Source organism: Brassica napus, chromosome C7, assembly GCF_020379485.1.
Source record: "Brassica napus cultivar Da-Ae chromosome C7, Da-Ae, whole genome shotgun sequence".
In the NCBI taxonomy this organism is placed as follows: domain Eukaryota; kingdom Viridiplantae; phylum Streptophyta; class Magnoliopsida; order Brassicales; family Brassicaceae; genus Brassica; species Brassica napus.
In genome coordinates, this window is record NC_063450.1 from 36350690 (window position 1) to 36422778 (window position 72089).

Below are 72089 nucleotides of genomic sequence, written 5' to 3' on the forward strand. Positions count from 1 at the left end.
ATTTAAGAAATATTGTATGGAAAATGAAATTGATATTATTGATCGAAATAATATTTTTGGTCCTTAAAATTTTTTTTAATTTTTTTTTGTTAACTACATAATTTGTTTACTAATGAACTGGGCTTATTTTAAAAATATTTTAGGTCAAAAAATTATTTATCACTTAAAAACCTAACGTTTAGGCCGAATAATCTCATATCAACTATTTGGTTATAATGAAACTATGTAAGTTCGGTTTTATATCATGATTTAACAATTTAAAAGTTAATTATGCTTATGAGAAGTTTACGTTCACGTGTCAATCCTATCTATCTTCGATATTTTTCTCATTTTATGTCATTTTGGTTATTTGCTCGATATAAATATTAATTTTTGAGTCTATCCTCATTTTTTCTTTTATTTTGGCCTGAGATTTAGAAAATATTTAAGATTCAAATTATTAAAGAGATACATACTTAAGTTAAGATTTGCGTCTCGTGCAAAATAAATATTTTATATTTATTACTCATTTTATATTTTTTGTGCATATTACGAAATAATAAAATAATAATTATATATTAAATAACTAAAAAATTAATTAATATTATGTAATAAATTGGCTTGCATATATAATTCAAATGACAGCTCTTGTATATTCTAAATCATTTTAGAATAAATAAATCAAAACAATCAATTTTATCTATCGTATATGATATATAATTAAATTTAAACGATATGATATATATATATATATATTAACATAAACACCTATTAAAATAAAATTATTTGTTTGTATGATTTTATTATCATTGTATCTTATTATAAAAAAAATTTAAACATTGATCACAAAATTTTATGTGAGACTTTTAATAGTTTTAGTAATTTATACCCGTTTTGAAAAATTCAAAATACAACATATACAAAAAAAAATCTAAATTTTTAATATATGACTAATGTAATTGTGTAATTTATTTTAATAATAAAGAATTAAACCAAAATGGTAGAAAGTATACAGATTATTGACAAATCTTCATTATTTAAAATCATTAATTACTATATATATATCATAATCACATTAGGTACTTCCGTAGGTTTTATTTAAGGAAATAATATATAATAAATTTCAATTTGATAAATGAATGGTCCATAATGAACATACTATATAATATAACATTCTTTAGCAATTTAATTTTGGACTAACAAAATTCTCAATTGATTTTCAAGTCGCCACGTAAACAAATTAACATTCTAGTTACGTGACAACCTAGCACGACTTTTTTTTAATTAGTAACTACAGGTTCTAAACTTTTTTTTAGATGTCAAAAAAAAAAAATTTAATAGTTTTAGTAATTTTGCTGTTTTTAAAAATTCAAAATATAACATATATGAAAAAATCTATATTTTAATTTTATAGCTAATTTGATTGTTTAATTTATTTGAATAATATAAAATTAAACAAAAACAATGGATGAGATATGAATTGTTATCAAATATTTATTATTATAATCATTAATTGTCATATATATATTAGTCATATTTGGTAATTTCGTAGCTTTTATTTAAGAAAAGAAAAAATAGTTATTGTACACTTTAATTAATTTTATGATTAGTTTAATGAAAAGTAAAATATATACTTAATTGGACCAACATATTTTCTAAGGATTTTGAATTTCATTCTGGTGATGACACGTGGCTATAATTAGAAGTTGTAATGTTTCTCAATTAATATATAAGGGATTTTATAAATATTGTTTGATTTTATTTTTTGGTAATTATGCAATTTTTAAAAATTTATTTATTATATTTAATTAAAATAAATAGATAGAAAAATCTATCTATGATTATAATTTTAAATATATACATGCATATTCGTAAATATAATTTTTATGTTTAATTAAATCAAATTTATATTAAAATATTGATACGAAAAAAAAAAAATTAAAATATTAATAAGAATTTATTTTAAAATATAATTTATATTTATCTGTTAAAAATATTTTAATTTTTTTTTAGTGTACATGATGCAGGAAAACACCCGGTTTGATTTGTATAAAGAAAAACGACAGACAAAAACGTGGGTATAGTACAGCTAGATCAAATTGTCAATTTCCTTTATTACTTTCATTTAGTTTTTAAATGGGCTTCTCAAAAAATTATCTTTATTCTAGTCGGTAAGACAGGTCCTTCCTTTCCGATGTTAACGTTGCAGTAGTCACCACATTCACACTTCCGCTGAACTTGGGTATATCACCGTTGATATTGTTGTAAGACGCATCAAGTGTCCTAAGGCCATCATTAATCATAGCCTCTTAACTGGGATTTTTACCTTCGGTTAAAAGACGATTCTTCACTTTTTTTTAGATTTTAACTAAAAAAAGTTAAGAACCGTTTCTTAAATAAAAGATATAAAAGTCGTTTCTTAACAAAAAAATGTAAAAAAACAAAAAAATAAAAAAATATCAAATCAATAGTTAAGAATCCCGGTTAGGAGTTAATGATGCCCTAAGCCTAGGCAGAGTGATAAGCTCTGTCGGTATACTCCTGGTGAGTTGGTTTTTTTTTTTTTTTTTGCTAAAAATGTAAATGTCATTACTAGAATGATGGTTTGGTTACAAATTTTTGAACCAGAATCTGCTAATTAAAGCCATTCAGTTCTTAGGAGCTGCAAAAAAGTAAAAAACCCCTAAGAAACTATGATTTAGGTCCAGAGCAAACCACTAATGGTGAGCAATGAAGCTAATTTAAAACTAGAACAAGAGACAGCATAATTGATCCCTTACAAACTGCTTCCTGATCACCTAAGACGACCAAGAGAATAGCTACAAGCAGTTCGGACGAACACACACCCGAAGATGGCTCCAAACGGCTTCAACGGAGGCGCCTAGAAGCGGCCCCGAAACACCAGAGGAGGAGGACGCCGAACAAACAGACCCGAAGCTAACGCAGCAGAAAGACAAAGTGTAATCCCGACATCCCAACCAGTGAAGAGTAAGAGCAGAAATCAGGTCAACGCAGGCGGTAATATCACCCTCTCAACCGGCCACAGACCTAGAAGATGTGGTGGAGACATCGAGAGGGAACACTTTTGCCGGAGGCAGAAGAAGGGACGTGAGAACGCAAAAGGAGGCTGACGAAAGACTCCTCAACAACAGGCAGCATCAATTGTGAACAGAGCTTCACCTTCAAGCAAATACACCTTCAGAGGGTTGTCCTCAAAACCCTAATTATCAGCATCAACAAACGAGAAGGGGGAACACAAGAGCTCACAAGAGCTCACAGAAAAACGCCATGGCAGCTGAATCTCGAACTAAGAACAGAGGTCCTCTGTGGCGAGCCTACACACCACTTTTCACTCAGAGACTGAGAGGAGAAGCTCTACACATACCTTGGGCCAGCGGTGGAATAAATCGATTGGAGCGAAACCTAGAGCCAGGAGCAGCGACGGCGCGTCACACGAAAATGGTGGTTCACGGGCCTCAGATCTGACCCAGATCTGAGCACAATTGACTCATCCCAGGCTGATTCAAAGCCCCTAAGGTACCCTCGATCTACCTCGCCTCGCCAGAACTCCGGAGAAACAATGGACGCCCATGATTTCCGATAGATCTAAAGAGAAATCCAGAGCCGCCAAGCAAGGAGGAGAGACATGACGAGGAGAGTAACAGGGAGAAGGCTTGGACATGGGAGCACTGTCAGGGGTGGCGACCGGAGCAGAAGCATCCGGCCACCAAGACGGTTGAGCAGAAGACGTGGCGGCTAGGTTAAGGGTTTTGGGGGAGAGACCCTAGAGAGGTGTTTTTGAACATGTTATAATTCTTTGACAGTCTGGTGAGTTGGTTGTTAGAAAGAATAGATATCGCTCCTGCCTCCATTTGTTAACAACTGTACCTTACTTCCGGAACAAGTAATCCCGAGCCAGCTATCACAAGGATTATTCCCTCTCCAACTTTTGGCAAGCTTCAAAGGAGAGAATCAGCTCACCGGCGTTGTCCCACCTTCGTGAATTTGACTTATAAATTCTACCCCGCTGTTGATGCAATATCCTACAAGAATAGCTTATGTCTAGAAACTCCTGGTACTCCGTGTGATCCACATGGACCGACTCCGTTATTCTAATTCATCTTTACTATTGATTTTCAAACTAATTATTATTCAAAAATTTAAGACATTATATACATAATATATATTTTTTTTTCTTACAATATTTATATTCCTGAATTCGTGGACAACCACTTAGTTAAAAATTAAAGATGAATTATTAAAGTTTTATATTTGTGTTTTTGTCTATTTAAGTGGTGAAAATATTATGAATACAGCTGGCACGCGTAATTAGTTGGTAAAACAGTATAAAATCGGGAAAATATTCATTAGTCAAACAAATGAGTAGTTAATAGTTAATATTCATTAGAGCCGCTGCAACGACGAAGCCGCTAAGCTCGAAGGCAACCCTCCATATAGATTATTCCGAGATAAATTTAGAGAAGCGAGGCTCGGGAGCGTGTGGGAGCTGAAGACATCAGGAATCTAACCCGTGAGGTTGCAGTTGACGAGGGAAATATTCTTGAGAGACATTGCTTCCTTGACAGTCTCAGGAATCTCCCACGAAGGGAAATAGTTGTTGTCGAGATAGACTTCTTGTTACGAGTTCATCCACGAGAAGAGGTTCTTCGGTGTCGAATCGAAGAGATTGTCGCATCTATAATAATTACTAATTTTTTATAATGTCCATATATGATTTATAAATAATTAGGCTTTGAAGATTGGAATGATTATATTTAACGGATCATTTGAGAACTTTGATTAAAAAATGTTTTGCATTTAAGTCAAATAATATAGTGAATAAGGTAATGTTATGATTTAAAAGAATTCTAAGATGGATTTTTGGTTCGTTGATTGTATGTTTTGTATTATTATTTACATAAAGAAATAAATATTTCACAAAAATATGTAAAAAATTAGAAAAACATTACCAAAAATATAATAAAAAGAAGGAAATGATAACGAAAAAAATAAGAAGAGGCCGAAGAAGATGCATAATATATGTTGGAAAAGTTAATATGATAATTAAATATATAATTCCACAGGCATTTAATATTACTAAATATTCATCAATTATTTTTACATCAAATTTATAGAAACTTTACTATTGATTTTCAAACTAATTGAAGTTAAAAATTATATTTTTAACGTTTCTAATTATTATTCAAAATTTATGACATTATATACATAATATATATATATATATATATCTTTATATATATATGTTTGGAGGTGGAAGAAGTGAGACTTTTATATTCTAGGGTTTTAGGTTTTACGATGGCGGCATTGAAGACGAAGAAGAAAAGGAAAAGCATTGCCTTTTTCTCCAAAGATAAAAACAAATTGTATGAACCAAAGAAAAATCCTACCTTAATATATTAAACGAGAAATCACTTAAATAACTTTTGCCTAGATGTTAATCATAGAGAAAGTTTAAGATTTTTTTTATAATTTGATTGGTTGAAGGATATTCAATTTTTAATTATTTTAATTAGATATAAAATAAAAGGTAAGTCTAGAACTAACTAATATAACTTACCAAATAGTATAAATGATATTACAAATAATAATTTATGATAACTAACTGTTAAAATTATAGAAAGTGTAATAATGTTTGATTAATTTTTTTTATATTTATGTACTACATAATATAATTATTCGAATAATATAATCATTTATATAAATAAAATTCATCCTATATATTAAATGAAAAATTACTTAAGTGGCTTTCTGTTATGTGTCGATAACGGGTAAAGTTTCAAGAATTGTTATAATTTGATTGATCGATGATTTTTAATGTTTATTTATTTTAGTTAGATCTAAAATTAATGATAAGCTTATAAGAAATTAATACCACTTACCGAATAATCTATAGAATATTGCAGATAATAACTAATGATAACTAACTGTTGAAATTATAGATATATTAATAATGTTTGTTCAATTATTTTTAATATTTATAAACTATATAAAATAAATAAAATATTTTTATATTTACATAATGAATTGTATAAAATGAATTATATAGGAGGATAATGAATTTGTATTCTTACTTAAAAGCATTATATTTTATATAAATTATCATAATAACTATTAACATCTTCTAAAGTTCATATTACATGCTTTATAAGACATATATAAATTTTTGTATCAAATTATTTATCTTGGCTTATTATATATTTTAAATTATGATAAAAGTTTGTAAGTCATCTATAAGAGTTTATAAATTAATTTATAAAATCTATTTTTAAAATCTCATCATACTATGCTACTATATATTAATTGAGAAGTCAGTTAAGATATTTTTGTTTATGTGTCGATCATTTATGAAATCTTTAAAAAAATGTTATAAGTTGATTTGTAGATAATTTTTAATTTTTATTTATATTTTTTATTAGATTTAGAAAAAGTCTATAAACAGTTAATATCACTTGCCAAAAATTTATATAATATTACAAATAATTATTTATGATAACTATTTGTTGAAACTATAGAAAGAATAATAATGTTTAATCATTTTTGATATATTTGTAAACTACATAAAATAATAAAAAATTTTTTTATTAAAATTGATATATTGATTTTATATTCTTCTATAAAGTCATATATTTGTATATAAAGTATTATAATAACTATTAATGTCTAATAAAATTCATACAAGCTTTATAAATCATTAATAAAAAGTATAAATAAATTTATAAAATTATTTATCTTAGATTATCATATGTTTTAAATTATGATAAGAGGTTTTAAGTCTTTTATACAAGCTTATAAATTAATTTATAAAAACTATTTTAAATTTTCATTTTATACTAAATGAGAAATCACTTAATTATTTTTTTTCTTAGGTGTCGATCATATAGAGAGTTTGAGAAATAATATTATAATTTTATTTGTTAATGATTTTAATTTATTTTATTTTATGAGTAAGAAAATTAGTTCTAGAACCAGTTTTATAATCATTATCCAAACGACCTAAATATATTGCACAAAATAATTTATGGTATAATGCTTCATAAAATAATTTTTAGGAATCAAGTATTTCTAAATTATATAAAATATTTCAAAAGTTTCAGTATTATACCTTCAAAACTTAAGTAATTTTATTAAAAACTGAATCATGAATATTATATATAACAAATTTTGGTATAATTATCAATACAAAATATCAAAAAATATTTAAAATAGTCTTATTTATCCTTTTTTAAAAACAATCATTCTTAGAAAAATATTTAACAACAAACACATAATGATAAAATCATATTTTAATTAAAAAAATTATAATAAATATATGGTTACAAAACATTCAAACCCGCGAAATCGCGGGCATCCACCTAGTTTTATATATAAAAACTCACATATATTACTATAAATAAAGATAAGCAGTTGAAGAAAAGTATCTCACACTAACACCGTCGTATTATACGCACGAACCGTACAAATTTATTTCACGAAAATACGAAATTGTAGATAGAAGACCTTTATTTATGTCTACAAGAAAAATGGTAAAGACTACGTGACAACAACTAGTTTGCAGCGTTTACGGTCGACACATCAACCAACACCTGTTTCACTTCTTTATCACTAACAACTTCAATGAATATAAAAGTATAAATTATTTGTCACTGAAGTTTAGAAATGTTGTTTTCTTGTGTTTAGTAGATGGTTCTAAACTTCTAAATCTACTAAGATAAAATTGCAGGCAAAGACAATGAGGAAACACCAGATATTGTAGTATCAAGGCAAAGACAATGAGGATACGCCAGAACTTGGTTTACACATGGATTTCTTGTCTTTTGCAATCACAATCACATTATTGCACATCAATAACTCCACATGATGATAAACCAAGTTCCAAAGACAGTCACTTGTAAAGCAGTTTCAGTCTCTATCACTCAAATGAATGTTTTCCTTCATCTTATAGCTATGCCAAACAATCTTGTAAATCCAAAAGACCCTTCAAAAAACTTGTACTTTTCAAGACACACTCGATCGCATCAGTCAGATTTGACCAACTGATCAGTTGTTATTAAGCTACAGCTTTAGGCTACTCCGTTTTATCACATCTCCATTAGGAATTACTTTAACACAACAAATGTTTTATGCAACCAACTTAAATTCTCCAATCCTTTTGCTAACAACAGAACTATCTTGAAAATACCGAGTCTGAACACGACATAGCCACATGAGAAAGAACTTGATACATACCAAGCATAACTATAGTTAACCTTGAGTCTTCACGACTACAAGATCATACACATGGTTGATCCTTCCTTTCCTTGACTTAATGACTTATTTCGCCAAATATATAGAAGGTTTCTAAAAGCTACTATAACACGGACTGGTTCATTGTACTAATCAGCGTATTCAATCAACTTTCTGTGAGATTTCTCCACTGAGAAACGTTGTTCTAGATCACAAGACTTAGACACCAAACCAGATTTCTAACAACTTTTTTTTGGAGTCCACTTGATTTTATTTTAAGATGAATGTTCAATTTATTCATAAAAAACTGTATGTACATTAAGTGCAACTTGTTTTAGAGTTTTTTAACAGAACATTGCAACATGAAACTAATTTTTAGTGCTAAACCAAACAAAGAAAAGGAAATCAGCCAGCTTCCCTCCTTTCTTGATACGCAAACTACTCTTGTTTGCAACAATAATTAACTAGACGTCTCTGCAAAATCTGCAACCAAACCGTAACATCCCGAGTTGTGATATGTAGAAAGGCTTAAGAAAATTGATTTGGGTACCTATATCACCAAAGTTGACTTACATTTTCCGTCACACATCCGTTTAGAACTCTAAAGTTAAGCGTGCTTGGGCTGGAGTAGTGAAAGGATGGGTGACCTATCGGGAAGTGATTCGCGATACTGTGCAAGTGAGACTAAAACACGGAAAAATGTCGGGTGGTAATTGTAGGGTAAGTAAACAATGATTTCAGGCTTTGAAAAAAATTAACAGACCGATCGCTGAAACAGGATGGGGTCCATGGGCCGAGAAAGCGGGCGTGGATGGCCCATTATTTGTGGGCGGTCGGGGCGTTATAAGTGGTATCAGAGCTGGTTAGTTATCTCAGTTCTGACCTGAGAGGCGTCTTGAGACATGTCGTAGGGCGCAACGAGGACGTTGTGTTCTTTGAGAGGGGTGAATTGTAACATCCCAAGTTGTAATATGTAGAAAGGAGAATTGATTTGACTACCTATATCACCAATGTTAACTTACCTTTTCCGTCACACATCCGTTTAAAACTTCAGAGTTAAGCGTGTTTGGGCTGGAGTAGTGAAAGGATAGGTGACCTATCAGGAAATGATTCGAACCGTGCAAGTGATACTAAAACACGGAAAAAGATCGAGTGGTGATTGCAAGGTCAGTAAACAATGATTTCAGGCTTTGGAAAAAATTAACTGACCGATCGCTGGAACAGGATGGAGTCCACGGGCCGAGAGAGCAGGTGTGGATGGCCCATTAGCTATAGGTGGGCGGTCAGGGCGTTATAAGTGGTATCAGAGTTGGTTAGTTATCTCAGTTCTGGCCTGAGAAGCGTCTTGAGACATGTCGTAGGGCGCAACGAGGACGTTGCGTTCTTTGAGAGGGGGTGAATTGTAACATCCCAAGTTATAATATGTAGAAAGGCTTAAGAGAACTAATTTGACTACCTATATCACCAAAGTTGACTTACCTTTTCCGTCACACATCTGTTTAAAACTCCAGAGTTAAGCGTGTTTAGACTGGAGTAGTGAAAGGATAGATGACCTATCGGGAAGTGATTCGCAATACCGTGAAAGTGATGCCAAGCATGGAAAAAGATCGGGTGGTGATTGCAGGGTCAGTAAACAATGATTTCAGGCTTTGAAAAAACTTAACGGACCGATCGCTGGAACATGATGGGTCCACAGGCCGAGGGAGCGGGTGTGGATGGCCCATTAGCTATGGGCAGTTGGGTCGTTATACAAACTCTGTCCAAGTGTTCTATCAGTATCACATGACTCTTCTCCTCAAGCTAATTTAATGGCAGAGTTCTATCAACATTATGCAGTCCCCCATCGATGATCTTTTGTCTGGGTGAGTTGGCGGGAGCACCACGTCCAAGTCTCCCACCTAATAAAGACGTTTGTTGTACTATATCGAATGAATCGATATTTATTAGTATGTCTTAAAATAAAATAAAAAACAGAAGGATTGGGTACAAATCGAACTCCGGTAAGGATTAATATCAACACCTGAACCGTCGTTTCACAAACATTACTATTACTGGTCAAAAGCAAAGTCTCAAAATCTCCGAGCCCTATATGTACACACGAACCAACCATGTTGCATGTTTCTTTTTCTGACACGATGTTTCTTCTTCTTCTTCTTCAACTTTGGCTACATGACGAATCAGAGATTGGGTTAGCTTTGAATGATTTGGCAACAGACTTGTAGAGATTCTCTTCTTCAAATGGTTTAGAGACATAACCATCCATTCCACTTTTCAGACACTCCTCGTATGTCGCGTGGATCACATCAGCTGTCATGGCTAGAATCGGTAAATGCCATTCCAGCTTCGTCTTCTCTTTAGCTTCCTTCTCCATCATCCTTATCTGACGAGTCGCTTCAAACCTGAGAGAACAAAACCAGAACGTAAACCAAGTAGTACAAGACCAAACCTAATGAGTTTAAGTAGGGCTGGGATTTTGAACCGAACCAAAAAAGTTGAGAGTTTGGTTCGATTTTGTAGGTTTGAAAAGGTTTGGTTTGGCAATCGGTTACTTTGGTTTTCTTTAAAAAAAAAATAACCAAACCATATCAAAAACCCAAACCGAACCAACCGAACTCATCCGAAATTTTAACAAAATTAATCAAAATATAAACCCAAATCAAAAACTTATGTACGATTTTCAAAAACCAAACTTTATTTTGGATTTAATTCGGTAAGATTTATGTTGAGCCGAACTAACCGAAAATCGAGCTACCGAACAGCAGGCCAAGTTTAAAGGCTTACCCGTCCATCTGAGGCATTTGAATATCCATGAAGCAAGCATCGAAACTGTGTGGAATCTGAAGCAAACCCAAAGCAACTTGACCACTCTCTGCACACACCACCTCTGCTCCAAACTTCTTCAGAGCTCCTGCAGCTACTCTTCTGTTCACCATATTATCATCAACCACCAGAATCTTCTTCCCTGTAAGCAAACTCTTGAGCGTTGCTGGTGATGATCCCTCAGGATGCTGCTGTCTCGCCTTTCTCAGCTCGAGAACTTGCTGTAAACACGCGCCGATCATGCTTGCTCTCAACGGCTTCATTATCACCGTATCCGCAAACCCTGCTGATTTAGCTCTGTCGAATTCTGAATTCGTAATGTTCGTTGCGAACAGAGCGAGTTTCGGTGTCTTGCGATGCACGTTTCCGTTGGTTCTTGAGTTCATCTGACGTATCTCCGCGTCTATATCTTCGGTTGATATCCATGAATCTTTCTCCACCAAGATCATATCCAGTTTCGTTGTTCTGCAAAAAAAAAGATTCAATCTTTAGATGGAAACAACACATATAAACATAAAAGATTGAATCTTTACTAACCCTGAAGGAAGAGGAGAACCGTTTCTTCCAGACGCAGTAGAAACAGCGGTTCTGAGACTTGTCATGACATCAACACTGATCCCAAGTCTTTTCATATGGTACCTAGTCACCGCAGCTCGAACAGGCTTAGCATCAACAACAATAGCTCTCATCCCTCTAAAACTAGAAGGCAAATTCTCAACCGTAGGCTTCTTCAGACTACATTTATCACACCTCTCAAACACAGCGGTGAACCAGAACGTGCTTCCAACGCGAGGCCTGCTCACGAAACTTATCTGACCGCGCATAAGCTCGACGAGACACTTGCTTATACTCAAACCAATCCCAGTACCTCCGTAAGTTCTCGAAGTGGAGCTATCCGCTTGCATAAACGGCATGAAGACACGTCCTTGCGCGGTTAAAGGGATTCCAATGCCTGTGTCTTCGATAGAAACCATAAGCCTGACGTTACTGGAAGCGTCGAACTCTGATGATGTCAACAGCTCCTCCGACGAGACTAAGTGTTTGAATGAGTCCCAGCTGTTTCGACCGTCAGCAGCTTCGTAACCGCTCAGTGTGTTGTAACTCGACGGGTTGGAAGCGGCGGTTATGTCTTCAGAGGCTACTCCTCCGTTCAATGCGGGTTTGGATTCAGCTCCGTCTTTTGATTGTTCCGCGAGATGGACTTTGACAAAGATATGTCCTTTCTCTGTGAACTGTGTCAAAAAAAAAAAGACATCATCTTGTTCAAACAACAATCTACTTCCACAGGGGGGACAACAATAGGGCAGGGATTTTAAATTAGACTGAACCAAAATTTTGGTTAGGAGTTCGGTTCGATTTGGTAGGTTATTTAAAAAGTTTGGTTTTTGGTTCGGCAGTCGGTTACTTTAATTTTCTTTAAAAGAATTGAAAAATAACAGCCAAACCATACCAAAAATCTGTACTGAACTAACAAAATTTCAAACCGAACTAACTGAAGTTAACGAAACTTATTTTAAATTTTAACAAAATTAAACCAAAATATAACCAAAGCCAAAAACATCGGTAGGATCTTCAAAAACCCAACCAACCGAATACCGAACTGAACTTATTTCGGGTTAATTCTTCAAGATTTGTATTGAACCAAACTAAACGAAAACTGAACAACCTGAACCCGCAGGCCTAGACAAGAATATAGGAGGAAAGGAACTAACTTTAACAGAGTTTCCAACGAGGTTTATGATGATCTGTCTGAATCTCCCTGAATCTCCTTTGACTATCTCAGGTACCTTGTCTGAAACGAAAACCGCAAGCTGCCAAAAAATTCAAAAAAATCAAGAAGTTAGTAAGTAGCAGCAAACTACAAAAAAAAGGACTTTTCCTTATACACTACTCTTTTACCTCAATGCCTTTGTTCCTTGACTCCTCAGAGAAGAGAGAAAGAACATCATCCAGTATCGAACGGATATGTCTTCAAATTATTAATACCCTCTTCAGTCACTACTTTGCTGCATAAGTCGCGGAAGAAAACACTAATCCCTACATAGATAAAAGACATAATTTTCATAAGTATTAAGTTTTTATAAGCATAATTGTTAAATATAAAAATAAATTAAATTGTAAAAATATAAGATACCTGCAATTGCTTCATGAACATTACGTGGCAATAATGCCGAAAAAGCAAACGGAAGGAGGCGCTGCATAATTACATGACAATCATGACTCTTCAAGCCAGTAAACTTTTCTTCGCTTCTATCAACGCAGTTCCCCAAATTTGATGCATATCCGTCATGAAATTTCACTTTATCTGTAATTCAATCAAAGAACTCTTCTTTTCTAGCACTATCCAGCCGATAAATGGGAAAAGGGGCCGTACCATTCTCATCAACGTGAAGTTCAGAATGATCACAGATATCGACTAAATCCAACCTTGACTTCAAATTATCCTTCGTTTTACCTTGGATGTTAAGGACTGTGTTCATCAGATTGTCGAAGAAGTTCTTCTCAATATGCATGACATCTAAATTATGCCGCAATAGATGACTCTCCCAATATGGCAGATCCCAGAAAATACTCTTTTTGTGCCAGTTATGTAGCTCTCCAACCGCACTGACTCGAATGTTTTCATGTCCACCTACATCTGACGTCTTTTCTGCATCAAAATACCTAAATTGCTTCAACAAATCTTTCCCACTAACTTCCTCAGGTGGACCATCAAACACCTGCTTGTTCTTCGTAAACGAAGTCTTACTCCTGCGGTATGGATGATCAGGTGGTAGAAATCGTCTGTGACAGTCAAACCAACACGTTTTCCTTCCGTTCTTTAGTTGGAAAGCATCTGTGTCATCTTGACAATATGGACATGATAGCTTCCTATGTGTTGTCCATCCAGATAACATACCATATGCTGGAAAGTCACTTATTGTCCACATAAGTACTGCCCGCATCTGAAAGTTTTCTTTGCACGAAACATCGTATGTCTCAAAACCATGTACCCATAGTTGTTGCAACTCATATATCAGTGGTTGAAGAAACACATCTAGTGATCTTTTAGGATGATCTGGCCCGGGGACGAGAATTGAGAGAAACAAAAACTCTCGTCGCATGCACAAGCTCGGCCGTAAGTTGTACGGTGTCACAATAACTGGCCATAGAGAATACTGTCTTCCATGCTTTCCAATGGGCTGAAACCATCAGTAGATAATCCAAGATAAACATTTCTTCTCTCTTCCGCAAATTCTGGATATGTTGACTGGAAATGTTTCCAAGCCTTCGCATCTGAAGGATGTCTAATCTCACCATTTGTGGAATGCTCTGCATGCCATCTCATTGCTTTTGCTGTGCGCTCACACTGATACAACCTCTTCAATCTTTCCGTCAAAGGCAAATACCACATTCTTTTGAACGGGATCAGAACTCTTCCCCTCGTCTCCTGATAACGAAGTTTCCCACAAAATTTGCATACATTCCGTGTCTCATCCGCTCTCAAGTAGATCATGCAGTTGTCAATACATACATCTATCACTTCGTACGGTAGTTGAAGACCGGCAACAAGTTTCTGAACCTCGTAGTATGAACCCGGTGCAAGGTTATCCTCAGGTAGAATACCTTTGACAAAATCAGTAATCGCATCCATACATTCTTTAGCCAAATTATAGTCTGTTTTAATACCCATTAATCTAGTTGCAGATGATAAGGCTGAATGACCATCTCTACAATTTTGATACAAAAGGCTGTTTTCCTGCATCCAACATGTCAAAAAATCTCCTAGATTCGGCATTTGGTTCTTCCCCTCTATAATGATCATGTACCATCTGCTCAGTACCTACATCATAATCTATATCTGTTGTAGATTCTTCTAACCTAATATCAAGCTGAAGTTCACTAACAGGCTGAGGTTCGCTAGTACTACCATATTCATAACCAGTTTCCCCATGAAGGTACCAAACTTTATAATTACGTGAAAACCCTTTCATATACAAATGAGTCCAAACATCAAATTCTTTTATAACCTTATTATTATTGCAAGTAGAGCAGGGACATCTTAACATACCACTTTTTGCATCCGGTTGCTGTTGAACAAGCCTCATGAATTCTCCAATCCCTTGAACGTATTCTTCCGTAAGCAAATTGGTGTTCGGATCCAAATGAGGTTTATCCATCCACGAACGATAATAAACTTCTGAAGACATGATTTTCACGGAATTGTTATGACTAAAGAGAATGAAGAGAGAATGAAGTGTGAATGAGTTGAATGAGGAGGAGTTGTATTTATAGGAAATTGCTTACGGCCCTCCGACGACTTTCCGACGAAATTCCAACGGATGTAAGGCAGTCCGTCGGAATACCGTCGGTATTTTCCAATCTCAAACAGCTATACAACGGTCATATATATATGTCGGCAACGGTCACATGGTTCGTCGGAAATTCGTCGGATACCGACGACTGTAACGGTTATATCTGTTAATCGGAATGTCGTCGGAAGTTCGTTGGTATATTCCGACGAATTTCCGACGACGACAACGGTTACATTTTTTATCGGAATGTCGTCGAAAAGTCGTCGGAAAATTCCGACGAGCCATGTTTCGTCGGAATTCCGTCGGAAATGACCGACGGAATTCCGACGACTTCAAATTTTTGGTTTTCGTCGGAAATTGGTCGGCAATCCGTCACAAACGTCCGACGACATTGTTGTCTGTCGGAACCTCCGTCGGAATTCGGCGTGTTCTTGTGGTGAAAGGAAAAACAAACCTGACAGTTTTTCAACAGAAGTTAAGATCTTTTTTTTTGAGAAAAGAAGTTAAGAACTTGTAAGAAATAAAAAGAGGATATGTTAAACTAACGAAAGAAAGGGACAGTAAATTAAATAATTAGCGAATTACAGAGAAATAGCAATACTTTAAAAATTATCTGCAGCGGGGTCGGAGAGAGATAAGAAGCACAGAGGAGGATCAGAGACAACTTGAAACAAATCTGAAAACCTATATCTTTGACAAAAAATTCTGAATCCTACACAATCTTTTTCAATATATAAACTTCTGAAAAGATACAACTCTTAAGTGAAAGATGACGAAGTTTCCACTGAAACCCTAAATCTGAAAAGATACAACTTTTAGAGGGGAATAAAATTTCTGCAATTAGGGGGCACCTTTTGAAGAGATACGATGAAGATTGAAGACGTCTATTCGTAATGTGAATTGATGGCGTCATACGCTTCACCCTAAACACAATTGTATCTCTTAGATTATGTTCTAGAAACTACTACCACCGTTAGATCTTAATTTTTTTTCCTATAATAAAAAGATTACATCATCGGTTATAGAAAATAGGTTTGCTATTATATATAGATGTCTACAAAAAAAATGGTAAGACTACGTGAGAACAACTAGTTTGCAACGTTTACACACCAACCATCACCTGTTTCAGTATATAAATTACTGTATTTATCATCTGAAGTGAATAACAATTGTTTCTTTTTATGTTTGTTTCGAATAATATCTGAAGTTTAAAAATGTTGTTTTCTTGTGATTAGTAGATGGTTCTAAATCTAGTAAGGTAAAATTGCAGGCAAGGACTATGAACAGAGGCGGATCTACATTGGTGGGTACGGGGTCACGTGCTTCCATCTATTTATATATATTTCATGTTTACATTCGTTGCGAATTTGTAGAATAGCTCAGTGGTGTTTAGTGTGCCCCCATTTAGAGTCATGTGAGCTGTTCGACTACCCACATTTGCAGTTTCTTAGTTTTATATTTCAGTCTTTTTGTATGTAGGTCTGCACAAGAAACATCTTTTCTTCGTGCACCGGTGCATTAAATATGTTTTGCTATTAGAAAATATTTTTTTTTTCTCTTTTTTCTTTGAAATACTTCATAATTTGTTTAATTTTCATTTAGAGTAGACCAGTAGAATGATTGAAAATATAATATAGTTCATGTTCATTTACGTGTCGCGTGACCTAAGATTACGTTCGTTTACGTGTCGCGTGACCTGCGACTTGCGACCTGCGACTAAACCTGCGATCTGCGACTAAAAATATGTTCGTTTACGTGTCGCGCGACCTACGATCTGCGACCAGTTGCGCGATTAAAATTTTCTTAATTTTTGGTCGCTGTTTTTTTGGGCGACTTGAATGGGAACCCGCGACTGGTCGTGCGATCAGTCGCGCGACATCAAAACGAACAATAACTCGCGACTTGCGACATGCGACCAATCGCAGGTCGCATGTTACGCGACAGCAAAACGAACAACAACCTGCGACCTGCGATCAGTCGCATGTCGCATGTCGCAGGTCGCGCGATAGGTAAACGAACATGGCCATAATATCCAAAATTCAAAATTTAATTGTTTTAAAATATAATATTTTATTCAAAAATTAAAATTAGGTACATATAAATTATATAATATATTTATAATATTGCGCTCCCAATTAAATAAAATTTTTAATCCGCCACTGACTATGAAGGTTAACAAACCAGTAAAAAGAAAAAGATGATAATACTCTCTCTTATTCAGAAATGAACATTTACAAAGTCAATATATAGGAGGCTCGGAATCATCTAGACCTAATGACCTCCTAGCTTTACATGTAAAGTAAATTACACATCACATAACGATAAGAACATATTGAATCGATTGAAGATAAGGTTGTTCGTCCTTGCCGTACTCAACTCTGTCTTTCCAGCTGCTCCGCATACCGACAAACACTGAGACGATGACCGTTGTGTAGTGGGATCTGGTTGGGCTTCAGTTCTTTTCGTGTAGTCATTGATTTTACCTTTTACAAAAAGTAAAATGTACATAAATTATTATAATATTTTTTCATTTAGTAACTTTCATCAGTTTCAACCGATAAGCATGCTCTTATCACAATTTTCTATTTTCTGAATTCTCACGATTCGTGTTATTTATCTCATACGTAACCTCAATTTTGTAATAATTAAAAAAAATATCTTGTTTATGTGTCAATCAATTAGGTAGTTAATTAATCATACGTGTCAGCCTCACATTGAAATTGAAAAATATGTTGGTCCAATTCGATTTTTATATCTCACTAGAAACATTTAATACCAACTATATGATATCATATGATATTAGCTAAAGCAAGGTGGCTATTTATTATATATTATTTCCTTAAATAAAACCTACGGAATTACCTAATGTGATTATGATATATAGTAATTAATGATTTTAAATAATGAAGATTTGCTAATAATCTATATGCTTTCTATCATTTTTGTTTAATTCTTTACTATTAAAATAAATTACACAATTACATTAATCATATATATTTTTCATATGTTGTATTTTAATTTTTTCAAAACGTGTATAAATTACTAAAACTGTTAAAAGTCTCACATAAAATTTGTGATTAATTTATATTTTTTTCTATAATAAGATACAATGATAATAAAATCATATAAATAAATAGTTTTATTTTAATAGGTGTTTATGTTAATATATATATATATATATATATACTTCATATCGTTTAAATTTAATTATATATCATATACGTACGATAGATAAGATTGATTGTATTGATTTAATTATTCTAAAATGACTGCGAATAAACAAGAGCGGTCATTTGATTTATATGTGCAAGTCAATTTATTACATAATAGTAACTGATTTTTTAGTTATTTAATATATAATTATTATTTTATTATTTCATAATATGTAGAAAAATATAAAATAAGTATTTATTCTGCACAAGGCGTAGATCTTAACCTAAGTATGTATCTCTTTAATAATTTTGAATCTTAAACATTTTCTAAATCCCAGGCCAAAATAAAAGAAAAAAAATAAGAATAAACTCAAAAATCAATATTTATATCGAGCAATAACCAAAATGACACAAAAAAGAGAAAAATATCGAAGATAGATAGGATTGACACGTGAACGTAAACTTCTCATAACCATAATTAAATTTTAAATTGCTAAATCATGATATAAAACCGAGCCGACATGGTTTCATTGTAACCAAATAGTAGGCATTAGATTCTTCGGCCACGTTAGGTTTTTATGCGATAAATAATTTTTGACTTAAAATATTTTTTAAAATGGGATCAGTTCATTAGTAAAAAAATTATGTAATTAACAAAAAAATTTTAAAAAATTGTTTAAGAGCCAAATATATTTAATTCGAACAATAATATAATTTTTTTATACGATATTTCTTAAATAATTTTCATATAAATTTAAGCACATGTCTTATCCTAGTATCATATAAATCAAAAAGATATAAATAAAAAAGATTTATTCAGTTTTAACTTTTACTTTTCTGTTGAACTCGTTGTTATCCTAAACCTTTGTATTTGGGTGCGTGAATGTTGTTTTGTAGCTAGCAGAGAATTTGATTTGTATAAAGAAAGAAGACAGACAAAAACGTGGGTGTAGTACAGCTAGGTCAAAATTTTCAATTTCCTTTATTAACGTGATCTATGTTATTAAAACTGAATTACATTTTAAAATCGTTTAGAAACATAAATTGCAGTATAAATGAGAATTGTTTAGAAACATGAATAAAAATATAAAAAAGAAGTATAATGTCATTTTATTAATTTCATTAATATAATTACATTAATTTTCTTTCCATATTTCACTCAATTTAACAATTTCATTAATTATATTACCTTAACTATACATCACATCTTTAATTATATTACAACAATAATAATAGTGAAGATTTCTATTTTTTAGTTAATCAACGTTAAAGTTGTGACAATTATAAAATAAAAAAATGTAAAATAACTGGATTTTGCATATGGTTAAACATTCGGTTTAATTTGTTTTACTAAAACTTTTATTTTTAATTTTAGTTTCAATTGGTGAAAAATTACGTAGCCAAAATCATAATTCAAAGACATGTTTTGTGAATACAATAATAACTTAAATCAAAATAATAAAAATGTATTACATTTATTGTCACCTAATTTTTCACTCCATATAATTATTTAACTAAATAAAAAACTCTTTCTATTTCACTTAATTTAGTCAAACACATAGAAAAAGTATTTTTTATTAGTTTATAAAATCAGTTAGGCATGAACATTAGCTTTTCATTTAGGTACGAGTTATTTTTTTCGGGAATCGTTTTTTTTTTTAATTAGGCCCGGTTGAATATTATAAATTTATGTGTGGGTTTTGAGTTAGGTATTTCCGGGTTTGGATGAATTCGGTTCAGATGTATAGGAACTTAAGAATATTTAAATAACAAATGTGTCTAAAAAGAGTTCGGATATTTGTACCAAAAATAATCATATTACCGGATTCGGTCAAGAACTTTTGAATAGAATTAATTATATTACGACAAAACAAATTTCAATAAAATGGGCTTCTCAAATTTTTTTATCTTTATTCACTTTTTGCAAGAGTTCCACCAGTGGGTGTGAGACAGGTCCATCCTTTCCGATGTTAGCGTTACCACTAGTTACCACGTTCACACTTGCACTGAACGTCGGCACAGCACCGTTGATATTGTTGATAGACACATTTAGTGTCCTAAGCATAGGTAAAGTGGTAAGCTCTGTCGGTATATTCCCGGTGAGGTTGTTATTAGAAAGATCGATCGTTTCCAAAGAAGTAAGCTTAGCAAAACTCGGAGATATCGTACCGGTGAGCTCAAGCCTCCGTAGTTTAACCATTGTAACATCACTTCCGGAACAAGTAATCCCGGTCCAGCTATCACACGGATCATTCCCTGTCCAGCTCATGGCTAGCATCACCGGATATCCAAAGGACTCAGCTATAGATAGCAAGGTCTCGACACGTGGATCACACGGAGTACCAGGAGTATCCAGACAGAAGCTATTCCCGTTGAATATTGGAACAAAAGCGTCTGAGTTCTTGAACAACGGAGTCGGTCCTTGAAAGTAGTTATTATTTAAATTCGCGACAATGAGCGTTTTGAGACCGGTAAACGACGGTGGGACGACGCCGGTGAGCATATTATGTTCTACATTGAACAATCTCAGATACTGTAAACCGGAGAGATCAGGGATCGGACCGGAAAAGTCGTTGTCTTGCAGATCAACCTCGACGAGATTGGATAGTTTCCCGAGATCCTGAGGGAGAGTCCCGGCGATCCATTTCTCTCTGAGCAGGATCCTTGTGATGCGGTTGCTTTCGCCGCATATGACGCCGTCCCATTTGCAAGGGTCAGGGTCCGACCAGTGAACGTCTGATGTGAGGTTCAGGTAGGATTTGAAGGATTGCATGATCGTCGCATCGTCCTGAGAAGCGGCAAAATTGAGGAGGGAGAGGAGGAGACAGAGGAGGAAAAGATGAGAGCTGGTCATTTTCGTCGGGAAGAGTGAAACTGACTACTCGAGAAGAAAGAAAGTGTTTGTTCGGGAGGGAGAAACTGCTCTATTAATAATTTTGATAAAACAGTATAAAATGGGGAAAATATTCATAGTCAAAACAAATGAGATTATCTGCTATTTTAATGTTTGTATATATCCTGAATGATCATATTTTTGAAGTAAGAAAATCGAAATTATTGACTTGATTGAATGCAAATTTGGTAACTCTCTGACCACTTCTATGGTAAGAAGGAAACATATAAAAAATCTACGCATCAAGATGAGAAAAAATGATATGGTCTTTGATTTATTATTTTCTTATCTATATCTCATTTTTATCCTGGATAAATATTACAAATTATAAAAAATATTACAGATCATTTTATAGTTGTCTGATGAAAATCCACATATGATTGTATCATATATGACAATTTTTGTATGTATTTCTATTATTAATTTTTCCGGCTCCAACTAATAATTAAGGATAGAAATACTACCATATTTTTTAGATAATATATATATATCTATCTATCTATAATAATAAAGTTATCTTTTCTGTCTTCTCCTGCGTCCATGTCACTCTAGAGAGAGGGGCGTTTTGCGCCACGTATCGAATATTATCTGGGCTTTTATTACAATAGTTAGAGTAGGCTCAGACATTGAGCCATATTAGAGACCCATCCAAAATTAGGTTTCACCTTCCTCTTCCTAATCCTCTTGCACGTGTGACCTCCACGATGAAATTCAGACTTTAAGCGCCGATCCGAATTCAGTAACGTCTCACCAATCCATAAATCATTTCTTTACTCCTTGAGTTTTTCGTTATTCCAACTCAAACGATATCCAAAAGCAATTTTTGTCGTAGCAACCCATCCGAGAATGGCTAATTCCTTCATCATTCTTGTGGAATTGAAAAACAGGGACCAGTCTCTCCAAGGTCGTCCGATCCGTTCACCCTCTCGATTACTCTCCAACTTTCGTTATCATCTCCTTGCTACTTTCGATTTCAAAATTTTAGTGTTTTGTTCTTTATTTTCTTGTTGTGGAATAGTGTTGGAGGATCAAAGGATTGATCTTTTGGTTTTAACACGTTTGATTATAATTTTCTGCGCAGGAAGATGACAGGCTTAGAGTATGTGATCAGTGATGCTACTGAGATTGTCCCGACAAGATTATATATGCTGACGTATAATATCGATGCAAACGTATAACAAGGTTATATCGATGCTAACGTATAATATTGTGGATGGTACAATATACCAGGCTCCACAGCTTTGTAGTGTCTTTGCAGCTCGAGTTGTATGTTTCTTCATCCTTTCTATTTACGTTCATGTGTTGCTTGGAGGGCATAGACTAGGCGAAGGTTTTTTTTTTTAGTTGCTGCTAAAGTGTTTTTTGTTTTCTTCTCTTTCTCCTTTAAGGTCGGACTGTTATTAATATTTAGATGGTTTCTCTGCAGCTGCATTAAAGTTGGGGACGGTTAGGCAGGGTAAGATTTTGTTTTCTTTAATAAGTTGGTTCTGTCTCAGTTTCATGTGATTAAATCTTTTCTGCTACTAAGAGTTAGTTTCAAAGTTTGTTGCAAGCTCGACTAGCTATGTCCACAAGACCGGACTGAGAAGTATATGTTTTTTGTATCAACTGCATGTAGATGCAAATGTAAAATAACTTTTCATTAACTTAGGAAGCTCATATCTGAACAGATTTAATTTATCAAGTACTTTAGAATCTGTTGTTCTTTGTTGTCCATCTTTGGTATTCTGCAAGCTTCTGTAATATGATCTATGGTTTTCAGTTGATTGCTAAAAACCAGAAAAAGCCTTCTGAGACAAAGCCCCCAATGGTACACAATCTTTCACACCACTTCTCTTCCGATAAATATCACCAATAAAAAATATTGTTTTTTCTTCAGTTGGGTTTTATGGGTGTGCTCTGTAACAGAGGAATTGAATTTGATGTTTTTAGATTCATCAAAGATGATGTTTTCGTAGAAATCAGGAGCAACCCACCTTATATAAGAAAAAAAAAAGAATTGAACAGTATCTATGTCGAAGAAGTCAAGAGTTCTTTGAGCAACGCGTTTCTTCAGGCCGATATTTCTTTAGCAGAGGACCGCAACAGAGGCTCTTTTCTCAGGCTTTTCTTCCGGTACCTCGGCTCTTGCTGCCCTTATTTTTGGAAGGTATGTTTGTTAGCTTCGACTAAACCCATCTTCAGAATCACTAAGATTCGATTTTAAGTGAAGGTTTGTTTCCTCATGATTGTTGTTCTGTTTTTGCACCAGACACTTAATGGTTGCAAATGCAGCAGATGGCAGAGCCGTTCTCTGTAGGAATGGTGAAGCCATAGACATGTCTCGAGACCACAAACCAATCTACTTACCGTAAAGAAGAAAGTCTAAGGAAGTGGCGGCTTCAACGATGCCAGTTACTTAAATGGCATAGTGATTGGGACATGTAACTACCACGAGGGCCACGATCTCCACTCTTAGCAGAGCCAGGAGATCAAAAAGATACATTTAACAGAGGAAGAGAAGTTTCTAATAATGGGATGCGACGAGATTTGGGACGTTTTGACAATTCAAAAGGTTTTTGTATCATTAGGTGTGAATTACGTCGATCACGATGACCCGATAACGCTTGCCTTGAGATCTTTAAGGCTAAATAAGTTAGATAACCTAACAGTGGTTGTTTGATTCTTGTCGGCTGATGACATAAGAGCAATGGTCGCTCCTCCGGTGGAGGATCAACGGTGTTGTATTTTTCTCAGAGATTGAGGGCCTTATTTGATGGTTGAATGAAAAGATAATGACATTCCCTTTTGTGTTGTTGGCTGAGCTTTTTCTTGCTTTTGTATATTTGGGGTCTGTATCTAACTTCGAGTGTCTACCTGCCCAAGTTTTGTGTAAGCGGTTATTTGTTCGTGCATGGATTGAAAGTTTTTTTTATGTACGTGGTCCATTTAGTTTGTATAATTACATGGATTTCAGTTTATGAAAACAAAGTAGATTTGTATGCTTGGTCGCTAACTACATACATTTCCAATTTGTATGCTTGGCCAGTCGCTATTTTGTCCACTTTCTGAAGTAAGAAAATAGTTTTGTAATATGAACATTAACAATATACAATATTATACACGTGAGAAACCAACACTTGTCCAACATGAAAATAGTTTTACAAATTTGTTCACTTTTTAGAAGATTATAACTACATTAAATATTCCACAAATTAGCATTCGATAAATTAATTACATTATAAATTAAAACTTTTTATCGATTTTAAGTTGGATCAATTCAAAATATGACACAATCGATAAAATAATAAGATAATATATTTTTGAAGATCCCATGCAAATTTATCGTCTCACTAGGGTCATATAATAATTTATATATATAAAGATTCTATAAGTATAAATAATATATTGTATTGTTTGATTTAGATTTACAATTGATTTTATTTTTTATTATTATTTTATAATATCTAAAAATTTGTCTCTAAAACACATTTAAATTACATGATACATATCTCATAACACTAAAAATGAACTATAAGTTTATGTCTAACATGAAAGTTTCTATAACTTCCATAAAGCAATACTGTCACACTTAAAAAAATAACTGCATCCACATAAATTAGTGGAATGTCAAATTAAACAACAAACAACTACAATTATTAATATAGCCGTAACCCACTATCTAACAAAATATATAAATTATATCTTCAACAAAGAGAAAGATTCGGAGGGAAACATATTTTCCACTATATTCACAAAACAGAAGAAAAAACAAATAAGATGGAACCAGATATTTTAGTCAACAATTATAACTCAGATGAAAGCATTGACAGCTATGACGAAAGCTCTTCAGCCACAAACCATGCCATCCATTTCAAAAACCTTAGACTATGATATTTTGCAGCGGAATCACTCATGATGAAGAATCAACACATTCAGTTAATGAAACAATGTTTGGATAATAACAATTCACAGGCGCATTAAGGGGTTAAATCGGTACTTTTTCCACCATAAACCTAGCAAATGACTCCACCATCTTACTCAATCCGCATATGGGAACTATGACAAAGGTACGTATCTTTATGGTATATTAATGTTATGCTATCTAACTTTGAAGAGGTACATAGTTTTTGAATAAGTTGTCCTTGAAAAATTGTCAATTCAAATCCAATCAATGTGAAACATGATTAAGAACTCACTCAGGATTTAAAAACAAAGTATTTAACCAATACAACCACAATGAAGCCCCCAACAAACTGCCACATCTTTGTCATAGATAAAGTATGCGAAAATTGTTACTATTTTAAAAAGATGAAATAATTTATTATCTTTCTTCAGACAAGATAATCACAAAACCAAACACAAGCATTTACATTTTTTCTTATAATACATCAACTTTACTTTATGTTTATATCAGAAAATATCATTCTCTTTTAACATATATTCATTCATCTTCATGTTTTTGAATTTATTTTCTTTACTAAGACCATAAAATAAATTGTAATTCATTTAAAACTAAAACATACAAATCCGGCGCGTAGCGCTGGAAGACCACTAGTTTATTTCATATTTTACGGATATCTAATTTTCTAAAATTTACTTTGCTTAAAAGTATGATTTCCATAAATTACTCATTGTATTGGAATCTCGGTTGTATTGTATTCGCTAATACAAAAATACAAATACGTACAATATTAAAATAATTGAAACTATAATTTTATTAAATATAGTATGGTTATAAAAGTTTTTTTTGGTCAACTATATAAATTTTATATATAAAAACTCACATCCCTTACTTATTAATAGAGAAGCAAAATTAAAAAGTAACATTAATTTCATATTTTATTTACATTCATGCCATTTGTTGATGTGTCGTTTTCTGATGCCTCTTCAGACCATATTTATAACTACCCTTTTTTCACTAGACTAATTACGAATAATGCCATTGACCCTACTTATATGTAATATGTATTGTAGTGATAAAATTCGTAAAGAATGGAATTTCCTTATACAGTCTGGTCGTATTGGATTTTCCCACGATGTCGTTTGGTCGAAGTTGTATGCAGAAAATATTTTGTGCAATTAATAACGTGCAAATAAAATGTAGATGAAGATAAGTTTGTCGTGATTATCTATTGTGTTAAACAAAATCCAGTCGTGTCTTTTTTTTTTTTCCGTCAAAGGTTTTTTTTAAATTAGATAAACGGCTGAATCCCGGTAAACGGCCGAAGCCCGATTACAGCAAAAGACGGCTACAAGCCCAAAAGATTACGGGTTAAATGAAAAAGTTAAACGGGCCCTCGGCCCAAACTCAGAGGCCGCACGACCCATTCGGATAGCGTGTCGAGGAGGCTGGCTCGACACGTGGAGAGATCTGCTCCATTAACGCGTCACGCGTCGTAACCGCCTCAACTTGACAGCCTCCGCCTCTACGCCGCCGGAACAACACCATCAAAATCCTCGTTCATCGGAGTTCAGTAACTGACAAGCCTCCAACGAACCCATAGTCGTTCTTCACCGCACTGTCATCACGCCGGAGAGTTCCAACGAACCTCGAGATCTCCTCCGACTTTAAAACACTTCAACCCCTAGACACTCGAACCGAGAACCATCGCTTTCTTTCCTTGAAAGTCGTCACCTCGCCGGAGAGCTTCATCGTCTACCGAGATTTCATCTGCATTGACCCAACCTCACCTTGACGACAACCACGCCGAACTTGACACAAATCGAACCTAGTAACCTTGACCCAAACGAACACCGGGTTCCCAAGCGGCAGCGCGGAGCTTTGCTAGCCTCCGCTCTCCGTAACCAAAAGCCGACGAAGGCGAATCTGAAGGAGATTCCCTTTCCGAAAGCTAGAGCCGGCGACGGTGGATCTGAGCAAGCCTCCACCTCCCGGAAAACACCACGTCTAAACACCACATCTAAACAAAATCCAGTCTTTCGTTTGAAAAATAGAAGTAACACATCAAAATGTTTATTTCATTAGAATTTACGTCCCGTCAACATATGCATAGAAATTGTACAAAGCTTAACATAGGAACACTTATAGAACGTCATTGAATTGATTCTCGAACATTGCACAAAATCATAAACGATTCTACACAAAGGCATGACAGATTCATAAACGTTTCTAAGACCATCTCCAAAAAGAAACTCTATTTTGAAGTTTTCAAAACTCTATATTTGAAGTTTAAATGTGTTCTTCTCCAAAAACAAAACTTCAAACTCAACTTCAAAACGATTTGTATTTTATAATATGGTCCTTATATTTGTCATAACTAATTTGAATTCATAAAACTTTTATAAATAGCTAGCACATATATAAACATATCACAACAATATTAATTAATGAAATATTCTATTAAAATATAAAAATTCAAATAAAAATAACTTAATTAATATTAAACTTCAAGCAAAATACCACATTATTCCATAAATGATTTTCGTAATGCATATATGATCTATTAGTTTATTTCGAAGTAAAATGGCTCTCCTCATTTTTACTTTGTTGAAATCGGATGATATTGATACTTGTAAATATATTAGATAAGAACAAGAAAGTAAAAGAAAAACTTAAAATATTGCTAAAATACTAATTTTTTCGATGATATTAATACTCATGAATTGTACGAAAAGACATCAAAAACAATAACAACAACCATCTTCAGTTACACAAAAAAAAATGTGGACAATATTTGAAAATTTTGAAGGTTCCGGATCAAACTCACATGACTACTAGCGTTGTTGTAATATTTAAATTTGTGTAATAGTTATGTCTTCATGTAATTTTTTAAAATATTTTTTGTTAAGTTTCTTTTGTATATTATTGTTTTTCTAGTTAAAATATTTTAAATCTTATTTTAAAGTTTTATTTAATTTTATGTGTAAAATTTAAATTCTGTGAACAAAATTTAAAATATTTATGAGTTATAATTTTTTTAATGATTAAAACAATAAACAAAAAATATATTTAAAGTTTTTTGTGTGATTGTAGGGACCAAAATGCAAATAAAAATATGAAACTTCAAATTTGAAGTTTTGAGTTGTGAAACTTCAAATATAGAGTTTTACTCCTCAAAACTTCAAGTTGTGAAACTTCAAATATAGAGTTTTACTCCTCAAAACTTCAAATTTGAAGTTTTGAAGTTCATTTTTGGAGAGCAAAAAACTTCATATTTGAAGTTATAGTTGTCTTTTGGAAATGCTCTAATGCCATTCTTAAATTATATGCTATCACATTTTCAAAGGTTGAAGTTGTACTTAAGCATTGTACTATAGATTGCTTGATATTTTGCATTCATATTCATAAGAAAACTGCTCCCTCACCGTAAGCATAAAATGTTAGTCGTTAACATAAGAACACCAACAAATAACCAATTAAATTAGTTCTTTTTTCTATTTCTGTGTGTCTTGACTACGTTTCAATTTTAAAACGTGGGACATTAACTTGACTGTTTATTAGTTATTGTTACGGAATGCAAAATTGATAATTATTGGGAAGCTTTTTAAAAATATGAAACCCACGATTCAATCAAAAAAGTTAGGACATTGACTTGACTGTTTATTAGTTATTGTTATGGAATGCGAAATTGGTAACTACGGGAAACTTTTTTAAAATATGAAACCCACGATTCAATCAAAAAACTTACAAGAGGAACTTGAATGATTAGTAATTATTGTTGTCTTTATTTTCCTAATATGCATTTTCAATAATTTCCTTTTACATGGTCTACAAACAAAGAAAAAATGTTTTAGTTAACCCAATATAAAGTTTCTATAATACACTACCGTAAATATTGCGACCGTGTGCAATTATACCTCATATCTTGACGAAGATTTCGTGATTGATTCGATTTATGAAGATAAGTTACATTTGATTCCGGAATAAATGTAACATTACTTTTGCAAGAATGAGTAAAAGAATGTAAAACATCCAGGCTAGGGTTTTGGCGACGACTCTGGCGATTTTCGGATCTGTGAAGACGTGACGTACAAGCAGAAGACGAGAGGGAGACTAACAGACACTCCTCTCTCTTCTACGGTGTCCTGTATTGCATACAGCGTATCCAGTTTGGTTTTATACCAGTTTTCCACCTCCTTTGTGTGTTTCTGTTGCTTGACTATCAAGGCTCGTTGGATATTTCGACAGCATGAACCGCCAGTTTGGATCCCGTGCAAGAGAGGATAACGATGGGCAAACCAGACGCCGACTAAAAGAAAACGAGGAAAAGATCATTAGGGTTCCTGCGTTTGATAACTCTGATCTGATTGCAAAGTTCAAACAAACCCTAAGTGGTAGGATGTGTCATTCTGATGGAAGAAGCGTGGAGGCTCTGCTCAAACACATGCCCAAGCGCCGGATCTGGGATGTTGAGGGTCGGGTTAGAGGAACGAATCTTGGGAACAATAAGTTTCACTTCGATTTTGATAGAGAGGAGGACCTGATCAAAGTTTTGGAAAAACGACCTTGCCACTTCAATAAGTGGAGCTTCTCCCTAGAGAGATGGACCCCGACAATCAAGGAGGACTTCCCGAACTCTCTGCCATTTTGGGCAGTGGTTTCAGGAGTTCCGATCCATTACAAAAAACAGGAAACCTATGAAAGTGTGGGTAAGGCACTGGGTGTCTTCGACAAAGCGGATGTGGAAGGAAGTCGGGTGAGAGTCTTTGTGAATGGAAATCTTCCTCTGAAATTTTATTGTAAGATAGGATTTGCAAATGGCGATGTAGTGAAAGTAACAATCCAATACAAAGATCTATACCGGCACTGCTTTTTCTGTAAGCGACTATCTCATGAGGAGGGCACTTGTCCGGAGCTTAATGAAGATCAAAGAGCGAGGAACCGCCTGGCGAGAATTGAGCAAAAAGAGAAGGAAGAAAGAGCGACGAAAGAAGCCTTCTCCATTCCCCAACGCCAAACCTCAGGAGCATACATTGACTCCTACAGACACGAGAGTAGGGGAGGAGAAACAAGATCGACATATCAAAGGTTCCCAAAACTCCGTAGGGAAAGCCGCAGAGAAGAGGAGAACGACCATGACCTTCGCAAACAACTTAAGGAGAGACGTGAGGTTCACTGAAAGAACGTATGGAACAGGCTTGATTCTGGTCAATACTCTAAGCTTCCCCGGAATCGGGATAGATACCATCCATATCAACACAGCTCAGGAGCTATATCAAAAGAGAGAACTAGAGATACTGCTTCTTCGTCCGAGTGGAGACCAAAAAGACCACAGGGGGACAAATACGATAAACAACCTGCGAGGCCCTGGAATCAAACAAATACGAGCTCTAGGAGCAGGAGATCCCCCGATTCTCAGAGAACCATCTCGGATAATCCCCAAAGACAAAGCTCCCATGCTCACGCTAGGGGACGGAACTCACGTTCCCCACCATCGGGGACTCTAGAATGGAGACCAGTTAATAGGCACAGGGAAACAAGGGCACCCCGTGGCCTTTTGAAAAAGGGTGATAACCCTGTGAACTTAACACAACTCTCAGAAAATGATGACGCTGAAAAAACAGCCAGCAGAAGGAGTAACACTGAAGTTTATGAACCTGTAAGAGATAAACAGACTAATATCAGTCTAGATGACACTGGCAAAGAGAGAGAGAATGAGGTCGATACGAACATGAGCGTTGATAAGGAACCGCCGATAGATACCCGAGACAATGGTTTGAAGCACGGATTAACACATGGATTTGATCAAGAAACAGAGAAGGAAAAAGAAACAGAGAGGGAGAAAGAGGATAGAGAGCTGGAAAACGAGATCGATGAATACGCTAAGCTCGCTGACCTTGCTGACCTGGATATGACAGACGACATGGTCAATCAAGACGATCTCTTAGATGAGATGGAGTTACTGAAGGAGCATACCAGAGACGATGAGATGGAGGATGGCCGGATAGAAGCTATCTCACAACTCTCTCCAGAGCGACAGTGTACTAAAACACAAATGGCTATAGGAAAGAAGACAGCCAACCACGAAGTGGAGAAAGGAGAGATTGTGGAGGAACGAGAGACTGTGGAACAAGTTAAACAGGATCCGAAGAACAAGGCAAGTGCTCAACAGACCTCAACTCTAGGAAAGAAAAGGGGAGCTCGTAGCCCAGATCTCAAAGGTGCTTCAGCTTCTAGGAAGCTAGCCAGTCGTGGACGTTTTTCTCCAAAATCAAAGGTGATGAAGCCTGCTCGGGAGACGAAATCTACTGCTCAAAAGGTCCCTCGTCATGAGGTGTATCCATCTGCGATGAGAGGCAAAAAAACAGTGGCTACTCTAGGTTCGGTGGTGTCCCAGAAACTACCCAGTTCTCGATGAATGCAATTGCATGGAACTGTCAGGGGGCTGGTGCGTACCTGACGAAGCAACACCTTCGAGAGTTGCACCGCTGTTTTCATCCTCGTTTTCTTTTTCTTTCTGAAACAAAAAACAGTTTTAATTTTCTGCAAGATTTTAAGTTTGAATTTGGTTATGATAATTTGTTCACCGTGGAGCCATTGGGGCTAAGCGGTGGACTTGCTTTGTTTTATATGAATGATTCTGAGGTGAAGGTTGAATTCTTTAATGAACGAATGATTGACATAGAAGCCAAGATAGAAGGACACAAAGTGTTTATTACCTTTGTGTATGGTGATCCGGTAGTTGAATACAGCGAAGCCGTATGGGAGAGACTCATGAGAATCAGCCTTCAAAGATCGGGGCCTTGGCTTATGGTAGGAGATTTCAATAAGATCATGAGTAACTCAGAGAAAAAAGGAGGCAGGAAGCGACCGGAGTCGTCCTTTTTACCCTGTAAAAATATGATCTCAGCATGTGGTATGATTGATTTCCCATTCTCGGGGAATTTTTTCTCTTGGGCTGGGAGGAGGAGATCAGGGAGGGTGCAATGTCGCTTGGATCGAGCTATTGGAAATGAAGATTGGCACCAAGCTTTTTCCCACACTGATATGGAGTACCTACTGCGATGGGGATCCGACCATCGTCCTGTTCTAGTGAGAATAAAATCGAGAGAATCTACAGGGCGAAAAGGGTTAAAATTTGATAAGAGGTGGCTGGGGAAAGAGGGCTTCACAGATACGGTGAAACAAGGCTGGGGACATGAAGAGCACCTGGAATCAGGAAGCTTTCATGAAAGGATTGGCCGATGCAGGAGAGCCATTTCGAGATGGAAAAAAAGAAACCCTACGCACAACCAGAAACTGACCGAAAAGCTCAAACTGGAGCTAGACAGAGCTCAAAATAGCAACAGCATGTCCACTGAAGAAGAGCTCGAGTTAAAATGGAAGCTCTGCGAAGCATATAGAGAAGAAGAACTTTTTTGGAAGCAGAAAAGCCGTACAATCTTGCTTCGAGAAGGAGATAGAAATACTAAGTTTTTTCATGCTAGGACAAAGCAACGGAGAGATCGCAACCGGATCACAAAACTCCTGGACTCATTTGGAAACTGGGTCGAGACAGAGGAAGGCATAAAGAGCCTGGCCACGGAGTACTTCACTAACTTGTTCACAGCCTCCGTGCCGAACGACAGGGAAGAGGCCCTACGGTTTACTACCGTGAGGGTCACTTCGGATATGAACATAGCTCTTATGAGGGAACCAACAGAAGCGGAGATAAAGGAAGCCGTCTTCGCAATCAACCCGGACAAAGCCCCTGGACCTGATGGAATGACGAGCCTCTTCTATCAATGATTTTGGAACTTTGTCGAAAAGGATATCGTCCATATGGTGAAAGCCTTCTTTGCTTCGGGGGAACTTGATGAGAGGATCAATCAGACTAATATTTGTCTGATACCAAAGACGGAGAGGCCAATATCAATGTCTGAATTCCGGCCTATAAGCTTGTGCAACGTAAGCTATAAGATCATCTCAAAAGTTCTATCTACTCAACTGAAGAAAATTCTCCCCAAGTTAATTTCGGAAACACAATCGACCTTTGTGGCTCGTAGACTCATTACAGATAATATCTTGATCGCACAAGAGATGTTCCACGCACTACGTACGAACCCGAGCTGCCAAAGCAAATATGTGGCGATAAAGACAGATATGAGTAAAGCTTATGATCGTGTGGAATGGAGTTTCCTGGAAGAACTAATGGAAAGGATGGGATTCGACGGGAGATGGATCAATAGGATCATGCGCTGTATCTCGTCGGTCTCCTATCAAGTCCTCATCAACGGGGAAGCAAAAGGAAACATCATACCATCTCGCGGACTGCGACAGGGTGACCCTCTGTCACCATTTCTATTTATACTTTGCACAGAAGTGCTCATCTCTCAGCTAACGAATGCGGAACACGAAAAGAAGCTCACTGGCCTAAAGATTGCACGAGCCAGCCCGCCAGTTTCGCACCTACTCTTTGCCGATGACAGTCTGTTTTTTTGCAAGGCGGACCAGGGAGAATGTAGTGAGCTGATGAAAATCATTGACGTCTATAGCAACGCCTCAGGACAACAACTGAACAAATCAAAATCTTCAGTTATGTTCGGTTCTAAGGTAGTAGCGTCCTCAAAAAATGACCTGAAAAGGTCACTAGCCATAAATCAAGAAGGTGGAATGGGTATGTATCTCGGACTACCTGAAAAGATATGTGGCTCTAAGAAACAAGTTTTTAGCTACGTCCAGGAGCGATTGAATGATCGCACAAACTCTTGGTCGACGAAATTGCTATCAAAAGGTGGTAAAGAGATCCAGATCAAAGCGGTCGCTCAAGCGGTACCATCTTTCACCATGTCCTGCTACCTCTTACCACATGGAATTACAAAGAAATTAACGAGTGCAGTCTCGTGTTTCTGGTGGAGCACCAAGATCAATAATAAGGGACTTCATTGGGTAGCTTGGGATAAAATCTGTGTACCTATGGACGAGAGCGGACTTGGTTTCCGTGACTTTCACGCGTTCAACCTTGCCTTACTAGCAAAACAGTTGTGGAGATTACTTCAGTATCCTCACTCTCTCTTAGCTCGAGTTCTAAAAGGTAGATATTACAGACACACAAACCCGATGAAAGTGCAGAAAGCAAACAACCCATCCTATGGATGGCGAAGCTTATTAGCCTCAAAAGAAGTTCTTCATAAGGGTCTCCGGAAGAAGATAGGGAATGGACATACAACAAAAGTATGGGAGGAGCCCTGGCTCCCAACGCAACCAGCGAGAGCACCACTTAGTATTGACAATGTCCGAGATGAAGACTTCCGCGTTCACCATCTCATTGATGCTCAGAATCAGTCTTGGAATCTAGAGATACTAAACGCAGTCATCACCGCGGAGGATATTCCCAGGATTACATCACTCCGGGTGAGCCGTACAGGTCGACATGATAGTTACTCCTGGGATTTTACGAAGTCCGGAGTATACTCGGTGCGATCAAGCTACAAAATAGCCCACGAGCTCCATTCTGCGGCCAGCCCGAACGTGGTAACGGAACCTAGTACAACAGAACTAAAGAAAGCAATATGGAAGCTCAAAGCCCCACGAAAACTTAAACACTTTCTATGGCAAGTTACAACAGGATACCTAGCGACGGCAAAGCAAGTTAAAGAGAGACATTGTGCCAATGAAAGTATATGTGTTCGATGCGGTGATGAAAACGAATCCATCAATCACACAATATTTGAGTGCCCACCGGCCCTACAATGTTGGGCTCTATCTGATATACCGTCTTCTCCGGGGCTGTTCCCGAGTAACTCTCTATACTCAAACATAGACTTCTTATTATTTCGTGCTAAAGAAACTGGAGTGAGGTCAGAGGTACTGGCCGCATTCCCATAGATCGCTTGGTATATCTGGAAAGCCCGTAACGAGAAGATCTTCAAAGACAAGGATATCACGCCGTTGGACTCACTGCAACTTGCGGTTAAAGAAGCAGAGAGCTGGACACTAGCGCAGAGAATACCCGAAGACACGGAGGGTGAGAGGGATGAACAACGAAGAGCACGACACAGTACTAGTATACAAGAGCTTCCCGCAGCTAGATGGAGATGTCAAACTGATGCATCTTGGATAAACGAAAGAGACAGAGTCGGGATGGGCTTCGTACTGCAGGAGGACGACATACCGATTCTATTTGGAACACAGGGACTAAGTGTCGCTGTATCCCCACTCCACGCCGAAGCCGAAGGGCTACTGTGGGCGATGCAGGAAGTGATGAGGCATGGAACCAGAGCGGTACGTTTTGAATCTGATTGTGAACAACTAATCAAGCTGATAAGGGATGACGAAGATTGGCCGTCAATGGCATCTGAATTAGACGAGATCAAAGTTTTTATCGGCTGAGTTTATTGAGTTCTCTATAGCATACATTCCAAGATCTACGCACATCCGTGCAGACTCTCTAGCCAAAGGGGGAAGATCACACGTTTTCGGTTCACCGTTTGTTAACTGTTTTGCACCAAGTTGGCTAGCTCTAGACGCTGGCCAAGAGGCTGCTAACTAGTTTCGTATAAGTTTTATTTCAGATGTCGGAAAAAAAAAAAGTAAAAGAATGTATTGAAAACAGACTCTATTAAGTAATTTCGAATATATTCCTTACAATCTTCGTAACTTTGAAACAAGTATATACACATTTTCTAATTTGCTAATTAAATTTTCCAGACGTTGGTTGTACTATATAGCCACCCGAACGTTGAGTCGTATTGGCTGTTAAAATCATATCATTAACTTTTCTAGACATTTGTTGTACTATATATATACACATTCCTTTTCTTAAATTTGCTCAATAAGAAAAATATTGATCTGAATTTGTGAGTTCAGATAACAGTAAAGATATAGAGATTTAGCGATTGTCCGAGTCATTGAATTTAATTTCGTTGATGGAAGTCTAAACCCCTTTCGAATTTCGTTGATTGTAAGAGTCATTGAATCTAATATTAACCTGGGATTTTCGATGGAACCCTAAAATAATTGTTTCTTTAGTTGAAAAAAAAAAAATTCTTAGTTTCTCCTTGAGATCATAATCTTTTTTTCTTTTGCGTAAAGTTTTCTATGTTGACGAGAAAAGCAATGATGTCTTGGACTTGACCTTTGTGACAGCACCCAATTGTGTAGGCTTGGTAATGCAAAGTCTGGAGAACATGATCCAAATCTTTTATGTCAAAGTATAGTTTGGTTCAAAAATATAATCCATTCATATTACTAACACTCTTTTGTTTGTATTATTATGGAAGTTCCGTAAGATATGGTTTGGAAATATATAGCAACATTTCAAATTATAGTCTTATTATATTTCACATTTCATACAAACAACTTTTCAAGTTATAGTCTTATTATATAACAACAATATAAATTTTATGAATTATTATGTAACTTCCATCGTGGAAGCGCCGTAGCCTAATGGTTAAGGTTTAAAGGCTTCTACACTCAGGTCTGGGGTTCGAATCCCAGACTATGCAATTTATTGCAGAATACAGGACATCCAGATTTCAAGTCTCAGAAAAAACGATTTATTACTACAGACTACGGAAGAAAGGCTTACAGAAGATCTTCAATATAGTGCAAGTAAATCCAGTCAAGCATGGATCTTCATAGAACGCAAGGGATCTTCAATATGGTGGAAGTAAATCCAGTCAAGCGTGGATCTTCATAGAACGGTTCAGGTGATGCAGTTAGGCGTAGATCCTCATAAGACAGGTAGTATTGCCGGTTGTTAAATCGTCTATGTAATATTTCTCATAATTGTAATATTTCATAGTTAGGCGCGGATCTTAACCTAGTGTATAAGTATAAATAAAGATAAGCAGTTGAAGAAAAGTATCTCACACTAACACCGTCGTATTATACACACGAACCGTACAAATTTATTTCACGAAAATACGAAATGGTAGATAGAAGACCTTTATTTATGTCTACAAGAAAAATGGTAAAGACTACGTGACAACAACTAGTTTGCAGCGTTTACGGTGGACACATCAACCAACACCTGTTTCACTTCTTTATCACTAACAACTTCAATGAATATAAAAGTATAAATTATTTGTCACTGAAGTTTAGAAATGTTGTTTTCTTGTGTTTAGTAGATGGTTCTAAACTTCTAAATCTACTAAGATAAAATTACAGGCAAAGACAATGAGGAAACACCAGATATTGTAGTATCGAGGCAAAGACAACAACGAGGAAACGCCAGAACTTGGTTTGCCTACACATGGATTTCTTGTCTTTTGCAATCACAATCACATTCTTGCACATTTAAAGTTGCACAAACGCAAATATTATAAGAACTTCTCTTCTTATTAGATTTAGAAACTCTCTAAAACTAAACCTTTCAATGTGTTTCTCTTGATGGAACATCTCTCCATGAGAACTCTTTATATAGGACAAAGATACATCTTTCCCTAAAGGAGAAGCTACATCTTTTCTTAATAATAATATGAAAACATTCTTAAGCTCGATATGTTTTCCTTTTTCTTTAACCCATCAAACTTCACTTTAATGAGTTAACTTACTCCTCAAGTTAATTGGAATTATCCAACATTCTCCCCCTTAATTCCAACTTGAATCTCGGGTATGTTGATCTTCTGAACTTCGATGAACTTGCGCATTGCTTCGAACTTGATCTTCGCCAATGGCTTAGTGAGTATGTCTTCCTTCTGCTCCACTCCAGGTATGTGCTTCACTTCGATAAAGTCGAACTCCACACATTCTCGAATGAAATGTCGAATGAAATGGTACTTCGAGAGTATGTGTTTGCTTCTACCATGAAACAACGGATTCTTGGTGAGGGCTATCGCTGACTTGTTGTCAATCTTCAACACGACCTTCTTGTCTTCTTTGCTCATGATCTCGACCATCAACTCCTTTAACCATATTGCTTGTTTTGCAGCTTCCGTAGCTGCCATGAACTCCGCCTCACATGAAGAGAGTGCCACTGTGGGTTGCTTGCACGATGTCCATGTGATCGGCGATGTTCCTATGTATAACATAAACCATGTAGTGCTTCTTTCATTATCAACGTCAATGTTATGGCTGCTATCACTGTAACTTGTAATCTCTGTTGTTCCATCCCGTTTGAAGAAGAGACCATACTTTGTAGTGCCCTTTATGTATCGTAGTAGATGCTTCACTGCTTCTCCATGACACTCTCTTGGACTCTGCATATATCTACTTAATACACCAACCGAAAACGCCAAGTCCGGTCGTGTATAAAGAAGATACCTTAAGCATCCTATGATGCTTCGATACGATGTTGCATCAATCTCAGGCTCCTCTTCTGCCTTTGAGACTTTCAAACTCGTGTGCATCGGAACATGAGTATAGTTACATGACTCCATCTTCGTCTTGACAAGTATACCTTGCGCGTATCCTTCTTGTTTGATGTGAATGCCATCAGCCCCTTGCGTTACTTCTATACCAAGATAGTATGTAAGCTTCCCGAGGTCTGACATCTCAAATCTTCTTGACATATCATCTTTGAATTGCTTGATAACGTTGAGTGAAGTCCCTGTTACAAACAAGTTATCAACGTATATAGCTATGATCAGAAGCTCCCCCTTCTGTTTTTTTTATATACCGCAGGTTCCTTGGTGCACTTCGTGAACTCCATCTCCTTGAGAACACGGTCGAGTTTGACGTTCCAAGCTCTCGGAGCTTGACGCAAACCATATAGTGCTTTGCTAAGTTTGTACACATGATCCTCCTTTCCTTTCTCCACAAAGCCTTTTGGTTGAGTCACGTATACATCCTCATTTAAGTCTCCATTCAAGAATGCAGTTTTCACATCTAAGTGATGGATCTCCCATCCATTAGTTGATGCTAACACCAAGAGTAGTCGTATGGTTTCTATCCGAGCAACTGGTGCAAATACTTCGTCGAAGTCTATGCCTTGTTGTTGCACATAGCCTCTTGCAACTAGCCTTGCTTTGTATTTGATCACCGTTCCATCTGCATTCCTCTTGATCTTATAGATACACTTCACACCTATCGGTTTCACACCTGCCGGCTTCTTGACGAGCTTCCAGGTCTTGTTTTTGATGATAGATTCGATCTCTGCCTTCATTGCATCGATCCAAGCCTGTATCACTGCAGCTTCGATGTAACTTTCTGGTTCATTATCGACGGTGAGCAAGAGTATGCCACCTTCAACTTCAGCAAGTAGGATGTAATCATCGAACCATTTTGGTTTTCTGATGTTACGACCATCTCTTGATGTTACATGCTGGTCTTGGTTTGCATCGTTGTTCTCTGCTACTTGCTCTTGTTCACCTGCGTCTACAGCTTCTTCTTCTTCATTATTGTTTTGCTCTTCGTGGTGTTGGTGATCTTGATGCTCATCACCATCTCCTTCTACTGTAACATCAATATGAGGAAGCTTGAATGATCCTGGTTCTTTGTCTACGTTTGTTGATAGTGTGGACCAATCCCAACTTTTCTTCTCGTCAAAGATTACATCTCTACTAACAACTATCTTCTTCGTGACCGGATCATATAGCCTGTAAGCTTTTGAGCCGGGATCTGTGCCTAGGTTGATCACCATCCTCAATCGATCATCCAGCTTCTTGAGATGAGGACTGTTGATTTTTGCAAAAGCTACACATCCAAAGACCCTTAGATGCTCAATGTTTGGTTTCTTAACATACAAGCCTTCGTATGGAGTCTTGTTTTCCAAAGCCTTTATAGCAATGCGGTTTATGAGATACATTGAATGACGTACTGCTTCTCCCCATAGCTGATTAGGTATCTTCATAGCTTTCATCAAACTTCTAGTCATCTCCATTAGTGTTCTATTTCTTCTCTCAACCACACTGTTTTGTTGCGGTGTATACGGTGCGGTGAGATGTCTAATTACACCGTTTTCTTCACAAAAACGAATAAACTCAGAAGATGTGAACTCTCCTCCTCTATCGGTGCAAAAAATCTTGAGTTGTAGCTTCATTTGATTCTCCACGTACTCCTTGAACTTTTTGAACCGATCGAACGCTTCACTCTTCTCTCTTAGCAGCATCGTCCACATATATCTTGAGTAATCATCAATTAAGACAAATACATATCTATTGTTTGCTGGTGTTGATGGTGATATCGGACCGCACAAGTCATCATGTACTAACTCCAATGCGTGTGATGCTCGATACTTTTCTTTAGGCGGGAAAGACTTCCGAGTTTGCTTCCCAACTAAGCAGGCACTGCACACATCTTTCTCGTGTATCACCTGAGGCATCCCTACTACCATCTCCTTGTCTATCATATTCTTCATGACTCCAAAGTTCACATGTCCTAGCCGTGCATGCCACGTCCTTGTAACATCAGCTTCTTGTATTTGAAGACACTTCGGATATTCAACCTCCATTGGCATCTTGTACAATCGGTTTGGTTGTCTTGCGACTTGTACTAATAGCCTTCCACGGGGATCTTTCAGCATCAGTAAGTCTTCTTTCATATTAACCTCATAACCCATCTCGGTTGCTTGTCCAAGACTTATGATATTGTTTAAGACTTGGGATGTAGTAGATATCTTTGAGTGCTCTTCTCTCCCCTGTTTTTCCGATGAACGTGATCGAACCTTTCCAAATAATCTCGACGTTTGATCCATCATCGAATTTGACTTTGCCTTTGATGCTCTCATCTAGGTTTGAGAAGAACTCTCTCTTGCCTGTCATATGGTTACTTGCACCATTGTCAAGGTACCATATACTCGTATTTTCATCGCATTCATCAAACCTCTTAGGAAACACTCTCTCTTCGTTGAGGAATACTACTTCATGCATATATAATGCATCTGCTTTTTGTGTTTTCGTTAAGTTAGCTTCTTCTCTTGGTCGTGTAGGACAATGTGACACGAAGTGCCCCATCTTGTCGCATCTCCAGCATTTAACCTTGGAGTAGTCCTTCTTGGTCTTGTCACAAGCTTCTCCTCCTTTGTTATGACCATCAGAACCATTAGACCTTCCTCGTCCTCTTCCTCTTCCACCATAACCTCTACCTCTGCCTCTTCCTCGCGAGTTGCTATGGCTTCCACGACCTTGTGCATCATTCTTTACAAACATTAGCTTCGATTGATCTTCATCTTGGGTTTCTTCTTTGATGTGTTCTTCGAATGCCTTCAATCTCCCAACAATGTCTTTGAATCCCGTTGAATTTAGATCCAACACTTGTTCTAACGAAGCTACAATGTGAATGAACTTCGTTCTTGGAAGTCCCTTCAGAAACTTCTTTACCAGCTTTGATGCTTCCATTATCTTTCCTAACGCGGCTGCTCTCGATGCTAAGCCTGAAAGTTTTCCTGCGTAGTCATCCATTGTCTCTGTGTCTGCCATCTTCAGTTTGTCGAACTCAGACATCAAAGTTTGTAACCTCGCTTCTCTCACGCGATCAATACCTAGGTTACGAAATTTGATAGCTTCCCAAATCTTCTTCAATATATCTTGTTCTCCTATCTGAAGTATTAGCGCTTCCGGGACTGATTGAAAGATCAGAGCAATCGCCATATTGTTCTTCTTTGCATCATCACTCCCTGGATCAATTGTATCCCAAACTTCGTATATAAACGAAGCATCACTTTCATTCGCATCGACCATACGGTGTAGTTGGTCGATAATAGCATCGGACATCGTATGTCCTTCTTCATCTCAAGACCTTTATCACGTGCTTGAGAATCGTCTCCCATGTTTTGATCGAAGTTACAACTCCTCTTGTAAACGACCTTCGAAACCTGGAGTTCTGATACCAATTTAAAGTTGCACAAACACAAAGATTATAAGAACTTCTCTTCTTATTAGATTTAGAAACTCTCTCAAAACTAAACATTTCAATGTGTTTCTCTTGATGAAACATCTCTCCATGAGAACTCTTTATATAGGACAAAGCTACATCTTTTCCTAAAGGCAAAGTTACATCTTTTCCTAATAATAATATGGAAACATTTCTAAGCTCGATATGTTTTCCTTTTTCTTTAACCCATCAAACTTCACTTTAATGAGTTAACTTGCTCCTCAAGTTAATTGGAATTATCCAACACACATCAATAACTCCACATGATGATAAACCAAGTTCCAAAGACAATCACTTGTAAAGCAGTTTCAGTCTCTATCACTCAAATGAATGTTTTCCTTCATCTTATAGCTATGCCAAACAATCTTGTAAATTCAAAAGACCCTTCAAAAAACTTGTACTTTTCAAGACACACTCGATCGCATCAGTCAGATTTGACCAACTGATCAGTTGTTATTAGGCTACAGCTTTAGGCTACTCCGTTTTATCACATCTCCATTAGGAATTACTTTAACACAACAAATGTTTTATGCAACCAACTTAAATTCTCCAATCCTTTTGCTAACAACAGAACTATCTTGAAAATACCGAGTCTGAACACGATATAGCTACATGAGAAAGAACTTGATACATTCCAAGCATAAGTATAGTTAACCTTGAGTCTTCACCACTAGAAGATCATACACATGGCTGATTCTTTCTTTCCTTGACTTAATGACTTATTTCGCCAAATATATAGAAGGTTTTTAAAAGCTACTATAACACGGACTGGTTCATTGTACTAATCAGCGTATTCAATCAACTTTCTGTGAGATTTCTCCACTGAGAAACGTTGTTCTAGATCACAAGACTTAGACACTAAACCAGATTTCTAACAACTTTTCTTTGGAGTCCACTTGATTTTATTTTAAGATGAATGTTCAATTTATTCATAAAAAACTGTATGTACATTAAGTGCAACTTGTTTTAGAGTTTTTTAATATAACATTACATCATGAAACTAATTTTGAGTGCTAAACCAAAAAAAAGAAAAGGAAATCAGCCAGCTTCCCTCCTTTCTTGCTACGCAAACTACTCTTGTTTGCAACAATAATTATTTCTGCTCTACTAGACGTCTCTGCAAAACCTACAACCAAACTGCAATATCCCGAGTTGTGATATATAGAAAGGCTTAAGAGAATTGATTTGGGTATCTATATCACCAAAGTTGACTTACATTTTTCGTCACACATCCGTTTAGAACTCTAGAGTTAAGCGTGCTTGGGCTGGAATAGTGAAAGGATGGGTGACCTATCGGAAAATGATTTGCGATACTGTGCAAGTGAGGCCAAAACACGGGAAAATGTCGGGTGGTGATTATAGGGTAAGTAAACAATGATTTCAGGCTTTGGAAAAAATTAACAGACCGATCGCTGGAACGGGATGGGGTCCATGGACCGAGAGAACGGGCGTGGATGGTCCATTAGTTGTGGGCGGTCGGGGCGTTATAAGTGGTATCAGAGCTGATTAGCTATCTCAGTTCTGACCTGAGAGGCGTCTTGAGACATGTCGTAGAGCGCAACGAGAACGTTGCGTTCTTTGAGAGAGGTGGATTGTAACATCCCAAGTTGTAATATGTAGAAAGGCTTAAGAGAATTGATTTGGCTACATATATCACCAAAGTTGACTTACATTTTCCGTCACACATCCGTTTAAAACTCCAGAGTTAAGTGTGTTTGGGCTGGAGTAGTTAAAGGATAGGTGACCTATCGGGAAGTGATTCGCGATACCGTGCAAGTGATGCCAAAGCACGGAAAAAGATCGGGTGGTGATTGCAGGGTCAGTAAACAATGATTTCATGCTTTGGAAAAAATTACCGGACCGCTGGAACAGGATGGAGTCCACGGGCCGGCCCATTAGCTATGAGCGGTTGGAGCGTTATACAAACTCTGTCCAAGTGTTCTATCATTTTCCGTCACATATCCGTTTAGAACTCTAGAGTTAAGCGTGCTTGGGATGGAGTAGTGAAAGGATGGGTGATCTATCGGGAAGTGATTCGCGATATCTTTGTCAAAGTCCATCTCGCGGAACAATCAAAAGACGGAGCTGAATCCAAACCCGCATTGAACAGAGGAGTAGCCTCTGAAGACATAACCGCCGCTTCCAAACCGTCGAGTTACAACACACTGAGCGGCTACGAAGCTCTGAAAGTGATTCGCGATACCGTGAAAGTGATGCCAAAGCACGGGGAAAGATCGGGTGGTGATTGCAGGGTCAGTAAACAATGATTTCATGTTTTGAAAAAAATTAACGGACCGCTGGAACAGGATGGAGTCCACGGGCCGGTCCATTAGCTATGGGCGTTATACAAACTCTGTCCAAGTGTTCTATCAGTATCACATGACTCTTCTCCTCAAGTTAATTTAATGGCGGAGTTCTATCAACATTATGCAGTTCCCCATCGATGATCTTTTGTCTGGGTGAGTTGGCGGGAGTACCACGTCTAAGTCTCCCACCTAATAAAGACGTTTGTTGTACTATATCGAATGAATCGATATTTATTAGTATGTCTTAAAATAAAATAAAAAACAGAAGGATTGGGTACATAGCGAACTCCGGTAAGGATTAATATCAACACCTGAACCGTCGTTTCACAAACATTACTCTTACTGGTCAAAAGCAAACTCTCAAAAATCTCAAAATCTCCGAAGTGATTCGCGATACTGTGCAAGTGAGACTAAAACACGGAAAAATGTCGGGTGGTAATTGTAGGGTAAGTAAACAATGATTTCAGGCTTTGAAAAAAATTAACAGACCGATCGCTGAAACAGGATGGGGTCCATGGGCCGAGAAAGCGGGCGTGGATGGCCCATTATTTGTGGGCGGTCGGGGCGTTATAAGTGGTATCAGAGCTGGTTAGTTATCTCAGTTCTGACCTGAGAGGCGTCTTGAGACATGTCGTAGGGCGCAACGAGGACGTTGTGTTCTTTGAGAGGGGTGAATTGTAACATCCCAAGTTGTAATATGTAGAAAGGAGAATTGATTTGACTACCTATATCACCAAAGTTAACTTACCTTTTCCGTCACACATCCGTTTAAAACTTCAGAGTTAAGCGTGTTTGGGCTGGAGTAGTGAAAGGATAGGTGACCTATCAGGAAATGATTCGAACCGTGCAAGTGATACTAAAACACGGAAAAAGATCGAGTGGTGATTGCAAGGTCAGTAAACAATGATTTCAGGCTTTGGAAAAAATTAACTGACCGATCGCTGGAACAGGATGGAGTCCACGGGCCGAGAGAGCAGGTGTGGATGGCCCATTAGCTATAGGTGGGCGGTCAGGGCGTTATAAGTGGTATCAGAGTTGGTTAGTTATCTCAGTTCTGGCCTGAGAAGCGTCTTGAGACATGTCGTAGGGCGCAACGAGGACGTTGCGTTCTTTGAGAGGGGGTGAATTGTAACATCCCAAGTTATAATATGTAGAAAGGCTTAAGAGAACTAATTTGACTACCTATATCACCAAAGTTGACTTACCTTTTCCGTCACACATCTGTTTAAAACTCCAGAGTTAAGCGTGTTTAGACTGGAGTAGTGAAAGGATAGATGACCTATCGGGAAGTGATTCGCAATACCGTGAAAGTGATGCCAAGCATGGAAAAAGATCGGGTGGTGATTGCAGGGTCAGTAAACAATGATTTCAGGCTTTGAAAAAACTTAACGGACCGATCGCTGGAACATGATGGGTCCACAGGCCGAGGGAGCGGGTGTGGATGGCCCATTAGCTATGGGCAGTTGGGTCGTTATACAAACTCTGTCCAAGTGTTCTATCAGTATCACATGACTCTTCTCCTCAAGCTAATTTAATGGCAGAGTTCTATCAACATTATGCAGTCCCCCATCGATGATCTTTTGTCTGGGTGAGTTGGCGGGAGCACCACGTCCAAGTCTCCCACCTAATAAAGACGTTTGTTGTACTATATCGAATGAATCGATATTTATTAGTATGTCTTAAAATAAAATAAAAAACAGAAGGATTGGGTACAAATCGAACTCCGGTAAGGATTAATATCAACACCTGAACCGTCGTTTCACAAACATTACTATTACTGGTCAAAAGCAAAGTCTCAAAATCTCCGAGCCCTATATGTACACACGAACCAACCATGTTGCATGTTTCTTTTTCTGACACGATGTTTCTTCTTCTTCTTCTTCAACTTTGGCTACATGACGAATCAGAGATTGGGTTAGCTTTGAATGATTTGGCAACAGACTTGTAGAGATTCTCTTCTTCAAATGGTTTAGAGACATAACCATCCATTCCACTTTTCAGACACTCCTCGTATGTCGCGTGGATCACATCAGCTGTCATGGCTAGAATCGGTAAATGCCATTCCAGCTTCGTCTTCTCTTTAGCTTCCTTCTCCATCATCCTTATCTGACGAGTCGCTTCAAACCTGAGAGAACAAAACCAGAACGTAAACCAAGTAGTACAAGACCAAACCTAATGAGTTTAAGTAGGGCTGGGATTTTGAACCGAACCAAAAAAGTTGAGAGTTTGGTTCGATTTTGTAGGTTTGAAAAGGTTTGGTTTGGCAATCGGTTACTTTGGTTTTCTTTAAAAAAAAAATAACCAAACCATATCAAAAACCCAAACCGAACCAACCGAACTCATCCGAAATTTTAACAAAATTAATCAAAATATAAACCCAAATCAAAAACTTATGTACGATTTTCAAAAACCAAACTTTATTTTGGATTTAATTCGGTAAGATTTATGTTGAGCCGAACTAACCGAAAATCGAGCTACCGAACAGCAGGCCAAGTTTAAAGGCTTACCCGTCCATCTGAGGCATTTGAATATCCATGAAGCAAGCATCGAAACTGTGTGGAATCTGAAGCAAACCCAAAGCAACTTGACCACTCTCTGCACACACCACCTCTGCTCCAAACTTCTTCAGAGCTCCTGCAGCTACTCTTCTGTTCACCATATTATCATCAACCACCAGAATCTTCTTCCCTGTAAGCAAACTCTTGAGCGTTGCTGGTGATGATCCCTCAGGATGCTGCTGTCTCGCCTTTCTCAGCTCGAGAACTTGCTGTAAACACGCGCCGATCATGCTTGCTCTCAACGGCTTCATTATCACCGTATCCGCAAACCCTGCTGATTTAGCTCTGTCGAATTCTGAATTCGTAATGTTCGTTGCGAACAGAGCGAGTTTCGGTGTCTTGCGATGCACGTTTCCGTTGGTTCTTGAGTTCATCTGACGTATCTCCGCGTCTATATCTTCGGTTGATATCCATGAATCTTTCTCCACCAAGATCATATCCAGTTTCGTTGTTCTGCAAAAAAAAAGATTCAATCTTTAGATGGAAACAACACATATAAACATAAAAGATTGAATCTTTACTAACCCTGAAGGAAGAGGAGAACCGTTTCTTCCAGACGCAGTAGAAACAGCGGTTCTGAGACTTGTCATGACATCAACACTGATCCCAAGTCTTTTCATATGGTACCTAGTCACCGCAGCTCGAACAGGCTTAGCATCAACAACAATAGCTCTCATCCCTCTAAAACTAGAAGGCAAATTCTCAACCGTAGGCTTCTTCAGACTACATTTATCACACCTCTCAAACACAGCGGTGAACCAGAACGTGCTTCCAACGCGAGGCCTGCTCACGAAACTTATCTGACCGCGCATAAGCTCGACGAGACACTTGCTTATACTCAAACCAATCCCAGTACCTCCGTAAGTTCTCGAAGTGGAGCTATCCGCTTGCATAAACGGCATGAAGACACGTCCTTGCGCGGTTAAAGGGATTCCAATGCCTGTGTCTTCGATAGAAACCATAAGCCTGACGTTACTGGAAGCGTCGAACTCTGATGATGTCAACAGCTCCTCCGACGAGACTAAGTGTTTGAATGAGTCCCAGCTGTTTCGACCGTCAGCAGCTTCGTAACCGCTCAGTGTGTTGTAACTCGACGGGTTGGAAGCGGCGGTTATGTCTTCAGAGGCTACTCCTCCGTTCAATGCGGGTTTGGATTCAGCTCCGTCTTTTGATTGTTCCGCGAGATGGACTTTGACAAAGATATGTCCTTTCTCTGTGAACTGTGTCAAAAAAAAAAAGACATCATCTTGTTCAAACAACAATCTACTTCCACAGGGGGGACAACAATAGGGCAGGGATTTTAAATTAGACCGAACCAAAATTTTGGTTAGGAGTTCGGTTCGATTTGGTAGGTTATTTAAAAAGTTTGGTTTTTGGTTAGGCAGTCGGTTATTTTGGTTTACTTAAAAAAAAATTAAGAAAATTACAACCAGACTATACCAAAAATCCGAACCATACTAACCAAATTTTAAACCGAACTAACTGAAATTAACCAAACTTATTCTAAGTTTTAACAAAATTAAACCAAAATATAACCGAAATCAAAATTCCGGTATAAATTTCCAAAACCGAACTAACCGAATATCGAACGGAACTTTATTTTGGATTAATTCGTTAATATTTGTGTTGAACCGAACAAACCGAAAACCGAACCGGCAGCCTAGACAAGAACATAGGAGGAAAGGAACTAACTTTAACAGAGTTTCCGACGAGGTTTATGATGATCTGTCTGAATCTCCCTGAATCTCCTTTGACTATCTCAGGTACCTTGTCTGAAACGAAAACCGCAAGCTGCCAAAAAATTCAAAAAAATCAAGAAGTTAGTAAGTAGCAGCAAACTACAAAAAAAAGGACTTTTCTTTATACACTACTCTTTTACCTCAATGCCTTTGTTCCTTGACTCCTCAGAGAAGAGAGAAAGAACATCATCCAGTATCGAACGGATATCAAAAGGCACAGACTCCAACTCCAGCTTGCCAGCTTCGATCTTGGCACGGTCAAGAACCTCGTTTATCAACGCAATCAAAGCTTTCCCACAAACCTGCGCGGTCTGAGCGTAATCTCTCTGCGTAGAGCTAAGCTCCGTATCAAGAAGCATAGCAAGCATTCCGAGAATCCCATTCATCGGCGTCCTGATCTCGTGAGAGACAGTAGCCAAAAACTGCGATTTAGCCACGTCAGCAGCTTCTGCTCGGACTTTGAGCTCTTGCATCTCATGAAAATCATCTTCAACTTCAACAATATGCACAGCTGCACCATAGAGTATGTAACCAACCAAGAAACCAATAGCAAAGAACAACGGCACGGTCGTGAGTACATTCAACGGTATAGGCGCCTTCTGGAGGTACCTACAGATCATCTTGTGCTTCCTGAAAGGGTCTCCGAAATCAAGCTTGCTCTCGTGGTAGAGAGACGTGTCGCCTTCTTCGTCTTGATTCCCGTACATGACGAGCGGATCCGACGCGTTGGTGATGTCATACACGTGCACTACTATCGCCTGGTTGCCAGCGAGCTGACCGAGTAGATTCTCAACGAGAGACTCAACGTCAAACGCGCCGCCGAGGTACCCTGCGGTGGCTGCTATACGCTCTTGGACGGTGGGGTTTTTAGGAAGAGAGGCTTTGTACACAGGGAAGGTCAACACGACTCCTAGATGGTGAGAAGCCAGTAGCCTAAAAGGGCTTGTCAAGACAGCTTTCCCTGTCTCTCTAGCTCTCAAAATGTTCTCTCTATCCTCCTGTAAGCAAAAGTTTTCAGAACTAAGATATATCCAAAAACAAGAAGTATCTGTCAATAATTACCTCTCCTGACATCATGTCTAGTGACTCGAGGTATGAGACACTGTCTTGAGAGAAGATGACGGGAGCATACTCGTCCCTAACAGGTGAAGGCTCTCCTGTGTCCATTGTCTTTATAACCCAATTGTGCTGACTCTCAAACATCTCCCTCTCAGCATTCACAACTTTCTCTGCGTAAGCCACTCCGCTCAGCAACGGTCTCTCAAACGCTGTTCTTGCTGTGTAGTCCGCAAATGTCCCCTGCAAATTTTTTATATTTTTTGGAATGAAATGTTAAATTTATTCGATGCAAAACATTTTTACAATGAATGTGAAACTTTAATTCAGAAACAGAACTAGACTAGTAATAAAAAAAAATTCAAGAAAAGTCAACTATTCAATTATAAATCAAATATGAACAAATCTTGATCTTTTTCTCTAAAGCTTTTAACCTTTAATAAGGCAGACACTGACCTGATCGATTGCAGATGGATTCTTGTGGTAATGAAACGTTGAGACGAGAATAGCCAAAGCATGGACATGGTTAACACTAACACTAAACTGATCCTGCAACATCCTCGCTCTCTGATCACACATACTAACCAAAACCTCTTCTCTTCTGACCTTGCTGGTATCATCCATCCACCGGTAAATCCCTCTGCTTATAAACCCAACGATGATGGTCCACAGAATCAAGCCCTTTGGTAATAAAGCTCTGTGTTCCTGTATGAAAGTCGACCCCTTTTTGTTACCCACTTGGTCGTTATTATTACCGTTGTTCATCTTCACCGCTACTGAATGCTGCATCTTGGCGAAACCCATCAACCCAGAACGCCAGAAATCGATTTTTCTGGACTTTTGTGGCGAATCTTTAGCGCCCAGATGATAAAAATCGCTGCTTTGGGTTGTTGTTCTTGGCTCCTTTTCTTCAGGATTTGGGTTGTTGAGTGCCCAGTTCATATCTGAGCTACAAAACAATGGAGAGACAGAGGAATGTTAGTGTGTGTGTGACTTACGCATTCATATAACAACATAACAAGCATGCCTAGTGGTATGATTAGAGCTTACCATAAACATTGTTTTGCGTGTTTATCAATACATTAACAAAGCATAAACCAAAAAGAGAGGTTTTTTTTTTGGCAAATTCAAGAAACTTTTTCTCAACGCATGGGACTACTCTCAAAAGAAGGAACTTTGCTCAGTTTCCGAAGGTTTGCTACAGAGGTGAGCATTAGTTTAAAATAAATTAAAGAAATGGGGGTTTCGGTTAATTAATTGTCAGAGGAATGATTAAGCAAGACACTAATCATAAGGTTCTTTACAGGCGTGAAATGTTTAGTTGATGTTTCTTCTCGGAACAAGTTCACAGCTATGTTCACTGTCTTAAATCCAAACAAACAAAAAAACAAAGCTTTGACCAAACAAAGAAAACACAACAGCACAAAAACAACGAAGCATAATAAAAATAAAAATAAAGCCGAAATTTTCGAGAGGCGCACATGGAAGAGAAAGACAGAGAGTTGCTGCAATTTTTTTTAACTAACAGAAAAATAATTGATTTTCGGTTACCTGTGATGAGTTGTGAAAGGATTGAACATTGCATTATTAAACCCTAAAGCTCTTCTTCGTGACTATAAAACATATTAAAATGTATTCCATTTCTAGCTCTTCTTGTTCTTCTTCTTTCCTCTTTCTTCTTATCTTTTCTTTTTTGTATATAGTTTTTCTTTCTTTGGGGAGATTTGTTGCTTTTAAAAGTAAAAAAAAAATGAATCGAATTTTATAGATTTTTCGACAGATACGTTTCTCTCTCTCTCTCTCTCTCTCTGTAGCTCTCCTTTAACTTGAGTCCAACTTTGAAGAAGAAAAGTTTTGAACTTTTTTCTTAATGGCTCATGATTTAATCCAACAAAAGCCATATCTCCTCAAAAAATTATCTACGTGAATGGAATTAATTATTGTGACACTGGACTTGTCTTATTAGTTACCCTCTATTTTTGTATAACTATTACTAGCTAATTGTTTTCTTGGTTTAATCAACAATAATTTAAAGCAGAAAATTCAAAAAATAAACTATAAACATATCTCTTAACATTTTGTGACACCATGTCTAAAGTTTTCATGAAATTAATTAAACAGTTGCTGTCTTTACACTAATTATCTTTTTTTTCATGACAAGGAAAAATACATTATATATTATTTTGTGTAATAAAGCACAGTTATCTAAAAAAAAAGGAAGTTTTTTCCCCTCTGAAAATAGAAATTTGTACGAGTCGCTATCGCATATCTTGGTGATAATGACATCGCGACAAAGCGCAGATCTGGCCCCAGAGGCATTTTCTTGATACAACATGGTAGCCGCGTAATGACAATGCTACCCCTGTCCCTTCCTTCGTATAATGGGCCTGACTTTAAGCCCACATTAAAGCCGCGTGTAATCTTTCAACAGTGCATCAAATGCATGAGTTTTTGGTGCAAACGTGTGTGTGTGTATGATTTTGAAAAAGTGAACAAATTTCTTTGTAAATCATCAATCACATGATATTATTTTAATATTTAAATTACAAAGAAGTTTCACGCCCATTTTAGTAAAGTACGTATATTTGTATATTGGTACATGATTCAGCTATATGTTGACTAATGCTCCAAAAAAGAAATACTATGTGTGAATAAACAACGTTTTGGGGGTATTTTTCATTGACAAGCATTGTGTGAGACCTAACAGGAACCTCCCAAATGAAAAACAGTGTGTAAATATATCATATCTAGTCAATGCATTGAATATCTGCCTTTGAAAACTGATAAATGGAATGATGAAAATAGTTATTCTTGATGTATTAATAATTGTAGTAGTATGTTTCTCCAAAACAAAATTGGAATTGTATGGTTTATCTAGGGAAGTGTCTTATATAGTAGAAAGTGGGAACAAATAGTACATCAGAACAAGAAAACACATGTATATGCTTTTTATTGGTACAGAATACTCAAATGTTGAAGTGATTATCAGTCGAGAGCCAGATTGTATATAGAATGACTATCATAATATTCTATTACGAAGATCCGCCCTTTTATAAGCTATCAGTTCTAGAAAATTTTGCGGTTGCTACAAACACGTAATTATGTAAAGTGCGACACATCAGACTTGATGAACCGGATCGTGATCCCTTCCAAAACGGATGAGTTTCAGTGCCTAGTGCTCGGGCTCGGGACTAACGGCTTAACTCGAGTCTTGATCCAGACGAGACCCAATACCATAAAAAAAAAATCATGATAAATTTGTTGACCAAAACACTGAAAGATAATGCGACTTTCGGTAATTTTCTGGTTTTTTTCGACGTTAGATTTCTAATAAAGCATCCATGTTCATGTAGGACACACGATATTTTCGACAAGATCACTAATTTGTATTTTTATTCACAAAAGGTGTAAAAGTAGAATATATGGATTTAGTAGTACACAGAGGGAAAGAAAGGCACACAAAGGAAGTGGTGCTAGAAAAATGTGTGTCGGCCATGTGATATTCATGTTTGACTTTATACCATTAAACCATTTCGTGGTTACAAATTATCGTCTTCATTTTGGATTTTTAAAGATTTTGTGAAATATTATATTTTTCAGTTTTTGTATTTTGTCTCAAATTATTTCTTGGCCACATGCTCGACAATCACTAAACCAATTCATCAGTATAAACAATATCAAAACATCGTAATTTCATCAACTAAATTACTCATGTATTCGTAAGTTATAACTTATTCTGTAGCAAGCTGAGCATCTAAAAAAAACTTCGTAACTTGCTTTTTAAAAAAAAAACTTTAAAACTTCAAATTTAGAGTTTTAAGAAGTAAAATTGAAGTTTCACCGCTCAAAACTCTAAATTTGAAGTTTCATTTTTTTATTTGTATTTTGGTCTTTATAATTAATTATACTTTACATTTATGATTCTTAAGTATTTTCTTATTCATAATTTTAATATTTAAACCTTTTATGTATTTTAAATATTTTAAATTTATTTTTATAAATTTAAATTTTACACATATTTTAAAAAAAATTAAAATAAGATTTATAATATTTAAAAACTAGAATTAGACAACACGAATATTACAAAAGAAACTTAATAGAAAAAAATATATATGAAGACATAATTATTACACAAATTTAAATATTACAAAAATACTAATAGACTAGTAAATTTTCTCCAGAACTTCTAAAATATTATCCAAACAAATTTTGTGTAACAAAAAATAGAACATTAAGATAATATTATGTAATAATATGGTATTTTGCTTGTAGTTTAATATTTAATTATGTTTTTCTATTTATAATTATATATTTTAGTATAAGATTTTATTAATTAATATTACTATAATATTTATATATGTGCTAGTTTTCTATAAAAAATTATGGATTTATATTAATTATGACAAATATAAGGAACATAATGTAAATTATAAATAATTTTAAAGTTAGATTTAAAGTTTTGCTTTCGGAAAAAAACACTTTGAAACTTCTTTCAAACTCTAAAATACATAGTTTTTTCGGAGATGCTCTCGCAGAGTTTAACAATTCACACAAAATGGTTACTAGTCCAGGTTTCACGATTCAAAAGAGCAGGCTAGCTAGGCATAATCGTCCTTTCCTCAAAGGTTAAATAAACAATCACGATTTCATAATTACTATCTCAATCAATGATAATTCAAAAGTCCAATAGAATATTCTATAGAGATAAGATCAACTTCATTCATTAAATATCATATCCTACGTTAAAGTATAATTACCAGTCCTAAATCAACATCGATCAATGGTTCTTTGACCGAGAAAAAGGTAACTGTTACAAGGTGAAAGCAAAGATTTTACACTCACACTGAAATGGTTCTAATATTCTATATTTTTCAGTCTAAATTAAAATTTGGTTTTGGTAGAAGTATTCGATATTTTGGTTTATAAATAATAGTATCCAACACGAAACTTTCTTATGGATTGCTTGGTACAAATTTAGTTTAAGTTTTTAAATTATTAAATTTGTCAATTATTTTTTAATAAAGTTTTGGTTTAAATTGATTCGTTTGTTAATATAAATTCTTCTCTAAAACCAAGACAATCAAATTTAAAAAACTTTTCCATAAATACAAAATAATTCGAATGAAATTAAAAAAAAAACAGAATATAATTTTTACAAATAAATGTATTACATTAAATATAGTTTATATTTATATTTATATTTATATTTATATAAAATTATTTTTTCATTTTTGATATAATTTTTTTCTTAATATCAAACCAAACTAAACACAAATAATATTTTTAACACAATTGTTTAAAAACTAACTGATATAAAATTTGATTTTGAATGAAAGTTGCTTTAGAAACCAAAGTTTTTGATAACCTGAATAATAATCCAAATAGAGATGAACCGAATAGTCAAATGCTCGCCATATTCCGGGTACAAGATTTAATCCATTAAAACCTGGGCTTTAAGAGATTTTAAAATTGGGTAGGTGTTTCAAATTTCTGTTGGGAAGCGGTCTATTAATTACCTTATCAGGCTGGCCCGGTTTAAATCTGATAGTTAGCACATGGATATAACTATATTAAATGAAAAAATTACACTTAGACGTACTTTTATCTTTTCAATTTACATTTACATATATTTTGTACCAGTGGAGTACTTTCCTCTTGCAATTTATCTAAAATACTCTTGTGGTTAAGCAAACCTAAAAACTAACATCTAAAAAATTGTCGCCGCTAAACTCATCTTCTTCTACCTCATTCTTCTTCTTCACTACTGCAAGATCTTCATCATGTCGGCGACTTCAACGTCCCACTCCAGAACACAATTTTAGTTAAATTCTTATTTATTTGGACTCATCAAAAGTAGTAGATGATTTTCATGGCATGGATTTCAATGAAACAACCGTCTTTATAACTCTCGACATTCTGCGATTCTCAGATCTCAATTATCTTTGTTCTAGTGCATCAGAAACGACAAGACGAAGAAAAACAATTTTTCATCTCTCTCTCCCGGCCGATCGACAATGAAAAGTTTCAACTTTCACAACTTATTTTTTTTTCTTCAACTCCTTTGATATTTGTTTACAAATCCTAAATCAACCTACCCTTATTGGCCAAATTTTCTGTTGTCTAGTTACCGGTGGATCTTCACACAGCCACATCCATCACTTCCTTGCCTCTGACTGATTACGATAAACTGCCTTTGACCACACGAACATGACCACTGAACACACACACTTGACCACACCCTTTTCATACAAACCTGATTTCATACAAACCTGACTACACGCCTGTAACTTTTAAATTATCTTCTCCTACTTCTAGTGTAGACCACATTAGTGCTAAACAACCAAATCTCCAAAAAAATTGTAATGTCCACAAAATGATGACCATGACTCTATCTTTGACCATGATTCCTCCAACCACAATACTCCCCAAGCAGGAGAAGATAAGATCAAACAATTGTTAGATCTACGTTACCGCTTTTAGTAGAATCGTACTTGTTTTAAACGGGCCGTCGGATTGTTTTCAAAATACTTTAATCTAACGGTTCCTAACATATCCCACTGTTTCATGTATTTTCTCCCTTTTAACTTAACCATAAATCTCATCTCGTCTGAACTAAGGGCATTATGAGAAAAGAAAAAACTAAAGCAAGACATAAAGTACACCTCAGGTGTAAAGTGTGTAAACATGTAATGAAACCAAGAAAAGTAACCTTATATGTAACTCTCTCATATTAAATTTATGTACCGTATAAACAAGACCACATGTAATATGATATGTACATCAAGCAGACCTAATCGAACCCGTGGAGTTGACGTTATCTATTTGCTTTTCGTAATAATTCATACTAACTTACCTTTTTTTTGGTCAATCTTCATACTAACTTACTAAATGATCTTTATGAAAGAAAAAGCTTAGTCGAAACCATCCACATAAATGAACAAAAAGTTCTGTCTTAATCGGTGTCCATGGTTTCAACAACTTAGAGAGTATGGTGAGAATAAAAGAAGCGGAATCAATAATGTTCCTTAAGTAAGCGGATAAGGCAAGGAGAGACATATGGAGTTTTAAGAGAATGATTGAGATGAAGACAGAGAAGATGGAAGGACGACTACCAAAAGAAACTATCGATGTTGCATTTGCACGAAACAGAAGAGCGATGGAAGAAGGAACTGGAAGAGTTTAAGAGACTTGAGAACTCACATTGTGATTATAAGGACATGAAAGTGAGATGGAAGCTGAGATTGCTGGATCGTTAAAGAGACGACTGTGATGGACGAAAATAGTAAATTTTCGATGTGCATGTCATAATGGGCTTAGTGTATTTGACTCGCTCCATTCCATCCATTCGTAGAGTATGGGCTAAAGACCCATGAACGAAGTTGTTTGAACTAGATCAATGATAGTTTGATTGAAAAAGATGAAGTAAAATGTTGAGCTTGTCTCACCGTGGCTTTTTCAGTTTTAAATAAATTTAATATACACAATGAATAAATATTGCAAAAAGACTTACTAATAAAGAATAATAATTGAAAGCCCTGAATATATGTGAGACAGACAAAATATACAAAATAGCTTGTATTTTAAAAAGAAAATAGATGGTCTTCATTCGTTGAAACAGGCCTAAACTTTTTAACTAATACTCCCTCCCCTCCGTATACAAATGTAGAATGTTCTAACTTTTTATCTTGTATATAAATATATGATATTTTGAAATATAATTAATGCATTTATTTTTAAAACTAAAATATAAATTAAAAAGTAAAATTATGAGTGGTAGAGATTTATTGATAAGACCAAAAACTAACATTTAAAATAGTGTATTTGTTGTTTCTAAATATGTATGGAAAACTTTAAACATCTTATACTTCATCCGTTTAAGATTACTTGTCGTTTTAGATTTCGGTCTACAAATTAAGAAAATATTTAATTTATATATTTACTAGATAAAAACATCACTGCCAATATACCTTATCACTTTTCAACTAATTAAAAATAGATAAAAATATAAAATCAATAAATTTTGCATTGAAATTATAAAATTACATTTATTTTGAAACAAAATTTTTACCCTACAACGAGAAGTAATCCGAAACGGAAGGAGTATTTGTATACAGAGGGAGTACTATGAACTCAAACCATAGGAACAAACAAAAAAATTAAATTGAAAGTTATTTAATGATGTAAGAAAGTATCTTGCCGCTATGATGTAATTTTAAAAGATTAGTGGTTTCATTATGGTTTATAATCTATGGTGGCTTACAGTGGCTGTCATTGAATTTGCCACAATTCTCAAAGCACTCTGTAGTGCCTTTCTTAATCATTACTGTTAATATTTTTATATTAACCTTTTTATATATCATTTAAGAATGACACTTTTGTTGATTTTTTTTTGTTAACAAGTACTCCCTCTGAATTTAAATATAAGATGTTTAAGGTTTTACACACATATTAAGAAACAATAAATACAATATTTTAGTTGTTACTTTTTGATTATATCAATAAAGTTTCACCACTCATAATTTTACTTTTTAATTTCTGTTTAAATTTTAAAAATAAATGCATTAATTATATCTCAAAACATCATACATTTGTATACAAGATAAAAATATAGAACATCTTACATTCGTATCCGGAGGGAGTATTATCTACTTACATAATGATTATTGTTTCTGTATAGGATCATATAAAGAGGTAAAATCAGAAATATAAATTGTTATCAAAGAGCCATATATAGAACATAGTTGGGGAAGAATTACACTAGAAATAAAAGAAAATAAATATTTTTTAAAATTCATGGAATTTAAAAATTCAGTTCATAATTTTTCTTAAGTCGGAGTTAATTTTAGAAATTTTGATTTTTAAAACAACATCTTGTAATAAAAGAAATTTGAACTTGAAACATACAAACTGATATATGAGTAATTTTATTACACCATCAACACTTGCTTAAGAAAATAAATATTTCGTACATCAAATTATAAAGGTACATATATAAAATAGGTTTTTTGCAGTTTTTAAATGCAAGTTGAAAATCGTTGTGTTTTTTTTTTCCATCTCAATTTTATTGAACACAGCCCAAACAAAATACAAAAAGCCCAAAAAAAGGAAAACTAAAAAAACCAGACGAGGTCCACAACCCCAAACTACAAACAAAGCCCAAGTCAAACCGAAACAACTAAACCATGCGTTACATTAGCGTGAGAGGAAGAAACACGTGTCCGAGCCACAGCAAAAGAGGAGACACGCGTCTCACTGATCAAACCGTCGTCTTCACTGCCAGGAGATCATCGTCGGAGCAGCTTCCCGTCGATCCACCGGAACACACTGGAAACAGGACGCCTGGAAAGAAAAACCGTAGAGACGATCTCGAATCAAACCAACACGAAAGGATCTTCTCTTTGTAAAGAGATCCATTTACAAGCTTCGACTATGAAACTTAAATGAATCTAAAGGCATGAAGCGGAGATCAGAGGAATCCGAGAAAATCCTGAAATAGCCAATCGACGCCAACGGAATTAAAAACCATCATCTGCATCGATGGAACCAAAAGCCGGTGCTCCACCGAAGGAAGAGGTGTTCACCGGAACCAAAAGCCGGAAGCTTCGTCGAAAAGACCGTAAACTCCGGAACCGAAAGCAAGCCACATCACGCAGAGGGTGCCATCATGTGCTGGAATTAGAGCCCATCAACGGGCCGACTACCCCGGAATAATATCCGTTGAAAGATATTGATAGAGAGAACGGGGAAGGAGCGAGAAAAAAGTTTTTTTTTTTAATTTCAAAAATAGATGTGGTGTTTATGTAGTACGTTAATTTTTTTTTTTTTTGAGAAAAGCAGTACTCGTTAAGTTTTTGTACACTTGTTTATATGAACTGTTCCTGTACGTATCTAAAATTTTCGTTTTCCGTTTGTTAGGGTAGGTGGGACCCATTGTCAATCACAGGTGTTGCCCTAGTTTTTCTTCTCTGCTTAAGAAGGTGTTAGATTTGGGTCAGTTACGGGCTTCCAACTTAAAACTAATTGGTGATTAGTGGATTGGCTCTAATCCTTTATATATTACTTAATGTCTATTAGAATTCCCGATGTGGGATATATATCCTTAATACCCCTCCTCAAGATGATGATTCTTATCGGCCAGAAATCTCATGACATTTATACTCGGTCGAGCGAGTTTAACACAACCTTTATATCCGGTTGGAAGGGTTAATCACGACCTTTATACCCGGTCAGAAGGGTTAATTTTAATTTAATTTAGGAGTTTAAAATATTTAGGATTTGTGATCTGATACCATGTTAGATTTGAGTTAATTATGGGCTTCCAACTTAAAATCAATTGGTGATTAGTGGATTGGTCCTAACATTTTATATATTACTTAATGTCCTTTACAGTTTTCGATGTGGGATATATATCCCTAATAGAAGGCACTTTCAATGACCACGATTCACGAAGACATAAATCAACATTAAGGCTATGAATGTTTATTGTGGTTGACATGCGGGACGGACTGGACCGCAATTAAGGTCACCATTCAAGCTAATTATTTGGATATATGTGAACTGAAGATTAAATAATATAAAAAATAAAGTGGATCGCGGACGGTTTACATTACATAAGAACATCAGTGAAACGCCATGTAAATTAAATACAGCAGAAGAGGTGTGTTTCAAAGTGCGTTTCTTTATTATTTGTATTTTAATTGATAGTAATTTTTTTTAAAAAATACACATAATTTACAGCACATTTATCTGTGTTTCAGAAAACTAGTTATACTCTGTAACATTTTTCAAAAATTAATAGTAAAATATGATTTTTGTTTCAGTTTATAATATATTGTTTTGGTCACCATTCGCATATTATTTTAAACTGTTTCTTTTATCTGAACAGCAGTATGCGTTTTTCTTATATAAACTGCAGTCAAACCGCACCACAGTATCTAATCCGTTTGTCCCGCACCGCCCAGACCGCTGTTACCAAAGCCGGACTCTCTAGGTGGATGACTAAGCCTAAGTATCGCGGGGGAAAACAATATAGATATTCTCTAAGTTCTTATAAATTCAATTCGTACACACAAAAAAATATATTATAATATGCATATTCGAAACCCTGAGGATTGATGTTTTGACTCTTAGGAGTTAGGACACACATACAAGGGGCCTCGGTTTCTTTGGTCCGCACGAGCTACAGGGTACTGGATAAGTATGCACAAATTGATTATTGATTCCTCGATTGTTTTTTTTTTTCATATCAAAATTGTCACGGGGGTTGGGCACTTGAGTTGAGATATTGCCACACAATTGCCAAACAATATAGGTATTGTCTAAGTTCTTATAAATTCAATTCGTACACAAAAAAAAAATATAATATGCATATTCGAATTTTGAGTATTGATGTTTAGGTTGACTGCCTAAAATCTCATGTAAATATATCAACCCTATCTAATCTCATTCGTACTATTCACCTCTTCACGAGACCACCTAAAAGTATTATTTCTCTTTACATCACCCATAATCTTTTTAATCCTACTCAGTTCCCCCTCTCTAATCCAAATCAAAATCAAAATTTAAAACTATAAATAGCATTTTGAGGATTGTGACTGCCCAATTAAAAAACTTGATTCAACCTAATACGACCCACTTAAACGGACCCGATTCAACATTAAAAAAAAAAAGCAATTCGATTTGTGGAAATTTAAAATTAGGGTTCATGTCTCTCTTCTTCACAGAGATGACGAAACAAAGGAAAGAGCTTACGTGCAACGGAGATGATGACGAAGCAATAGAGAGAGAGAGAGAGAGAGCAGGCTCTGAGAGAAAATGACGAAGATTTGAAGCTTGGATCTTTGTCACTCTTTGCTTCATCGATTTGCTTTTTTTTTTTAAGTGTTGAGTCGTGTCCGTTTAAGTGGATCGGGTCAGGTTGAATCGAGATTTTTTAATTGGGCAATCACAATTCTCAAAATGCTAAGTATACCTTTTAATTTTGATTTTGGATTAGAAAAGGGAAATTGGAAAGGATTAAAAAGATTAGAGGGTGGTGTAAAGTGAGATAATAATATCTTTAGGTAGTCTCGTCAAGAGGTGAATAGTACGGGTGATATGAGAGAGGATTGATGTATTTACATGAGGTATGTTTTGGCTCTTGGGAGTTAGGACACACATACGACCGACCTCGGTTTCTTTGGTCCACACGAGCTACACGGTACTGGATAAGTATGCACAGATTGATTATTGATTCCTCGACTGTTTTTTTTTAAATCAAAATTGTCACGAGGGTTGGGAACTTGAGTTGAGATATTGCCACAAAATGGTTAGAAGAGATGACGTGGCAATTTGAAATTACGACAAATTCACAACCACAAAGAAATACATATCAAAACAGTATCCGTAATAACAATTATGCTAGCTGTCTATATCTCAAACCAAATAAGTTATTCCGTTTGAGTTACTTACACGTAACTCCAACTCTCTGCAATGACATTATCATGTTTGTAAATGACTGTTTAGCCTAATGTCAACCTATTTTGTATAGCGGTTCGATACTGTTAGGGGTTCTAGGGTAAAATTTTTTTTTTACTCTTTAAATTTTATATGTAGATAATGTTTAAAATATTTTTAAAATTTTATCAGTAATATTTTGTTAATTTTCTAATAAAAATAAAACTATATACATATCAAATAATTTTGTGCCCTTTACAATTTTATTTATTATATTTATAATTTTTTTATATTTATAATTTTTTTATATATAAAAAATAGATTTATAAAAAAATTGGACCCCTTATTTATTATTATAGGGGTAGACACGGGCTTAGATCCGGGATGGTCGCACCGTTTATCCTCCTTGTAAGCCGGCCCTGAGCGCAAATTGTTTTTGTTTCCAAAAATTGCTTACTCTTCGAATTTTTAAAACTAAATGATTACGAACAGAGGCAGTTATATATATATACACGGACTCCAAACATATATTTTTTTTCAACGATTGATTTTTGAAACAAATATTTAAGAGTATTTACTTGAAACTTTGCATTGTAACCAGGGTTGGCTCAATGGTGTCAGGGACTTTGGGGCAAAAAAAAAATTAATTTTCAAATTATTATTTTTCTTTAAAAAATCTGATAGATATATGTTTTTTTTTTCAAAATACCAGAAGTATTTTTAAAAGAAATCTATGAAAATAAAAAAAATACTTTTATATAAAAAAAGTTGGACTCCTTTTTTTATTTTAATATAAAAATACATGTATTTTTAAAAAAAATCGGTCTCTTATCCATTAAGAAATAGGGGGACAACGGATTGGGTCCGGGGCGGTCGCACCGCTCGCCCCTATCTAAACCGGCCTGATTGTAGCTTTTTAGCAACAAAAAAAAAGACTTTACACTCTAGCTAAATAAAAAACTTTGCAGTGTAGGATCTTGTGCCTCGCTTCGCTTGGTGGGGGACATCGTCGTTCGGGGTATGATCCTCCTCAGTTCCTCAACAATCAACCACACCAAATAGAGAAAATGACCAGATATCGTAAAAAAATTTAATGACCTGCTATTCAATGATTATTTCTTTTGAAAAAAAACTATAAATTTTTCGAGAGTCTTGATCCGATGAGTATTTTTTTCTCTTTCTAAAAAACAAATAATAAAATGTTATTTGCAGTTTGGCAAATTTTTTGCCGGTACTAGAGGTCCCCTCGCTTCCTTCAATCCTTTTCCTTTTATTCTATGGTGGTATGTTTTTTCTTTTTGATATCCTCAGAATTCAGGTGGTTTTCACCGTCTCTGTCTCTTACCTCGTCGGCGGATTTGGTGGCAGACAGCCCATTCCGACTCTCTGGTGTTTTGGTGAGAGAGTTCAAGGATGTGTACTCTAAGCGGAGTCCGATTTTAAGGTTTGATGTCGACGCTACATAAATTTTTATTTTTCGATCTGGTTTTGTTGACAAAGGTGGTGGCGTGTTGTTCGGCTAGTAGCGTCAAACCCAAAATCTGGCGTTATAAGCTTCATCTGTCCAATTATGTTTTAGATTTGTGGTGGGTTTGGAGGTTGATCAATGTCAGTGTGATCTTTCTCGGATGTTTTGAAGATAACGTTTTTGCTTGTTTCAGTCTCAAGGGTGACTGTTCTAAGGTTTATCTTCTAGATCCAGGTGTACTTAGTGTCATGAAATCGTCGTGTGTCAGCTTCTTGTTCTACTGTCTAAACGCGTAAAGGTCAGAGGTCTACATGTGTTCATCGCGTCTACGCATCCAATGCTCCAAGGGTCTAAGTCTGCTCCTCCTACCGACTGCCCGTTTCTTGTCCTCTTACTTGTGAGGCAGTCTTACCTATGTGTGTCTTGTTTCCTACTCTTCTAGTGCTGCTAGGTTAGTGAATGGTCGTCGTTTTCAGACAAAAAATCATTATTAGCTAGTTAATAACTGCGTCGTGGATTCGGAGTAAATGTTCTAATGTTGGGTTAACCTGATTTTTTCTGGTAACAGTTCGTGGTCAAAACGTTCCATCCTAGTCAGGGCCGGCTTAGATAGGGGGACGAGCGGTGCGATCGCCCCGGCCCAATCCGTTGTCCCCCTATTTCTTAATGGATAAGGGACTGTTTTTTTTATTGTATTTTTATATTAAAATAAAAAAAGGAGTCCAAATTTTTTTATATAAAAGTATTTTTTTTATTTTCATAGATTTCTTTTAAAAATACTTCTGGTATTTTGAAAAAAAAAACATATATCTATCAGATTTTTTTTAAAAAAATAATAGTTTGAAAATTAATTTTTTTTTTGCCCCATGGTCCATGACACCATTGAGCCGGCCCTCATCTTACTGGCATCATTGTCTCCGATTGGTTCTTGGCGACAAAAGTTGTTTTGCTTTTCTTTCTGCAGGTTACATTTGATTTGGTTTCAGATTAAATCATTACAAATAAATCAAGATGAAATGGGTTAAACAAACGAGTTAAACAAACATAACCATATTACAGTAAAGATTATCTGAAAGTTTCAAAGTTTTAGTCGAGTAAAATAACAAAATCTCAAAAACCAATCTCGTTTTTTGAAAGCGTGAATCAAAAACGTTTAAACAGAAATATATATATACATAAACCTAAAATCAAATTTTATTTAGTTTACAACACATAGCAAAATGGTCATCTTTAATACCAATCACATATCTAAAGATAATCTTGCAAGTATTAATTTATTATTTTAGTTTGTATTTAACAAATCATCTATATATTATTAAATAATATACTTATCACAACTATTCATTTAATTAGATCACAAAATTTTGAAACATAAATAAAAATTAACGTTTTTACATTATTTTTGAATTGAGTTTTATTAAAGAACAAATTTTGTGTTTTTAAAATGAGGATCAAAAATCTGGTTGTCCATAGAAAGAAGCATTCAAAAATGTATATTTTGGCCAAAATGAGAATGTAAGATCTCCATGCAGATATCAAAGGCTGAGATTCGTTCTTACGACATAGTGATCCTTACATCCATGCAAAAACCTCACGTGAATATTCTACATCGGGATCTGTTAAATCACGCACACGTTAGCATGAAATACCTTTTGCACTAAATTGCGCGTATCAGGACTAGTTGTGAGAATGACGATGCAGCCTTCTAGCGATAAGTCAATACTCAATAGTAACCACCAAATATGAAACTAATAAATTAATAATATGGATTGTGGGTAGGAAAAGTTTTTAAATGTAATCATTATCAACGAGAAAAGTTTATTTAGGCGTGAAGTACTGCTGGACCCATCAGACACGGCTATTTGTGATTAACGGCATTACCATCCAACTAAAATTATGTATTCTCTATTTAAAAAAATTAAGTTTGTGATTATAAACATGTATTATTCTTAGATATATAATCTAAGCGAGAACTAATATTATTAACTATTATGCTGTTAAAAATCAGTAATTTAAGTTTTGAACTGCTGCAATATGAAATTGGTCATTATGAATTGTAATCAAAAGACTACAACTTACGACTTAAATCATCTGACTGTTGTAGTCAAATGAATTGTGTGAAACAATATTTTAGTTGTAGTAATTTTGATTACAGTCGTGAGTTGTAGTCATTTTTTTTTTGGCTCAACATTCGTTCATTGCATTGGACCATAGTTCTTACACAATTGGTTTTTCAACCTCTACAAAAGCTTTAATCCAAGAAGGCATAACAGAAAACAACACATGGGCATTATTCTCGAAAGAGAAGGCCTCTTTTGCAATTATGTCAGCTACAGCATTCCCTTGTCTTCCTCTAAAGGCTACTCGATGATCTCCCATCTTTGCTAGCATTTGGTTAATATCGTGAGTATACGCATGAAAACTGGGGCGACCATTCTTTTCAACCAAGGCTTGAACTAGCTCTTTGCAATCCATTTCAAATATAAGATTAGTGTAGTTAAACCTCACCATCATACTAAGCGCCCACCGAAAGGATTCTGCCTCAGCTTCAATAGGAAATCGCACTCGAGGTAGCCTTTTTCCTCCCATCCATATTACATCTCCTCGGTGATTTCTCAGCACCCACCCAATGCCACAATGGTCTTTTGTTTTGTCCCAAGCTCCATCGCTGTTACACTTCAACCAATCTTGTGGTGGCGGTATCCATCGCTCCTCTTCTCTAATCACCGGGGTTGTGTTCATTTCTTTTCTTTCTATGACATCACGGCTATTCCACTCATCCAAATCCTCCATAGCCTTATTTATCAAGCTCATCGCACTATAATTCTCTCTTCGAAAATAAAAGGCATTTCGACTCTTCCACAATCTCCATAAAATCCATGGCCCATTTTGAACTTATTATCTCCTTCTTGCGTTGAGAGGGACCAGTTGAGAATTCAATGAAGATTTGTGTAGAGAGAATCAGACCACTCCCCTCCTGGTGGAGCTGGTATCGGAGAAACTGCCCATATGAGACGAGCATAAGGGCATTGGAATAGGACGTGATTAATAGTTTCCTTCGTAGCTTGACATCGTGGGCACGAGCCATCTTTAGCAAGATGCATGTATCTCATAATCTCACCAACTGAGGGACAGTCACTCAGAGCTCTCCACAAGAAGTGGTGGATCTTGGGGCTAGTATCCGTCTTCCAAAGAGCTTGAAACAAGGCATCTAGGCTCGGCTGAAGGACCTCCGGAGTCAGTTCTTCTTGCAAAAGTGTTGCAGCCACCCAATACCCTGATTTTACTGTATAATGCCCCGACGGTGTGAAGTCCCAACAGTAAGCATCTCGACAATTTAAACTCCCCATTCTGATCACCTCTATCTTCTTTATATCCTCATCATTTAGCGCCCTTCTCATAAGGTTGAAGTCCCATTCTCCACCTTCAGGAAGTAAAAGGTCTCTTACTGTTGCTCTGTCAGTGAAGATCGCTAGGTTATGATCTTGGGTCCATCTTGAGGATGTGAGGGGTCGGGCAGGTTTTTCATCAATCCAAGGATCTTCCCACAGCAGTGTATTGTCGCCGTTCCCGATGACTGATCTTGCTCCCCTTTAGATCAGCTTCTGTGCTACATGTAAGCCTCTCCAAGCATAGGAGGGTCTAGAGCCGAGAGGTGCATTCAGGATTGAGGTGCGTGGGAAATATCTGGCTTTGAAAACTCTTTCCACTAGATTTTCTTGCTTAGTAAGTATTCTCCAAACCTGTTTTCCCAACATAGCCAAATTGAAAGCTTCCAGATCTTTGAATGCTAGGCCTCCCTCGCTTTTTGGTTTACACAAATGCTTCCAATTCTTCCAGTGCATTCCTTTGGAGTCCTTTGAGTTTCTCCACCAGAAGTCAGCCATAACAACTTCGATTTGTTGACAAGTAGTCTTAGGAAGCAAGAAACAAGACATTGAGAAGTTGGGATGCGCCATGGCTACCGCTTTGAGTAATACCTCCTTCCCTGCAGGTGATAGGAAGTTGTTTCGCCAGCCCACAACCTTGTTCTGCAGTCGGGCCTTTATGTATCTGAGGGTATTTACTTTGGATGGTCCAAAAGATTCCGGCAAGCCGAGATAAATACTGCCTCCACCATCTTGAGAGATTCCAGTTTTCGCTTTGATTAAGACTCTTCGTTGCTCGGGAATGTTCTTTCCGAAATAGACACTAGATTTCTCATAGTTGATCTGCTGTCCAGATGCTAAACTGTATTTCCTCAGGATACCAACCAACATATCCAACTCCTGATCACCCTCCTTACAATAAAACATACTATCATCTGCAAAAAAGAGGTGTGAGATGTTGGGAGCCTTTCTAGCCACTCGCAGCCCAGTAATCTTCTTATCCTTTTATGCCTTCTTCAGCAATCTCACCAACATTTCAGTACAGATGATGAACAAATATGGTGATAGGGGATCACCTTGCCTGATACCACGTGTGGGTGTTATGCTTCCATAAGCCTGGCCATTGATGAGTACTTGATAGGAGACTGAAGAAACACACTTCATTATTAAGCTTATCCACTTGTCTGAGAAGCCAAGGATTACGAGTGCTCTTTCCAAGAAATTCCACTCCACCTTGTCGAAGGCTTTGAAGATATCTGTATTGATGTCTACAAACTCCTCACAGCATTTGTTGTTGGATTTCTGAGCATGTAACATCTCATGAGAGATCAAGATGTTATCAGTTATGAGGCGGTCATGCACGAAAGATGCATGTGTATCTGAAATAAGCTCAGGGAGAACTCTCTTTAACCTCTTTGCCAATATCTTCGTTATGATCTTGTAGGCCACGTTACTAAGGCTGATAGGGTGAAAGTCCTTCATCTCATTTGCACCTGGCTTCTTCGGAATGAGACATATGTTAGTCATATTTATCCCCTGCTCCAATGCCCCCGTCTGAAAGAAGCTGTCGACCATCTTCCATATATCATCTCCAATCGTATCCCAGAAATGGTGATAGAAGGAACCTGACATTCCATCGGGCCCAGGGCACTTATGTGGGTTGATGTCCATCACAGCTTCTCTCACTTCTTCTTTGATCACTGCAGCCATAAGCATTTCGTTTTGCGCCTGAGAGAGTCTTGTAGAACTCTCCATGTTCACCACCTCATCAGCTATAGTAATACACACCTCCTCTGAAGTGAAGAGTTTTCGAAAATTATCCTCAGCAACTCTACCAAGATCCTTCTCAGCATACCATTCTTTCCCATACTCATCAATGAGTTTCTGGATTCTATTTTGCGTTCTTCTATTTTTGGTAGCAGCGTGGTAGAATCTGGTATTCCTATCTCCACTTCTCAGCCATAGAATTCTGCTCTTCAGCTTCCAGAAGGTTTCTTCGTTTTTATATTGCCGACTCAACTCTTTTTTCAGGTTATTAAGTTCCACCGTATCTAGTGGGCTTCTTCTGGTGAGTAGATCAATCTGATGATGTAGCTCTCTAATTCTTACTGTTGAGTTTGGTTTGTTCCTTCTCTTTCATCTTGAGATGGCCTTTCGACATTCCTTTATCAGTTCCATCACCACTGGCATGTGTTCTCCTCCATTTTCTCTCCAATGTTCGGCTATATCTTCTTTGAATCCTTCGCTGAAGAAAAGTCTTTGATCATATTTGAAGGTTGACCATTTTTGTATGTTCTCCTCGCTCAGACAGGTAATAAGGGGACTGTGATCCGAACTGACCTTATGGAGATAGGTCGCTGCCGCATGACCAAATTTCTCTGTCCACTCTTGATATGCTACCGTTCTATCCAGTCTACACTGGACAAGCTCATTGTTTTTTTGACCATACCATGAGAATTGGTATCCAAAGTGGTGAATTTCCCATAAGCCGCAAGCCTTCAACATCTGGATAAAGTCTGTGCTTTCATCCGGTCTCCTTTGAGTGCCACCAATTTTTTTTTGAGGATCTACAAGCTCGTTGAAGTCGCCTGACAAAACCCAAGGACCCATTCTCGCTATACCAATTCTCATGATCCTTTCCCAAACATTATGTCTGCTACCCTTTACTGGATCTCCATATACTCCCGTGAAGAAGAACTCCTTATCTTCCCATCGAACAACATCATCTATAATTCTTCTATCTTAGTGGAGAATCCTTACCTCAACCATTTCTCTCCACATCAAAGCTAGACCTCCACTCTTCCCAACTGGCTCCATTGTATCTAAGTCATGATATCCAAGATGTCCAACCACATTCTCCAAATAAATTTTTTTATTTTTGGTCTCGCTGAGGAATATTATCTCGGAAAAATATTGACCACGTATTTCCTGTAAATGTCGAACTGTAGGGGTATTCGCCACCCCCTGACAGTTCCAACTCAATGTTCTCATTAGGACTTCGAAGGGTTGGTATTAACCATCAACCCTTCTTTCAAGAAAATTCCACTTTCACCAGCCTTTTGCAAGGCAGAGTGAGTCGAGACCTGAGCTGTCACATGGACAGAGTGAGTTTGTTCACCATCTATTTTTCCTCCTGATCCTGAAGCTGATTCTCCCAGCCTGTGGAACACACTAGGAGCTTCTAGTCTGTATTAGATGTGAGCCTTCTTCTGCTTTTTTAAGTTTCTCTTGTCGCTTGATGAGAGCCTCCTTCCATCTTTTGGGCTCAATCTCCTTTTCTTGTGCTAGCTTAACTCTCTAGCCTCCTGGTTGGCTTGAGTTGGAGAAGTATCACCCAGTCGAGCAGATACAGAAAGATCGTTCTTTCAGCTTCCTTCAGCTGAACCCTTCTGCTTGCTTTTTTCCTTACTCCCTGATCTGGATTACCGAGGAGTAGCTGGAGAGCCAAGCCTTTGAAAGACTGATGGAGAATTATGCAGATTTTCCGACTCCTAGGAAGGCTTCTTCTCCAAAGACTTTGTCCTTATGTGGGATGAGTGAATAGAATCTCCAACACTGTTCGAGCTACCACCTTCAACAGCTTTACTAGCTTCGGGAGTCTCCTTTCTCTTCCACACTTAGTTCGTTTCTGAGGAGCTCTTTTTGCCAACACCCTTGGATTGAGAGGAAGCCACCCGAGAAGTTCTTGTTTTTTGGGTTGTTATCCCCTGAGTTTGGGTGTGGTGAGCTTTACTGGAATCCGAGTGAATCCTTTCCTCGTTTCCTGCTATCATAATCCCTTTGTTTTTATCCTTCCTGCTATCATGTGAGTTGGTGTTTCTTCATCTACTTGATCCATCTACATGTGTTGTAGCCAGATCTTGCTCCTAAATTTGGTAAGGGCAGTTGTTGATATCATGCGTCAGTCTTTTGCAGTGAAAGCAGACCTTCAGAATCTTCTCGTACTCCAACTCAGTGGATATCGCCTCTCATATTTTAAAGTTTGTTGTTTTACGAAACTGAAGAGGGGCATCTGCTTTTACCCAAAATGAGCTCTCACATACTCCATCGATTCTGAGTTTTTAGCGTGAAGCTCCACTGCATCTACCCTTCCTAACGGCGAGATGAGGCCCTCCACTGTCTGCATCTTGAGGAGATGAATCAATATTCCTCTGATTCTAATCCAAAAAGGGATAATATTGAGAAAGTGATAATATTGAGAAAGTTTGGTCCTGGATTTGGGGACCATTGATCCAGAGAGACAATCCAACCATTGACGAACCACGGTCCCTTATCCATAACGAACTTGAGATCTCTTTCACATTGAAAGATGAACTGAGCTCTGTTTTCGCCTACCCCTCGCCCCTTCACACGATCTTCCAGTCCCCAGATTGGGGGAAGAGCCTTGACTAGACCTCCCACTTTATGAACTCCTGGGTTGAGGCAGCGAACAATAACACTAAGGTAGTTCTCCTCAAGGAGATCTTCATTTTCCAGATCTGGGATGTATACCGGCTCCCCTTCCTCTATGAGGTTTCGTTCCCTCAGCTCTTCCATCTGCGAGAGTTCTTTTTTCTTCTTATTCCTGAACATCACAGATTCTTCGAGATTTCGCCTACAAGACTATCACAGAGAGACTACACATGTCTAATGAGAACCACCCTCTGGTGGAGCCAGAGAAGGTTAAAACACAGATCTACTGAAAGCTTCTACCAGAGACTCTTGAGTGTCTACTTTGAATCAGATCTTGAATGAGAGGTCTTTTCTTTCCAGAGAATAGGTACATAGAGACACATAATGAGCAGAGATGGAACTCCGGCGAGCACTGATCCACTCTGAAAGCAACTAGGAAACCAGATTTAGATCCACCACGAGCGTCGCCTTAGAGAGAAAACCCTCATTTTGCGTACGTAGGTGATAGCATTTTTAACTTGACTATTCTTGAGTTGTAGTCATTTATCTCAGCAAAGCAACAGGCGAAATAAACATGGTGGTTCTAAAATATAAAATAAAAAATAAACATGGCCAACTTTGAGTCGTTGACAGTGTTTTCGGTACAACACCGTTTACATAGTGCATTCATTGGCACATAGCCGCGGCGCCAAACATTACGTTTCAGA

The 72089-nt window shown here is 36.5% G+C and overlaps 5 protein-coding genes and 2 long non-coding RNA genes across 11 annotated transcripts; 2 read left to right on the top strand and 5 right to left on the bottom strand.

Annotated features, from left to right (window-relative positions):
• Positions 1-10147: 10147 nt before the first annotated feature.
• Positions 10148-17328, bottom strand: LOC106410863 (histidine kinase 4). Its single transcript, XM_048764209.1, has 6 exons — positions 17276-17328; positions 12943-13012; positions 12756-12854; positions 11581-12275; positions 11005-11508; positions 10148-10622 (listed from the first exon to the last, which is right to left on the bottom strand). Exons 1-6 carry the CDS (start codon positions 17326-17328, stop codon positions 10379-10381), a joined length of 1665 nt encoding a protein of 554 aa, XP_048620166.1. The 3' UTR covers positions 10148-10378.
• A 3054-nt stretch (positions 17329-20382) lies between these two features.
• On the bottom strand, positions 20383-21880 carry LOC125589801 (receptor-like kinase TMK3). The gene has a single exon (XM_048762254.1). The coding sequence runs from the start codon at positions 21342-21344 to the stop codon at positions 20385-20387; it is 960 nt and encodes a 319-aa protein (XP_048618211.1). The 5' UTR covers positions 21345-21880; the 3' UTR covers positions 20383-20384.
• A 190-nt stretch (positions 21881-22070) lies between these two features.
• LOC111207453 lies at positions 22071-24167 on the top strand. The gene is made up of 2 exons (XR_007325952.1): positions 22071-23532; positions 23635-24167. It is a non-coding gene; the product is annotated as an uncharacterized LOC111207453 (long non-coding RNA).
• Positions 24168-33087: 8920 nt separating this feature from the next.
• On the top strand, positions 33088-35637 carry LOC125590594. The gene is made up of 2 exons (XM_048764210.1): positions 33088-35044; positions 35156-35637. Exons 1-2 carry the CDS (start codon positions 33088-33090, stop codon positions 35635-35637), a joined length of 2439 nt encoding a protein of 812 aa, XP_048620167.1.
• Positions 35638-46016: 10379 nt separating this feature from the next.
• LOC106411156 (histidine kinase 4-like) lies at positions 46017-51583 on the bottom strand. 5 transcript variants are annotated; one of them, XM_048762255.1, is made up of 8 exons: positions 51271-51583; positions 50176-50668; positions 49726-49962; positions 48804-49661; positions 48617-48715; positions 47450-48144; positions 46874-47377; positions 46017-46491 (listed from the first exon to the last, which is right to left on the bottom strand). In XM_048762255.1, the coding sequence occupies exons 1-8, from the start codon at positions 51297-51299 to the stop codon at positions 46248-46250; spliced, it is 3159 nt and encodes a 1052-aa protein (XP_048618212.1). In that variant the 5' UTR covers positions 51300-51583; the 3' UTR covers positions 46017-46247. The 5 variants fall into 5 exon arrangements, with proteins under 5 accessions (XP_048618212.1, XP_048618213.1, XP_048618216.1 ...); XM_048762256.1 differs by having other exon boundaries at positions 50176-50663; positions 51271-51538; XM_048762259.1 differs by lacking the exon at positions 51271-51583 and adding an exon at positions 51201-51222 and having other exon boundaries at positions 50176-50663.
• Positions 51584-58263: 6680 nt separating this feature from the next.
• On the bottom strand, positions 58264-62534 carry LOC111207534. The gene is made up of 2 exons (XR_007326577.1): positions 61471-62534; positions 58264-59058 (listed from the first exon to the last, which is right to left on the bottom strand). It is a non-coding gene; the product is annotated as an uncharacterized LOC111207534 (long non-coding RNA).
• Positions 62535-65839: 3305 nt separating this feature from the next.
• LOC125590595 lies at positions 65840-66415 on the bottom strand. The gene has a single exon (XM_048764211.1). The coding sequence runs from the start codon at positions 66413-66415 to the stop codon at positions 65840-65842; it is 576 nt and encodes a 191-aa protein (XP_048620168.1).
• Between the last annotated feature and the right edge of the window lie 5674 nt (positions 66416-72089).

Bases quoted from the DNA above. Each gene is read 5' to 3' on its own strand.
- LOC106410863 (XM_048764209.1), bottom strand. From the start codon at position 17,328: ATGCGACATGCGACTGATCGCAGGTCGCAGGTTGTTGTTCGTTTTGCT. The intron at 13,013-17,275 runs GTAACATGCGAC...AATAATTTGAAG, and splicing joins GTTGTTCGTTTTGCTGTCGC to ACATATCCGTTCGATACTGG. The intron at 12,855-12,942 runs GTAAAAGAGTAG...ATTTTTTGGCAG, and splicing joins CAAGGAACAAAGGCATTGAG to CTTGCGGTTTTCGTTTCAGA.
- LOC106411156 (XM_048762255.1), bottom strand. From the start codon at position 51,299: ATGTTCAATCCTTTCACAACTCATCACAG. The intron at 49,662-49,725 runs GTAATTATTGAC...TTTTGCTTACAG, and splicing joins TAGACATGATGTCAGGAGAG to GAGGATAGAGAGAACATTTT. The intron at 46,492-46,873 runs GTAAGCCTTTAA...TTGTTCTCTCAG, and splicing joins CAAATGCCTCAGATGGACGG to GTTTGAAGCGACTCGTCAGA.
- LOC125590595 (XM_048764211.1), bottom strand. From the start codon at position 66,415: ATGGAGGATTTGGATGAGTGGAATAGCCGTGATGTCATAGAAAGAAAA.
- LOC125589801 (XM_048762254.1), bottom strand. From the start codon at position 21,344: ATGACCAGCTCTCATCTTTTCCTCCTCTGTCTCCTCCTCTCCCTCCTC.
- LOC125590594 (XM_048764210.1), top strand. From the start codon at position 33,088: ATGGTGAAAGCCTTCTTTGCTTCGGGGGAACTTGATGAGAGGATCAAT. The intron at 35,045-35,155 runs GTAACTCTCTAT...ATATCTGGAAAG, and splicing joins TTCTCCGGGGCTGTTCCCGA to CCCGTAACGAGAAGATCTTC.